General features: G+C 34.1%; 1 protein-coding gene, 1 long non-coding RNA gene and 2 other non-coding genes across 5 annotated transcripts; 3 read left to right on the top strand and 1 right to left on the bottom strand.

The window, feature by feature from the left end:
* Positions 1-40,177: 40,177 nt before the first annotated feature.
* LOC136201594 (small nucleolar RNA R71) lies at positions 40,178-40,284 on the top strand. The gene has a single exon (XR_010673942.1). It is a non-coding gene; the product is annotated as a small nucleolar RNA R71 (small nucleolar RNA).
* A 4,351-nt stretch (positions 40,285-44,635) lies between these two features.
* Positions 44,636-44,742, top strand: LOC136201592 (small nucleolar RNA R71). Its single transcript, XR_010673940.1, has one exon. It is a non-coding gene; the product is annotated as a small nucleolar RNA R71 (small nucleolar RNA).
* Positions 44,743-48,663: 3,921 nt separating this feature from the next.
* On the bottom strand, positions 48,664-51,057 carry LOC136234788 (uncharacterized). Of its 2 annotated transcripts, XR_010691475.1 has the most exons (4): positions 50,897-51,057; positions 49,940-50,080; positions 49,637-49,751; positions 48,664-48,869 (listed from the first exon to the last, which is right to left on the bottom strand). It is a non-coding gene; the product is annotated as an uncharacterized lncRNA (long non-coding RNA). The 2 variants fall into 2 exon arrangements; XR_010691474.1 differs by lacking the exon at positions 48,664-48,869 and having other exon boundaries at positions 49,541-49,751.
* Positions 51,058-63,270: 12,213 nt separating this feature from the next.
* LOC136200521 (uncharacterized) lies at positions 63,271-64,856 on the top strand. Its single transcript, XM_065990892.1, has 7 exons — positions 63,271-63,315; positions 63,757-63,805; positions 63,919-63,968; positions 64,060-64,109; positions 64,365-64,380; positions 64,453-64,504; positions 64,717-64,856. Exons 1-7 carry the CDS (start codon positions 63,271-63,273, stop codon positions 64,773-64,775), a joined length of 321 nt encoding a protein of 106 aa, XP_065846964.1. The 3' UTR covers positions 64,776-64,856.
* The last annotated feature ends 7,233 nt before the right edge of the window (positions 64,857-72,089 follow it).

Raw genomic sequence — 72,089 nt, 5'->3', positions numbered from 1 at the left:
TTTGGATCCCTTAGCTATTTCATATGAACCATTGAGCAAACATTGAGTGTAATGAAAATTAACATAAAACGGTGATTTTCCTGAACAAAGTAGTAACTTTGGCCGAAAAATCACTAAATTTGTTTTAACTATAATTAAGTCGATGCTTTGCTAGACAAAATCCCTAATTATAATTAAAGGTTTTAAGCATTATGAAAACAATGGATAAGCCGTAGCCTAAACCATAAAGCAGCACATCCGGTTAGGGAATATGATTAACTAAAATGCTTTGTTGAATTGTTTACTTGGTCATGTTTCACAATTCAACTCCATCCTATCCTATGTGGATTTAGCTCATGATTGAGCTAAAACATGTAAGCATCGTAGGAATTGAATAAGGGGAATTCATGCTCAGATATAGGATATGAAAGAAAACAAGAACTTCAATGTAATAGTACATTGAGAACTCAAGGTGAATATAAACCAAAGTCTAGCTTTGCAAGGTCTAAACTATGAGTTAGTTTAACCCTTGCTACACTAAAAAGAACTAGATCTTAAATAAAGAAAATAATTTCTAACCACCAATGTAACTGAAAGCTAAAGATAATGAAAATGAGCTACACAACATGTAAAAATTGTGTTTGGAGCATAGAACTACAAATTAGCAAGAGTCCCTATTTATAGGAGTTTTGGGACTCCTATTTACATAAAAACCACTTGTTGGTCTTTTAATATTGATTCCTTATCTTGCCATTATTGATTTGTAATTGATTAAGGAAGGTTTTGGAGTTTTTTTAGGCATATTTGCATCTCCCCAACCTTTAAGGATTCTTCCTTTCCTTGTCATAATTGATTTGGAATTTAGTAAGGAAGGTTTTGAAGTTTTTAGGCAGATTTTATTTTTTCTTCTTATTCTATAGAATCACAGTCAGTTTGTTGAGCAATCTCTAGGAATATTTCTCCAATTACTTTGTTTTATTTCCGAAAACACATGAAATCACTCAAAACTCCATTCAATAGCAGTCTTTTGGAGCTATTGATTTGATTTATATAGAAAAAGAATGCATAAACTCATTTTCCATTAGGAAAGTAAATATTACTAGCAAAAAAACTTTGATTCTATTTTAATATGTTATCCCTAATTATTATGGAGAATTGATTTACATACCATATAATTTTAGGGTGTTTCACACTTTGATATTTAAAATGTTAATTTATAATTAAAAATACCTTAACTTATACATTATAAATATATTTAAAATATTAAAACTATATTTTACCCAAGCCTCTTTTATTTTAATAAAAATTATTTTTTAAAATATTTTTTCTTTTTAAAAAAATATTTTAAAATATAAGCATACTGTAGCTAGTCTATTTAATATGCATTGTCTCATCATATATTTTTTCTTACAAAACCAACTATTAATAATTGACAAAATCCATATTTAAGTCTCACATTTTTATCAAGTCCTAGTCATTTATTTTTCCATATTCAGTTTATTGACAAATATATTTGGAATGTCTGATATGATTATGACTATGACGGACAAATAACTATCACCAGTCTGTTCAAAAATTTTATTAGATTGAGCTAAAATTAATATTAGGAATAAAGTTTTACTATTTCAAATACTAGTGTGAAATTTGCACTTTCCTACCAATAATAGGGTTAAATTTGGTCACTATTCTATACTATATTATTATTTCCTAAATAGAAAAAGGAAAAAGAAATGACACATACCAAACAAAAAATAATAGCAAAATTTACTCCTTTCCTTTTTTGTTTCAACTTAATAATAAAAGTAAATTCCATATTAACATAATTACAAAATTTTCTATCCATCCCCATATCAATAAAATTTGGAAATAGCATGATTTGAGTTGATTGATGGTTATTAATACAAATTGATGTTTTTTTATTACAGCATATTAAAATCCAAGATTAATATCAAATAATTTTGTCTATCTTGTGATTCCTTGCCTCTATATTTATTTATTTTTCTAAGGTATCTGCTGCTTGATTTTACTTGTATAGAATTGAATGGGACCAATTTGGTTCGGTTCAAACCAGACAAAATCGATTTATCGTTCAGTTGATTTGGTTGTAGATCCTTTACTTTTGGTTTAGTTTTTTTCAATTCAGTTTCCAACCTAATTAGATATTGCTAAACCTTAGTTCAGTTTGGATGGGTTATAATAATCTATCTAATTTTAAATAACTAAAAAAAATTAAAAAAATAACTGATTCTACAAAGGGGCAACTATGACATTTTAATGGATTCTATCCATTCTATCTCCAATTTTTCTAGCCATGACAATTGCATTAAGTATTTAAATATTGAAGTATTAATGAATTTTATGTATTGGAAAAAAAATTTAAATTAATAATGAGAATTTTCATGTTTTTATTTACAGCCAGATTTGCATACAAACAATTGGAAGACGCTTAAGCGATTCAACCAAACAAAGCAAATGTCCTGTATATATTAATAAAATGCATTTTTATGACCTTATTGAACATTGTCCAAAGTACCCGTAGATGAGATTGACCCTAAAAGCCCCTAAATCCCCATTTTTACAAAACCCAGAAAACCTAATTAACTCTTAGAAACTGTGATGAAATCTCCAATCCAATTGTCCCTTTTCTTTTTATGAGTATTTGATGATGACCCTTTATGTTGTTAAGACGTAGTGATAAAAAAAATTAGCAGCCACATCAACATAACCAATTATATGGAAAGCATAATGATATGAGATACATTCATTAGCTTATCAAGGCAGTGTTATTTATGGATTCGGTAGTTTTGTATACTATAAAGCCTTAAGTTAGCACCTTGGTAATATATGAATATTCCATCACATCTGTCTAGCTAATTAATAAACAAAAGCAGCTCCGTGCACTACGCGTACTGGCTAAAACGAGTGTTTGGGGAGGGGTCCCACCACAATGGTGTACTAGGGCCAGGCTTCCCTTGTCAATTTTTTTGGGAAGAGGCCGCTTCTAAGACTCGAACCCGTGACCTCTAAGTCACACGACAACAACGTTTACTATTGCATCAAGGCTCGCTAATTAATAATAGAGAAAAATGCCTTTGTGTTTTCCTTAGTTCTGTTATATTGTAGAAAACATGTCAATCTCACATGAAAAAACACTGTAAAGAGCAGAGATATTTTCACTGATTACTTCTTGCGGAATACTGCAAAGAACATTGAACAAGTTTGGTGCTTTTTATGGAAGGGGAAAAAATTGGAAAATTCAAATTAGGACATATATTAATAATGGCCAAGTAGATAAATGGTGCAACTTTGAGCAGAAACACATATATAGATAATTGTTGTTGAATATATGATCTAAAGAATATGAAATGTTGTGTATTTGGACAAATTAACTACATCCACATAAGACTTTCAGTACAAAGAACAAGAAAACAAAATGACAATGACATATTAGGATTGTCGACTTCAACGTCTCCAAAACTTTTGTCTTCAATATTGTAGGAGACTAATTTGTTCATACCATAACTAAGCAGAATCTCATTCATGCTCTTTGAATATCCCAAAATTTTGACTTTTCCACGACAATGTGGGGAAGGATATATGAGTTCTTCAACATCGCACAATCTTTCCCAAGTAAACTGGTCAAATTCATCATTCTTCTTTTTGATGGTTTTATTATGCGTGTTTAATTAATGCAATAAGGAGGCGAACAAGGCGGCAAAAGTTTTTGAGAAGGCATTGAAGAAAGTAAACAATGAGGCTGATGCGATTGATTTCGTTAAGCAGCCAATAAGTTTACCACGCCCATTACTGAAGTTGTGCAACTGGGCAAGAACCAATATAAATGGACTCAAATGTATAACCAAAACATTTGGAGCTGAGTTGTTCGGTGTAGAATGAATGCAAGCATTGATGCCTAGCGATTTATATGCAATGGCACACCTACTTGAGATGGCAGCAGACACAATTACATATTACATGAGGTACATGAATGAAATACACAAATGTATTAATTTGGATATCTATTTCATGAACACTTATACATGTATTTGCCCAGTCATCTATACCATGTACTGAAAAAAGCATGAATGGAAGAAAAGGTGTTATTTGTTGATCCATGTACCACTTTTGCTCTTGGAACTAAGAAAACTCCAACGGACCAGTCCAAGGAGTTGATGGATCGGTTCAAACAGGGTTGTCCTAATTCTTTATTCCGTATTCCTTACAACTCAGGGTAACTATGAATCCTTTGTACTGTGTGTTTATTAGTTGATTATCTGATACTGATACAGCTGAAATGGCTAATGTTTGCAGATCACATTGGACTCTAACTATTGTTGACATTGAGAAGAAAAAATCATATTAGTTAGATCCATTGAAAAGGAGATTGCCAAAGTCCATAGAATGGACGGATGTTGTTAGCAAGTAAGTTACAAAATGTCTCTAATGTGTACGCATTCAGATAGTTCATCACATACATACATGTTGTTACACTTGTTGCAATGCGATGAAGTTTTACTATGCTCAGAAAGACCCAAAGAAGGTGACGACGACCAAACTGAAGATGATACTGCTTCTATTGAGTTTTATAGTTACACGAGTAAGTGTATATTGTCTTTTTTGGGGTCTAACCATTATATTCCGTGCCACAGGGGATACCTGAGCAACGAGATGATAAAACATGTGGTTTTTGGGTAATGTTGTACATACGAGAGATCGTCATGGATAAGGACTTAAACTTTGTTGCAAAGGTACCATAATTTATTACCATAACTTTGTGTTCAGATATATGCAGTTGTTCTAGCTATCACTTATAGAGCAAATTCCTAATAGTAAAGCATTTATATTTTGTAGTGGATAAACAAGTGTGGATTGAGTTACAACCATTCGGATTTGGATGATCTCCGCAAAGAAAGGCCAAAGCATGTGCTTTACTAGAAGTGACAATGGATTGTGTATGTAATACTGTTTTCGTACAATATGATTATCGGTTTGTGGTACACTTGTTGTTGTGCATATTTTGGTTTCTTTTTTGGTGCACATTTTTGTACAATGATATCACACTGGTTCTATGTGTATATATTATGCACAACCGGTGTATATATTATGTAAATAATGGATACGTTAAGTTATATATGAAGTTTATAGCTTTGTTGTAATTGGAGTAATATTATCATGTAATTTTAATGGAAGTATGTAGAGGTGCATGAAAGGGTTACAGGTTATGCGACACAATTGGAAAAAAAAATCTGCCATCTAATGCAATATTGAATGAGTGCTAAATTAAAAAATTTGTCATATGGCAGCGAGCCCTGTGACAGATTTATATCGTGCGGGATGACAGTTTTTAACCATCATCTGAAGGGGGTTTTAGCATAGTGCTATTTTCAAATGGAAAATCACCGTCTTGAGTTAACGTTTAAATTCACGCAATATACATGTATTGATTCATAGGAGTTAGCATGAGAATCCTAAATCATAGTCTTCCATCCATTCATTTAAACTAATTAATTGTTCAAATAAGCTTTGCTAGTTTTATTGCTTTATTAGTAGTTAAAGTTACAATTTCAAAACACTTAATTCAATCCTTAGATAATATAGAATTCGAGTACGAATAGGGAATTAGATACTAGTCTCTATGGGACCGTTATTGTTCTTCAAAACATTTACTACTTGATACGATAAAGTTCACTTGCTCTTTAGAGTTAGAGATACGTTTTATCTCCTATCAAGTATGATGAGACAATCCGGCTGTATTGTTGGGCTTATGGAGACTAATATATATAGGCCCAACTGAAGTGATGGGCCCAACTACAGCGATCCATTATAGTAGGGTTTTAGACGGTTAGGGTTTCAGGAGTATAAATGTAACCTCTTTCTCTGTAATCCGCATCTCATTCATTATAGTAAATATCCTGGCTTGGTAGTGCCCCCAGACGTAGTCATTCATATTGAGTGGCGAACTGGGTAAACAATTCTTATGTGCTTGCTTATTTTCATTTATTGTAATTTCAATTATTCCTAACAACTGGTATCAGAGCGAGGGTAATTACGATGGGAGATGGAAAAACCCCTGTGGAGAAATTCGATGGTTCGGATTTCGGTTTTTGGAAGATACAGATCGAGGATTACCTGTATGGTAAAGATCTGTATGAGCCTCTGGGTGAGCAGTCGGAGGATATGTATGATGAAGAGTGGAAGTTGTTGGACAGAAAAGCGATGAGCGTGATTCGCCTGTCGCTGTCCAGAAACATGTCGCATCACACGGTGAAGGCAAAGACCACGAAGGAGATGTTGGAGATTTTTAGTTCGTTATACTAGAAGCCTTCCGCGGCCAATAAAGTTCATCTGATGCGACGACTGTTTAATCTACAGATGACGGAGAATATAGCAGTGGCGATGCATCTGAATGATTTTAATATGACGATCACTCAATTAAGTTCTATGGATATTGATTTCGACGAAGAAGTATTAGCCCTAATTCCATTATCTTCTTTACCAGAAAGTTGGAGTGGCACGGTTACTGCCCTAAGTGCTTCAGCAGGGAAAGAAAAACTTAGGTTTGATGATGTCAGAGACTTGATTATAAGCGAGGAGATTCGCAGGAAAGAGTCAGGTTCCACATCTGGATCAGCCTTGAATGCAGAGAATCGGGGAAGGTCAGATCGCAGGTCAAAGCAGAATCGTGGCAGGTCTATGTCCAAAGGGAGAGGGAAACCTGTGAAGGATAAGAGCCACATCAAGTGCTGGAATTGTAATGAGAATGGTCATTACAAGAGTGAATGCAAGGCACCGGAGAAGGAGAAGTCAGTGAATTCAGCCAGCAAGGATTTTGGTGATGCGTTGATTCTGAGTAATTCAACTGCAGAAACAGCAGCAGAAGCCCTCGTATTGAGTGTAAGAAGTCCTCTGGAGTCTTGGGTATTAGACTCAGGAGCTTCATTTCATTCATGTAGTAGTGCAGATTTGATGGAAAACTATACCCCTGGGAAATTCGGAAAGTTTTATCTTGCTGATGATGAGCCTTTGGAGATTGTAGGGAAGGGAGATGTTTCGATCAAATCTCCGAATGGATCTGTGATAAAGCTGTCTGGAGTAAAGCATGTTCCTGGCCTGAAGAGAATTCTGTTGTCAATTGGGCAAATGGATTATGAAGGTTATTGTGTAATCTTTGCAGGTGGTGCTTGGAAAATGACCAAAGGAGCCATGGTGGTTGCCCGTGGTGAGAAGGTTGGATCATTGTACTTAACAGACAATGTTTTCAATAGCATTGATGTCGTGAGGGAGAATGTCAATGCAAATTTGTGGCACTGTCGTCTTGGTCATATGAGTGAAAAGGGGATGAAAGTGTTATGTTCAAAGGGTCTGTTGCTGGGTCTGAAATCTGCTGATCTTGGGCTGTGTGAGGATTGCATCTTTGGGAAGCAGAAAAGAGTCTGTTTCTCTAAGGGTGGCAGAACTTTGAAGAAAGAGAAGTTGGAGTTAGTTCACATCGATCTATGGGGTCCTGCACCTGTGAAATCTCTTGGTGGAGCTTTGTATTACATGACTCTCATTGACGACTCCACTAGGAAAGTGTGGATCTATTTTCTTAGAAAGAAATCTGATGCTTTTGATTCCTTTCGAAAATGGAAGGCTCTGGTTGAGAATGAGACAGGTTTGAAGGTAAAGTGCTTGAGGTCTGACAATGGTGGAGAGTATGAGCTTAGGTAATTCAAGGAATTCTGTGCTGAGAATGGAATTCTCATGGAGAAGACTCTGAAAGGAACTCCTCAGGAGAACGGAGTTGCAGAACGAATGAACAGAACTTTGTGTGAGCATGCTAGAAGCATGAGGCTGAAGTGCGGACTTCCGAAGACGTTCTGGGCAGAAGCAGTAAACACCGCAGCATTCTTGATCAACAGAGGGCCATCGAGTCCCTTGGAGAGTGGCATTCCTGAAGAGGCTTAGAGTGGCAAACAGGTAAATCTATCCTTTCTACGAGTATTTGGATGTGATTCATATGTTCATATTGCTCCCCTTGAGAGAAGTAAGTTAGATGCAAAGTCTATTAAGTGCACGTTTATTGGATACAGTGGTGATGATTTCGGATATCGGTTCTGGGATAGTCAGAACAGGAAGATTATTCACAGTCGGGATGTTGTTTTCAATGAGCAGATAATGTACAAGGATAGTCTGAGCGCATCTGATAATGGTGATGCAGGACCAGATGTCGTGGACCTAGACATCACGAATTCTGGTGGGAGCAAGGAGGTAGTTGTGGAGGAGACAGTTGTGGAGGAGGTAGAAGAACCCCAAACTCCACCGGTTACACTACGCAGATCCACTAGAGAGCGTAGAGCACCTAACAGGTACACGCCTATAAGCAACTACATGTTGTTGACAGATAGTGGTAAACCAGAAAGCTACTTGGAAGCATCTCGTGGAGAGGATGCGAGAAAGTGGAGGCTTGCAATAGATGATGAGATGGATTCCTTGATGACCAATGGCACCTGGGAACTTGTTGAGCTTCCAAAGGGTAAGAAGTCTTTACAAAACAGGTGGATTTTCAGAATCAAAGAAGAAGCTGATGGTAGCAAACGCTACAAGGCAAGGCTGGTCGTAAAATGCTTTCAGCAGAGGTATGACATAGATCATACTGACGTTTTTACTCCAGTGGTGAAGCTGACTACTATTCGTTTAGTGTTGAGTATGGTAGCTGCAGAAGATTTAGAGCTGCAGCAAATGGATGTAAAAACGACATTTCTTCATGGGGACTTAAATGAAGACATCTATATGAAGCAACCTCAGGGCTATGAGTCTGATAACGGTGAGCTTGTGTGCAAGTTGAACAAGAGCTTGTATGGTCTGAAACAAGCTCCAAGACAGTGGTACAAGAAATTTCACGGATTCATGCACGAAATTGAGTTCGTGAGGAGTGAATCTGATCATTGTTGTTACTTCAGGAAATTGAATGAAGGCTACATAATTTTACTGTTATATGTTGATGATATGCTGATTGCAGGGTTGAGTGCTTGAGAACTGAGAAAACTGAAGAAGCAGTTATCTGAGCGGTTTGCTATGAAAGATCTCGGAGAAGCTAAGCAGATTTTGGGCATGAGGATTGAAATAGATAGGAAGGCTGGAAAGTTGTATCTCTCACAAGCTGAGTATATCAAGAAGGTCTTGATTAGATTCGGCATGCAAGATGCCAAGCCAGCTACGGTTCCTTTGGGTAGCCATTTCAAGCTATCTAAACATGACTCACCCAAGAGCAGAGAAGAGCGAGTCCAGATGAAGAGAACTCCGTATGCCTCAGCAATTGGCAGCTTGATGTATGCAATGGTGTGAACAAGGCCGGATATTGCATATGCTGTAGGAGTTGTCAGTCGTTTCATAGGAGACCCTGGTAAGAAGCATTGGGAAGCAGTAAAGTGGATTTTGAGATACCTGAAGGGAACCACTGAACAGGCCCTATGTTTTGAGGGCAAGAAAGTTATGTTGACAGGGTATGTGGATGCAGATTTGGCATCTATTGACCTTGACAAGAGAAGAAGTACAACCAGATATGTCTTCACATTGGGTGGTACTGCTGTCTCTTGGGCTTCAAAGCTGTAGAAGGTGGTGGCTTTGTCTACTGCAGAAGCTGAGTATGTTGCAGTGATTGAGGCTAGTAAGGAGATGGTATGGTTGTAGAATTTCTTGCGTGAGTTGGGAAAGGAGCAGAAGGATCCTATTCTGTACAGCGACAGTCAGAGTGTCATTCATTTGGCAAAGAATCCCGCCTTTCACTCAAGAACAAAGACATAGAGTTGAAGTATCACTACATACGACATCTCTTGGACAGGAAGATATTGCAGTTGATGAAGATTCCAGGCACAGAGAATCCTGCAGACATGTTGACTAAGGTTGTAACCTTAGAGAAGCTGAAGCTATGTATGGCTTCAGCTGGCCTTGGTAATTAAGTTAAAGGCATGGCACTACCATCAGATGACAGATTTAGTCTCGAGGTGGGAGATTGTTGGGCTTATGGAGACTAATATATATAGGCCCAACTGAAGCGATGGGCCCAACTGCAGCGATCCAAAAATTTGGACGGGGTACGGGGGGCGGTAGCCCCTGTTGGGCCATCGGCCCAAAATTTTTTTTTTGACCGATTAGGGACGGTTAGCGTTTCAGGAGTATAAATGTAACCTTTTTCTCTGTAATCCGCATCTCATTCATTATAGTAAATATCCTGGCTTGGTAGTGCCCCAGACGTAGTCATTCATATTGAGTGGCGAACTGGGTAAACAATTCTTGTGTGCTTGCTTATTTTCATTTATCATAATTTCAATTATTCCTAACATGTATCTGAAATTTCTCACTAGGGCGATGCATCTTAATCCAACTTAAAGCTTCTTTGATAACCATGGCCTCAGATAGATGAGGACTGAGATTTCCTTGAAAAGCTCACATCTTAGCTAGAATGCCTTCTCTAGAGTGATTACTTGATGATGTCAAAGATGCAAAAAAAACTTTTGACGCAAGAATTCAAAAGAAAAGAAGAAACTAGTAAAAAGATAAGACAAAACGAAACTTTTCAGACGACAAGACCCATATATTTACTCAAATCAAATCAAATCTAACATTGAACCTGAGTCCATATTATGGAAGCCCTATTATAGGTATTTCCTAAAAAATATATTACGGTTTATTTTCTAAATAGTAACTCTTAGGGGTGTTCATCGGTCGGTTCGGTTTGAAAACCGAACCGAACCAAAATAACTGAAAACTAAACCGAACCAAAATAATCGAAAACCGAATAGCCTTAAAAATAAAAACCGAAGCTAACCGAATAATAATAAATAACCGAACCAAACTGACCGAATTATTTCGGTTGGTTTGGTTCGGTTATTCAGTTTCCTTACATTAAAAATTTTCATTAGCAATTATTTCTATATAAAGTTAATTTTACAGCATTAATGATGTGCATTAATGATGTTGTTGGTATTTACTTATATATATAACAGTTATTGTTTTTATTTTTGGATCCTGATGTTTGATGTTGTATCAAATAAAAAAGAAAATTGTTATATTATATTATATAGTTAAAATATAAAGGGTGTTGTTAAACCCGGCCACAATTTCCCACCCCTAGCCCCATGAAATGACCAAACTACCCTTGTTGGTTTTGGTCTTTGGAAATTTTTTGTTTTCTCTCTACGAAACACGGACGTGTGGCTATCACATGCCTCACCACGTGGTGAGGCGTGATAGTCACATGCCTCACCATGTGGTGAGGCGTGACAGCCACATGCCTCACCACGTGGTGGGGCATGTGAACATCACGCCTCACCACGTGGTGAGGCATGTGGCTATCACGCCTCACCACGTGGTGAGCATGTGGCTATCACGCCTCACCACGTGGTGAGGCGTGATAGCCACATGCCTCACCACGTGGTGAGGCATGATGTTCACATGCCCCACCACGTGGTATTTTTTTTTCGATTTTAGATTTTAATTATTATTATTTTAAAAAATTATAATTATTCTAAAAAATTCTAAATATTCTAATTATTAACATTATAATTTGAATTATAATTATTAACATTATAATTAAATAATGTAAGGCATGATGTTCACATTCCCACGTGTGAATTTTTTTTTCCAATTTTACATTTTAATTATTATTATTCTAAACAATTATAAATATTATAATTATTCTAAAAATTTCTAAATATTATAATTATTAACATTATAATTTGAATTATAATTATTAACATTATAATTAAATAATATACATTAAGTATAAAACATGTGTTAAAATGTGTTAAAAACAATAAGTTCTAAAGAATTCTAAATATTAACAAATTACAACAAGCCAATTCGTCCGGTTCCATTCCTCAATGAATCGATGTGTGATAGATTTAAGAAAAACTGTTCACATGCTCACGTATGAATTTATTTTTCCAATTTTACATTTTAATTATTATTATTCTATGGAACCGGACGAATTGACTTGTTGTAATTTTTTAATATTTAGAATTGTTTAGAACTTATTGTTTTTAGGGTTAAGGTGCAAAAATACCCCTAACGTTTTGGGTCAGGAGCAATTTTACCCCTTGTTGAGCGATTTCTGCAAGTGCACGGTATACGCTTGTAGTAATAAAAGATATCGATCCCACATGGAACGTTTTTTTTAACAAAACTTATTTACAATTGGTTAAATTTACTTTAAGGTTTATAATATGGAAAATCGTTTAATCGGTTTTGGTTTTGAAATTGCTAGAATGAGAATTAGATTAGAGTATGAAAATGTTAGAAAATATTCTGATTTAAGAATGAATTTGCAAGATAGGAACTTTTAGTACTTTTTAGAAAAGTAAACGAATGTATTCGTTTGCATTAAGCAAAGAAAACAACTTTAAACTTTGTACGAATTATAAAGATGAAATAAATGACGGAACCTCTAATTAATTGGCTTTGAACATGACAAAACCCTTTCGGGATAGTTGCCCTTAATCAAATTAAAACTCTTTCGAGATAATAATTTGCCTAAGTGTTCAACAAAGTTTCTTTATAACGATTTTGGATTAAATATATTTTAATGAAAACACCAGCAGTCACTTTAGTGGATTGGTTACCATAAGTGCTGCATAAAAATCTATCGAATAGAACGGACTTTATTAGATGAAATATAAATTGTTACAAGTTTACAGAGAACATGGAGCATGGAAACATTCGACGGCTTGCAAGTGAACGGGTTGATCAATCCTTTCCTTGGGTTTCGTTAGAGTTTGTCAGGCTCAGGGGCGGATCCTCTACTCAATCTTCTTGTTGAATCTTCGTAATAGAGACTGGGTCGATCTATTACCAAAATGAAAACTAAACTGGAACAATGACTAAACATTACTAAACTTGTTATTATTGAATAAACAATGTGTGTACAGCATATTGCTTTTTACAAAATCGAAATCTAACTTCTGAATTACTTGATTCGGAATTTCTGCATAAATTCTATACTAATCTCTTTTTTCTACATATCTTCAACTCTTCATCAACTCTTTATTTATAGATGTTGAAGAGTCTTGATTGAAGTGTCGTGTCCGTTGTGAAGGATCGTGTCCGTTGCGAAAGGACGTCTTTATCCACCTGAACGATCGCGTTTCGTCGAAAACGAAAGTGTGTAACTAGGCTTCTAAAATCTCATGCTCGTACCCAGAATCTTAAATTCTCTACCGAGAATGTGGGAGCATCAATTGGTCTTCAAACGAAGGAAGGAGAAGCTGGGGAACCCGTGTCGCGACCGTGAATTTGGGGGCCGCGGTCGCGGCACGGAACGTTTTTTGGTTTTTCAGCTTTCGTTCGCGTCCTCGATTTGGCGTTATTAATTTCTGTCGTCTTCAACTCCTTTTGTAGGGTTTTTCTTCTGTTTTCGAGCTCTTTTCGTTCCTATTTGGATTTTACCAAATATTTATGTACCTTACAAGAAAGAAACATATTCGAGAGTAAAAACTTCCTAACAGTTATAAATAGCATAAATTTGTAGCAATATTGATGTAATTAACGATGATATTTTAGGTATATTTTGGGCTTAACAAATCTCCACACTTAATCTTTTGCTAGTCCCGAGCAAAATTTCACTGAATTTATTCTCTAACTAATCTCTTTATGAAAATAAAACATATATCTCTGTATTACCTTTTGAATTAGTTAAGCCGAAAAGACTAACTTCGCATGGCAAATTTATACGTAAAACATTAAACTAACTGAGTATAATATACGATATATCATTCGTCTTGTATTTCCAATTTTGAATTGAAGCATTCAGGATGATATAAGCACGCATGTTATTGAGTCTTTCGTCTCAAGGCATTTCAAAGCACAAAATTTCCTTTCCCAAACCTAAACTAATATATGAAATATATTAAATATTTAAATAAGTACTTGGGATTAATTTATTTACTTAGTTACGCCCGAGATAAGGGTGGTCTTGATCGTAACTTTATACGTATTTTATTGCTTTGTGTTTGCTTAAGAGGTACCGACCATGCCATGGGTGGACGCAATCGTTACTTTAAACTTAAACACGCTTATAATTTTTGCTTTAAACGTTCCTTCCATACCTCGATTGTGATAAGGGTGGTCGCAACCGTGGCCAAAAGTAAACGGTACTTAATTTTTCTTCCCTTTCATACCTCGATTGTGATAAGCTTGGTCTCAATCGTGGCCAAAAGTTAAGAATTCAACTAATTGATTAATTAATATGAAATATAAAATTGAATTGTAAATTGGGAAAAAGAAATATAGCACATTCATCCTATATTGACTTAAAATTCAACATGTATTATGGCTAAAGTTTCCTTAAAAACTTCAATTGGTGTTAATTTAAGACGAAATCAAACCGAGCTAAAATTGTTAGTTCAATTTAATGCCTATAAACCTAATTGAAAATTTAAAATAAGATTTATTGTATCATGAATTGCATGATATAAAATAGAGATTGAAATAAAGAATTTATTAACTTAAATACATTCACTCGAGACAATTTTACTTAAAATCGTATCGGAGATTTATGAAAAATTTTGAAAAATATTACCCGCATACGTATAGAAATATTCTTTCTAACGAAAATGATAACCTAAAAATAATCATAAGTTAAAATATTTTTAAACATGTGAAAATATAAAGTTTTATAAAAATAATGTTAAATAAATTGTGTTGCAATATATATGTTGCATTAACATAAAACAAGTGTTGCTTAAAATTATTTCTTCTTATTCGTTGCATAAAAATTTATTCGTACTAAAAATAAAATGATATATGCAATTTCCGCAGAATCCATAATGATATTTTTTTCCGTTTTGCAAAATAATATCTTTGTTGCATTTATTCGTATACGTATAGAAATTGATATATGTATGTCTCCTCCCACACTTAAATTGAACCATGTCCTCATTGGTACAAAAATAATGGAGAAAACATAAAAAATAAATACGAAATAAGGCATACGAAACAAAGATGGAAATAGTAGCAAATTAAACATTCAACATAAAATTAAAAAGAAAAATGTACCAAACATATGAAAAATGAAAAATTGTACCAAATTATAACAAGATAGAAATAAAATGAAAGAAAACAACCTATTCTTGAGGTGGGGAATCCGGAGGTGTAGGTGAAGTCTCCACATTGCGGCGTCGGAAAAAGGAAAGCATCCGATGCCGAGTCGATCTATGCTCACGCCTCAAAAGGTTGAGGTTGTCATTCTGTTTTCTACCAAATCATCAATTCTCAAGTTCATTTGATGATTGTTGGAATTGATTTGGTTCAAAATCCTCCTCAAATCCACCGGATCATCCGCTTGAGGTGCTTGGGGTTGTGGTTGTGATGTGAATCTCGAAAGCACAAAGCTGAGGGCGAATGAAACCTTACAAATCCCTTTGATTCCTGTTGGGCGAATTACAAGGTCTCAAACCAAGAAGGTTCAAGAAGCATTCAACGGTTTAATGAAGGAAGTTCGGAACATTCCAAGTGAAATATTCTTGACGGAAGAAACTGAGTTTGTCTCAATAGTTCAAGTCCTTGCTAGGGAAACTTAGTCTTATTTGTGATGTACAGGGTTGGTCCAAATGGATTTATTTAAAGAGAGCTTTGGACAAATATATGTTAGGCATATATTTAACCCATTGGGATCTTTATCTAATTCTAAAACTAAGTGGGCCAAGTCTTTTTATTAAATGGTTTAGTTGGGCTTAAATTGATTAGATTAGTTAGGCCAATTCTGTTATTAATAACGTGTAAACAGCTTGCCTTTAGGGTTAGTCTTTTATTGTTTCCTAGTTGGACTAGGATTAGTGTGCTTGCTTTCCTAGTTGCTTAAGGATTGTTTTATTTTCAGCCCATTTAAGGGTGCTGGACGAATTGAAAGGCATTGATTGATTATAATATAATTTGGTTTTTACACCTTCAAAAATTCTAGCAGTCTTTTACTATTTTGAGAGTTAGTATTTCGGCTCCGACTCTTGAAGTATTATTTTGATCGTGATCAATCATCAAGGCTAGGCGTTTGAGAATCAACCCCGTCACAGGTTCTTTCATCCAATTCGAAAGGTTGTTCAGTTTCATACTGTTTTGATTGTTCGAGTTATTTGTTTGGATTGGTGAACTTATTGTCGTCCTTCTACTTCCTTTTAGTGTGTTTATTATCTGAACCACCTATAATACGATTCTGTTTTTTATTATCTTTTGTGTTTATCTTAATTCGACGGTCGGGTAAATCTAAGTTGAGTCCGATTGTTACACCCGCGTAATCCGATTCACATCAGTTGGTATCAGAGCACTCAGGCGAATTAAGGTGTATCGTTCTAACGTATTTGCAACTTTATTTCATCAACTTTATTTCATCGAGTTCCGCAACTGTTTGATTCTAGAATAATTTAGGGTTCATTGTGTAGCGAATTTCTTTCCTTCTTTATCCAAAAAAAAAATCTCTATTTGTGTGACTTATATCTCGTTTAGCCGCTAATTACGTGATGTCTTAAAAAAAAATAAAAAAAGAGGGTTCAGAATTATTCCTGAAGGACGAACAAAGTAAGGTTAAATCATTCAAAACCTTAAAATAAATTGTAGCAGCAAAGGCTTTCCTGTTTTAATAAAGTCACACTCAAATACCTCAATTTCTTGAAACCATCGTCTCTTGTTGTCCAAACCGTCTACCCCAATCTTTAGTTGTCCGTCAATTTGTGTTTCGTAAAAAAATTATTTGTTATCGTTGTTTCTTAGTTATCCGTTGTTCGTATATTCTTTTTTCTCTTACGATTTGCTTCTTCGTTATTCGATTTTGCTTGGCTTGTGTATTGAGATCAATCAAAATAATACCATAGAGCACGGAACCATTGTGAGTATTCTGAAACTTCTCTCTCAAATTCTATATTTGTTATTTTGTCCAAATTAACATCATGGCAGGAGAGGAAGAGAGTGCTAATTTCAAAGATAAGAAGGTGGAAGACATGTATAGAGACTATGCGGGAAAATTCAGGCAAATGGAAACAGCAATAGCCCTCTTAGAGGATGAGCTATTACGGGTAAAGTTGGAGAAAAAGAGACCAACATGTCCTAACCGAAAAGATGATTTTGAAGATGATTCAGAGGAAGAACAATCAAGTTCTCATTCTAGGAGAAACACCCAAAGGGGGATGAGGGAAGACGGTAATCTGAACACCATCAAGATGAAAATTCCGTCGTTTCAAGGTAAAAGTGACCCCGACTTGTATCTTGAATGGGTGAGAAAGGTAGATGCCATATTTGATATCCACTATTATTCGGAGGAGAAAAAGATCAAGTTAGTTGTTTCCGAGTTCACTGATTACGCAGCCATTTGGTGGGATCAACTTCGGAAGAGCCGACGTAGAGATGGAGACCCAGCTGTTGAGACGTGGGGTGAAATGAAGCGGGTCATGAAAAAGAGGTTTGTTCCTTCTTATTATTACCGTGAAATCTTTAACAAGTTACAAGGCTTAAGTCAAGGAGATAAAAGTGTGGAAGACTACTACAAAGAAATGGAAGTCGCTATGATGAGGGCTGATGTCCAGGAGGATGAGGAGTCAATAATGGCTCGGTTTTTGGGAGGTTTGAATGAAGATGTAGCTGATGTTGTCGAACTTCAACACTATATCACAATGGAAGAGCTGCTCCATAAGGCCATTAAAATCGAGAAACAACTCCGTCGGAAAGGGAAATCACGCTTGGATAATTCTTCTTCTTCATCATCTTGGAAGCCTAATTACAAACGTGAGGAGAAGAGCTCACCTCAGAACCTACAGCCTAAATCTAATTTCAAGGCTAAAGAAGACTTGCAAAGCAAAGGTACAACCACTGAAACTCCTAATAGAAACAGAGACATTAAATGCTTTAAATGTCAAGGTCGTGGTCATATGATGCGAGACTGCCCTAACAAGCGCACCATGGTGTTGAAACATGGTGAGGTCGTGACTGATACTGAATCTGATTATGATGATAGTATGCCTCCATTAGAAGATTGTAGTGATGTTGAGGAGACCGGAGAGCATATTTTGAATGATAACGTAACCCTTGTTGTTAGGCGAATGCTTAATGTTCAAAATAAGTTTGCTATCGAACAAAGGGAGAATATATTTCATGCTCGTTGTCATGTAAAGGATAAAGTATGTAGCCTAATTGTAGATGGTGGTAGTTGTTGTAATGTTGCTAGTACTACCATGGTTGAGAAATTGGATCTGCCTACAACACGGCATCCAAAACCATATAGGCTTCAATGGCTCAATGATAGTAATGAGGTGAAGGTTACTAAACAAGTCTTAGTCAGTCTGTCAATTGGAGCTTACAAAGATCAAGTTCTATGTGACATTGTTCCAATGCAAGCTTGTCATATCCGTTTGGGACGTCCATGGCAGTTTGATCGTGAAGCCATTCATAATGGCAAGTTGAACAAAATTACCCTCATTAGGGAAGGAAAACGTTACACTCTCTTACCTTTATCAGCAACACAAGTGTACCAGGATCAGCTCCATCTGCAAAATTCTTCATCTATGCAAGGGGGTTCGGTTGAGAAGAGAGAAAATAAGAGTGATAAAATCAGTAAGGGTGAGAAGAGAGAAAAGGTGAGAGAAAAGGCAAGTGAGTTGAGAGAAGAGGAGGTGAGGAGAGAAGAAAGCAAGGGCGTTGCAAAAGCCAATAATTTCAACTTGTACGCCAAAATGAGAGATGTTAAACAAGCTAAAACTAATAAACTTAATCTAGTTTTATTATATTGCAAAGGTTTAAGCTTGTTAGTAAGTAAATCTGACCAGTCTCCTCCTAGTGTGGTTTCCTCTCTTTTGCAGGAATTTGATGATATTTTCCCCGAGGAGATGCCGAGTGGACTGCCTCCTATTCGTGGAATTGAAGATCAAATTGATTTCATACCCGGAGCATCAATTCCTAATCGACCCGCTTATAGAAGTAATCCCGAGGAAACAAAGGAGCTTCAAAGGCAAATTGAGGAGCTGATGTCAAAAGGGTTGGTTCGTGAAAGTATGAGCCCATGTGCTATTCTGGTCATCTTAGTACCAAAAAAAGATGGGACATGGAGGATGTGTATTGATTGTCAAGGCGTCAATAAAATCACGGTAAAATATCGTCATCCTATTCCTAGACTTGATGATATGTTAGATGAGTTGTGTGGGGCTGTTTACTTTACAAAAATTGATTTAAAAAGTGGGTACCATCAGATTAGAATGAAACTTGGTGATGAATGGAAAACTGCTTTTAAAACTAAACATGGGTTATAGGAATGGTTAGTTATGCCTTTTGGATTAACTAATGCACCTAGCACGTTTATGAGGTTAATGAACCATGTTTTGAGAAAATTTATAGGTAAATTTGTTGTTGTTTACTTTGATGACATCCTTATCTATTCTAATTCTCTTTCTGAGCACCTTGGCCATATCCGAGCTGTATTAGAGGCACTGCGGAAAGAACAGCTATATGCTAACTTTTTGAAGTGCACATTTTGCATGGAAAAGGTTGTGTTTTTGGGTTTTGTAGTTTCTGCCCAAGGAGTGGAAGTTGATGATGAAAAGGTAAAAGCAATCCAGGATTGGCCTACACCCAAGTCAGTTACCGAGGTAAGGAGTTTTCACGGCTTGGCAAGCTTCTATCGCAGGTTTGTCAAAAACTTTAGCTCTATAGCTGCCCCTTTAACTGAGATAATTAAAAAGAATGTGGGTTTTAAATGGGGAAAAGAGCAATAGAGTGCTTTTCATTTATTGAAACAGAAACTAACCACTGCACCTGTATTAGCTTTGCCTAATTTTGATAAAACATTTGAAATTGAATGTGATGCATGTGGTGTGGGAATAGGGGCTGTTTTAATGCAGGAAGGTCGCCCATTAGCATACTTTAGCAAGAAACTGAGTGGAGCTGCCTTAAATTATCCTACTTATGATCAAGAGTTATATGCATTGGTTAGAGCTCTAGAAACTTGGCAACACTACCTATGGCCTAAAGATTTTGTTATTCACACTGATCATGAATCATTAAAACATCTTAAGGATCAGCATAAACTTAATAGAAGGCATGCTAGGTGGGTTGAGTTCATAGAAACATTCCCTTATGTGATCCGGTATAAGCAAGGGAAAGAAAATGTTGTTGCTGATGCCTTGAGTAGGCGTGTTAGTTTATTGAATATGATGCATGCTAAATTACTAGGGTTCGATTTTATCAAGGAATTGTATGCTAGTGATGAGGAATTTGCATCAATATTTGAGGCTTGTGAGCATACTGCATTTGGGAAATTCTATAGACATGAGGTTTTTTTATTTAGGGCAAATAGACTTTGTTTGCCTAAGTGTTCTTTGAGGGGTTTGTTGGTTCGTGAGGCTCATGGAGGAGGGCTCATGGGACATTTTGGTGTACTTAAGACTTTAAATATGTTGTCAGAACATTTCTTTTGGCCACACATGAAGCGAGATGTGGTAAGGGTATGTTCTAATTGTATTAATTGCAAACAATCTAAGTCTCGGGTGATGCCACATGGTTTGTATACTCCTCTGCCTGTACCTAGTGAACCTTGGACTGATATTTCTATGGATTTTGTATTAGGTTTACCCAGGTCGAAGAGTGGTAATGATTCTTTTTTTGTGGTTGTTTGTAGATTTTCTAAGATGTCTCATTTTGTTCCGTGTCATAAAACGGATGATGCCACTCATATTGCTAATCTATTCTTCAGGGAGATAGTCTGTTTACATGGAGTACCTAAGAGTATAGTTAGTGATAGAGATTCTAAGTTCTTAAGCTATTTTTGGAAGACTCTGTGGGGAAAACTAGGTACTAAGCTGTTATTTTCTACATCTTCTCACCCTCAAACTGATGGTCAAGCTGAAGTAGTAAATAGAACCTTAGGACAACTTTTAAGAGCTGTTATAAAGAAAAATTTGAAGTCATGGGAAGAGTGCATTCCATTCGTTGAATTTGCATATAATAGGGCTGTGCATTCTTCTACTAGCTATTCGCCTTTTGAAATTGTGTATGGTTTTAATCCTCTTACTCCATTAGATTTAATTCCTTTACCTATTGATGAGAGGAAAAGTTTAGATGGCAAGAAAAAGGCTGATCTAGTTAAAAAATTACATGAACAAGTAAAACAGCAGCTTGAGAAGAAAAATGAACACTACGCGCATCAAGTTAACAAGAATCGCACCAAAGTGATCTTTGAACCTGGCGATTGGGTCTGGTTGCATATGCACAAGGAGAGGTTTCCTGCTCAAAGGCGAACCAAGTTACATCCTAGACGCGATGGGCCTTTTCAAGTTATAGCAAGGATTGGAGACAACGCTTACAAGCTTGATCTTCCCGGTGAGTATAATGTCCATGCTACTTTTAATGTTTCTGATTTATCTTTGTTTGATGTAGGTGATGGCGATTCGAGGACGAATCCTCTTGAAGAGGGGAAGAATGATGTGAATCTCGAAAGCACGAAGCTGAGGGCGAATGAAACCTTACAAATCCCTTTGATTCCTGTTGGGCGAATTACAAGGTCTCAAACCAAGAAGGTTCAAGAAGCATTCAACGGTTTAATGAAGGAAGTTCGGAACATTCCAAGTGAAATATTCTTGACGGAAGAAACTGAGTTTTTCTCAATAGTTCAAGTCCTTGCTAGGGAAACTTAGTCTTATTTGTGATGTACAGGGTTGGTCCAAATGGATTTATTTAAAGAGAGCTTTGGACAAATATATGTTAGGCATATATTTAACCCATTGGGATCTTTATCTAATTCTAAAACTAAGTGGGCCAAGTCTTTTTATTAAATGGTTTAGTTGGGCTTAAATTGATTAGATTAGTTAGGCCAAGTCTGTTATTAATAACGTGTAAACAGCTTGCCTTTAGGGTTAGTCTTTTATTGTTTCCTAGTTGGACTAGGATTAGTGTGCTTGCTTTCCTAGTTGCTTAAGGATTGTTTTATTTTCAGCCCATTTAAGGGTGCTGGACGAATTGAAAGGAATAGATTGATTATAATATAATTTGGTTTTTACACCTTCAAAAATTCTAGCAGTCTTTTACTATTTTGAGAGTTAGTATTTCGGCTCCGACTCTTGAAGTATTATTTTGATCGTGATCAATCGTCAAGGCTAGGCGTTTGAGAATCAACCCCGTCACAGGTTCTTGCATCCAATTCGAAAGGTTGTTCAGTTTCATACTGTTTTGATTGTTCGAGTTATTTGTTTGGATTGGTGAACTTATTTCCGTCCTTCTACTTCCTTTTAGTGTGTTTATTATCTGAACCACCTATAATACGATTCTGTTTTTTTTATTATCTTTTGTGTTTATCTTAATTCGACGGTCGGGTAAATCTAAGTTGAGTCCGATTGTTACACCCGCGTAATCTGATTCACATCAGGTTGAGCTTGGGGTTCATCTTCTTCTCCTACCGCCTCTCCGCCGCCTTCGGTACCTACAAATTGAGAACTTGAAGCGCCACCACCCATAGTGCCACGAAGGTGGGCAATACGGGAGGCATACGAAATAAAGACGGGGGGACCTTACGGAAGCAATAAATGAGCTCGCTCAAGAGCTGAGATGTCCAAAAGGGGAACATAACCACGGTAGGTGGACATGTCAAAATCAGCCAATTCACCCCGAGCTCCCAACACAATAGCGGTGATAAAATTACAAAGAGGGATCTGAATGGTAGTAGCCCTCGAAGCACGGAACAAATTATCAAACATTATGCCAATGCTATCAATCCTCAAACCTTTAAACAAGCTATCCAAAACATATAAATCCCGAACCTGAACCTTTGAACTCTCAACACGCCCAAACAAGGAGAAACTCAAAAATTTGTGAAAGAAGAACACACAATTGTCCTTAATCAACTTGCTTGAAGTGTTCTTGGAATTAAAATAGTCTTGGTCCGAAAGAGTTTGCCAAACCGCATCATTATCAAAATCTTTAGGCTTATCATAAAAATTAGAGGTAGGGAAACCAAACATATTTCCCATAGCATCATAATCAATGGTGTATGTGATACCATTATTCCTAAAAGAGATTGAGGTTTTCTTCTTATTCATGGTCAAAGTGACCAAAAATTCCACCACATATTCATTAATACGCGGAAAACGCATATTAACGAATTCTTGCCAACCCAATGCCTCAATAAAAGCATCAATTCGAGTAGAGAAATTCAATGTTCTTACCGAATGGAAGTCTAAGAAGTGCATATCCACAAATTGGCGGTCGGCTTGTGAAAAATGTTTGAAACGAGCGGCTTCTTCCTCCGAAGCGATGTCAAAATAAGCTCCACATTGAACCCGAAGGCGATTAGCTTCCGTAACAGCGGGCTTGTTACCAACATGCTTAGTCCTAACCATGGTGATGGTGTTTAGTGTTTTTAGGGTTTGAGAAGAAAAAGAAGAAGAAGAAGGAATTGAGAGAAAGAATAAAGCTTGAAGATGAGTTTGGGGTTTGGAAAATGGAAGTGATTGAATAGAAAAGAGGATAGAAATTGGAGTGAATAAATTGGGAAGAGTAAAAGTAGATTTTTGGGGAAGAGTTTGGAGTAAGGGATTGGGTAAAAATAGAGGTGATGTGAGGTGTGTGTAAGAGGTAGGGTTGTATAGGGTGATTAGGTGAATGTATAGGTAGAATAGGAATAGGAATAGGCAAAAATATTGGCAAAATCGGAATCAATATGTCATAAATCACGCGTGTCGCGACCGCGAATAGTAAAGCCGCGGCCGCGGCACGCGATTTTCAGGGAATTTTGCCCCTGAAATTCGTCCATAGTTGCTGCTCATACCGAGAATTATTAATTCTCGGTAGAGAATTGGTCAAAATGGCCCATTTGGGTGCCTTTTGACATGGTTTGTGCAATTTTGTTGATGATTTGGTTCCTGAACTTAATATAAAGTGTCCCTGCACTTAAAAACTAAAATAAATGACATTAATTGCAAGGAAAACCAAAGATTTAACCTTAATAAATTGAATTAAAGTGTAATAAATTGGTTTAGGAATAATTAATGAAACTTAAATTGTCATTGATGCATATAAGTTAAGAGAATCATATTAAGTGCATAAATAAGTGCCTATAAATATATATTAATTATAGGAATCTTAGTCAATTGAATGAATTAATGTTTTAAACTCAATGAATGAAGTTTGTGAAATTTGGATTAAGTGTGAATATATGTGTTAATTAAGAAAAACATGATTTGTTCAATATTATAGATTTTATATAGATTTAACCATGATTATATAAGAAATGTAATCAAACATATATCTAACCTTGTAAAAATAGTAAATGAACTAAAATGAAATAGAACTTTATTGAATAAAACAAACTATAAAAACAAAGAATAAAATGAAATAATACAAAAACACACAAAATATTTACAAAAAGAAAACCTATTAAAACAATTCTATATACTCATCCCTATCAAGTGGGATATTTCTGGCCTTAATACGATCAATTTGAAACTGCACGAAAGTTTCACGTTCCGGTGCAGATAGAAAGTGAGGCCCTGCTCGAAAGACACGTTTTACAAGTCCTTCGTGCTCGAGAAACTCATAGTCAATTGTCGGGAAGAATTCATCATCACTCCAGGGAACATCAATGGTACCCTTTGTACCGAGAATTATTCCACAGATTATATTGCTGAACCCAATCTTCTTATCCTTGGATCGAGAAGCAGCGACAAGACCCTCCATCAGAATCTTTGAAGAATCTACTGCATTTCCCTGGAATATATCTCCAAGGACATAGAGATCTGTGTCACGGACCACACTACTGAACGTGCGACCGAATAAACTGTGGCACAGGAATTTGTGCAGATACAGCATGTAGTTGGAGCGAAAAGAGTGATTATAGGCGAGTTTTGAATTGAATCGCCAGAATCCAGTGAGCATTCTCCAAACGTCCGAGGATGTCATGTCTCGTCCAGGATGATGTTTTATTGTATCCCTGGGGGGAAAACCAAACCAAGCATGCAACTCGGGATAACCGAAAGTAAAGATTTCGCCTTCTCGACGAAAACTGAGACGTACCCATCGTTTATTAGTGAAACGCACGGTACAAAAGAATTCGAGTATCCAGTCGCCTATTATTGGAAATCGCATTTGGGCGAATTTTGTCCACCCTAGGTGTTCCATATAGCAGCTCATGTCATCAGTAATGCCTAATTGGCTGTTAAGAAATTCATCCATATACAACATTCCGGTGAAGAATTTGTAACGGTGATTCCAATAACGCCTACCTTCATCGTGATTGAAGATAGGAAAAGGCGCCCCATATCGCTTGGATAAGTCTGGGCGTTTATTGCTTGAGGCAGCCTTGTGCCTTGAAGTTTTGTATTTGGTAGGCATGGTGGTTGTTTGAATGAAACAAAGTTGCTAGTACTGAATAGAAAATGGTGTTTTGAAGAAATCAGAGTTCTGATAAAGATGAAAAGAATTGTAACAGAACTTGAATCCTCTAGGATTAATTTATAAGAGTTTTAGATGAAAGGAGGAGTTGTTTTAATCATGAAAAGGTATAAAATGACACCTTTCGGGAATGAAGAAACTTAAGGTTTCAGTTGTCAAGAGGTTTGTTGAAAGGTTTAGGTTGATTCAGACCTGAGTGTGCAGGAATTTCGCGTGTCGCGACCGAGAATAGCAAAGCCGCGGTCGCGACACGCTGATTTCCTTGCGGAAATCGAGCGTCAAAAGCCATGTCCTGATTCACGGTAGAGAATTTATAATTCTCGATAAGTTCAGAGAAAATCTAACCTATTTGGACAAATCTGAAAAATAGAATTCTCGGCAGAGAATTCCAAATTCTCGGTAGAGAATTGCCTGAAACTTCAATTTCATTCTAATTTCCTAAAATTAATTCTAAAATCATAAAATAAACATATTTTATTCATATAAATCATAACATAAAGGCATCTAATCACAAAAATTGGCATTTGAAAAATAAAATTAAATTAAATTAAATAAAATAAAAATAAAATAAAATAAAATGAACAAAAATATAAAAAGAAAACAAAATAAACTGTGATAAAAAAACTGAGTGATTTATACGTCAGAAAATCTTGTTACGAACGAAATTTCTAGTTGTGAAATATTTTCGTAATAGATTTTACATCGATTACCATTAACTTTGAAACAAATTCCGTTAGGACCTTCCAGTTCTAAAGAACCATAATCGAATGTTTTGACGACTAAATATGGTCCTATCCATCTGGACTTAAGTTTTCCTGGAAATAAACGAAGTCGTGAATTAAATAACAGCACTTTATCCCCAACATTAAAGTGTTTGACTTTAATTTTGGCATCGTGCCATTTTTTCACTTTTTCTTTATAAATTTTTGCATTTTCGTAAGATAGATGGCGTAACTCATCTAACTCATTTAAATCGAGCAAACGTTTCTTACCTGCTTGTCGTAAATCAAAGTTAAGTTCCCTAATAGCCCAATAGGCTTTATGTTCTAATTCGACAGGCAAATGACATGCCTTTCCATACACTAAGCGGTATGGAGTCATTCCTATTGGTGTTTTAAATGCAGTACGGTATGCCCATAACGCATTATTTAGTTTACACGACCAATCTTTTCTTGAGGATGAAACTGTTTTCTCTAGAATCCATTTGAGTTCTCTATTTGATATCTCCGCCTGACCATTTGACTGAGGATGGTATGGGGTTGATACGCGGTGGCGTACTCCATATTTTTTCATAAGCGTTTCAAAACTTCGGTTTATAAAATGAGCACCACCATCACTAACGATGACTCTTGGACAACCAAATCTACAAAATATATCGTCAAGAAAATTAACGACAACTTTAGAATCGTTTGTCGGGGTTGCAATTGCTTCAACCCACTTTGAAACATAATCAACGACGACTAATATGTAAGTTTTACCATTAGAAGGGGGAAAAGGTCCCATGAAATCTATTCCCCACATATCGAAGACTTCAACTTCTAATATGGTTGTGAGGGGCATCTCATCTTTCCTTCCTAGATTTCCTGTTCTTTGGCACTTATCACAACGAGTAATAAATGAACGGACGTCTTTAAACATCGTAGGCCAAAAGAAACCACATTCAAATATTCTAGCTGCTGTTTTGGTAGCTCCATTATGTCCTCCATAAGAGCTAGAATGGCATTCCGACATTATGGATTCATATTAATTTTCACCAACGCATCTCCTAATTATCCCGTCACCACAAGTTTTGAACAGAAAAGGATCTTCCCAAAAATACTGTTTAATGTCGAAGAAAAATTCTTCTTTTGTTGGAAATTTAATCCTTCCGGAACAATATTGGCTGCAAGATAATTAGCAATATCTGCATACCAGGGTGATATGACGCTTTTCATTTGATAGAGATGTTCATCAGGGAAATCATCTCGTATACCGTTAGTTTCAACTATGGGACCGTTTTCATCTTCAAGTCTCGATAGATGATCGGCGATAAGGTTTTCTACTCCCTTTTTGTCTTTTATTTCTATATCAAATTCTTGTAACAATAAAACCCATCTAATTAGACGTGGTTTTGCATCATTCTTAGCAAATAAATATCTTAATGCTGCATGATCAGTGTAAATAACTACTTTCGAACCTAACAAGTATGACCTAAACTTATCAAATGCAAAAACTACAGCTAACATTTCTTTCTCAGTTGTGGTGTAGTTTAATTGTGCACCGGAAAGTGTGTGACTGGCATAATAAATGACATGAAGTTTCTTATCCTTCCTTTGTCCTAAAACACATCCGACAGCTAAGTCACTTGCATCACACATAATTTCAAATGGTAAATCCCAATCGGGTTTAGCAATAACTGGTGCACTGACTAAAGCTGTTTTTAATGTTTCGAAAGCTTTAAGCAATCTTCATTAAAATCAAAGGTAGAATCTTTCATGAGTAGATTAGTGAGTGGTTTGGAAATTACAGAAAAATTCTTAATAAATCTTTTGTAAAAACCGGCATCTCCTAAAAATGATCTTACTCCCTTAACAGTAGTTGAAGGGGGTAGTTTCTCTATTACTGAAGTTTTTGCTCTGTCCACTTCTAATCCCTTTTCAGATATTTTGTGACCTAGAACAATTCCTTCGTCAACCATGAAATGACATTTTTCCCAGTTTAATACCAAATTTGTTTCTTCACACCTAGACAAAACTTTATCCAAGTTTTCTAGGCACGAATCAAAGGAATCTCCATAAACTGAAAAATCGTCCATAAAAACTTCCATGATATCTTCAATGAAATCATTAAAAATTGCAGTCATACAACGTTGAAATGTTGCAGGTGCGTTACATAGACCAAAGGGCATTCTCCTATATGCAAATGTTCCGTAAGGACATGTGAAGGTTGTTTTATCTTGGTCAACCGGGTAAATGTATATTTGAAAGATTTCGGAGTAACCATCTAGAAAACAGTAGAAAGCGTGACCAGCTATCATTTCGATCATTTGATCAATGAAAGGAAGAGGAAAATGATCTTTCCTAGTTGCTTTATTTAAATTTCTATAATCTATACAAACCCTCCAACTAGTGGTGGTTCGTGTAGGTATTAATTCACCTTCTTCATTCCTTACAACTGTTATGCCTCCCTTTTTAGGTACGCAATGGATTGGACTAACTGTTGAGCGATTTCCGCAAGTGCACGGTTTCGCTTGTAGTAATAAAAATATCGATCCCACAGGAATACGTTTTTTAACGAAAAACTTATTTTTGAGTTTATTAATTTCGAACTTGTTAGATTTATTATTAATTGTAAATGAAAAGTGAAATTTGTCTAATTGAATCTAGGAAAAATAATTGTTTAATTGAGTTTATGAACTTTGAATACTTGAAAAATGCTGGAATAAGATTTTATATTTAGAATAAATCGATTGTTAGAAAGATCTTCTGATTTAAGGATGAATTTTACAAAACAGAAACATTTAGAACTTTTAGAAAAACAATGAATGTATTCATTTGCATTAAGCAAAGAAAACAACTTAAACTTTGTATCAATTATGATGATGAAATAAATGACGGAACCTCTAATTAATTGGCTTTGAACGCGACAAAACCCTTTCGGGATAGTTGCCCTTACTGAAATTAAAACTCTTTCGAGATGATAATTTGCCTAAGTGTTCAACAAAGTTTCCTTGTAATGATTTTGAATTCAACTGCGTATTAATGAAAACACCAGCCTCACTTATATTGGATTGGTTACCATAAGTGCTGCATAACGATTTGTCGAATAGAACAGACTTTATTAGATGAAATATAAATTGATACAAGTTTACAGAGAACATGGAGCATCGAGTTCTTCGAGGGCGTGCAAGTGAACGGCTTGATTGGTTCCTTTCCTTGGGTTTCCTTAGAGGTTGTCAGGCTCAGGGGCGAACACTCTACTCAATCTTCTCGCTGTAACTTCGTAATAGGGATTCGGTCGGCCACTACCATGATGCAAACTAAAAGTGGAACAATGTCTAAACGCTACTGAGTTGTAATTAAACCATAAACAATATGTGTACCTCATCTTGTTTTGTACAGAATCTAATTTCTAACTCTCGAAATGTTTTTACTTAGAACTTAGACATAAGTTCTACGCTCTGATTCTATATCTATATTATAACATTTCATTGCATTTTTCTCAACATCAACTCTTTATTTATAGATGTTGAAGGGTTGTGATTGAAGTGATGTATCCGTTGGTTAAGAGTCGTGTCCGTTGTGAAAGGACGTCTTTATCCACTTGAACGAACGTGTTTCTTGGATTTCAGCATGTGTTAAATGCTTTTGGCAAATTTTCTGCACTTACCGAGGATAGGAATCCTCAAACGTGAATGACGTAGCATTAAGTTGAACGTTGGACGAAAGGGAGAAATGGCTAAACCACGCGTGTCGCGGCCGCGGGTTGGGGATTCACTGTTGCGGCACGGTGAGTTTTCTCACTTCTTTGCTTTCGTTCGTGTCCTCGACTTGGTGCTTTCGATTTACGTCGTCTTTGACTCCTTTGGTAGGGTTTTTCTTCTGTTTTTGATCCTTTTTCGTTCCTATTTGGATTTTACCAAATATTTAGGTACCTTACAAGAAAGAAAGATATTCGAGAGTAAAAGTAATCTAAACAGATATAAACAACATAAAATTGTAATAAAAATGATGTAAATATTAATGATATTTTAGGTATATTTTGGGCTTAACAAATCTCCACACTTAATCTTTTGCTAGTCCCGAGCAAAATTTCACTGAATTTATTCCTTAACTAATCTCTTTATGAAAATAAAACATATATCTTTGTTTTTACCTTTTAAATTAGTTAAGCCGAAAAGACTAACTTCGCATGGCAAATTTATACGCAAAATATCAAACTAACTTAGTATAAATACGATATATCATTCGTCTTGTATTTCAATGTTTAAATTGAAGTATTCGGGACGATGTAAGCACGCATGTTATTGAGTCTTTCATCTCAAGGCATTTCAAAGCACCAAATTTCCTTTCCCAAACTTGAATTATTATATATGAGTATAAAGTTTAATTTATTTGCTTAGTTACGCCCGTGATAAGGGTGGTCTCGATCGTAACTTTATATGCATTTTATTTGTGTTCGCTTAAGAGGTACCGACCATGCCATGGGTGGACGCAATCGTTACTTTAAACTTTAAACCCTCTTAATTTTTCTTATTTAAACGTTCATTCCATACCTCGATTGTGATAAGGGTGGTCGCAACCGTGGCCAAAAGTACGCTTTACTTATTTATTTCTTCCCTTTCATACCTCGACTGTGATAAGGTTGGTCTCAATTGTGGCCAAAAGTTAAGAATACGATTATGAATTATAAATTGTAAATTGGGAAAAAGAAAATTAGCACATTCATCCTATATTGACTTAAAATTCAACATGTATTATAGCTATAGTTTCCTTAAAAACTTCAATTGGTGTTAATGTAAGATAAAATCAAAACGAGCTAAAAAATTGTTAGTTCAATTTAATGCCTATAAACCTAATTGAAAATTTAAAATAAGATTTATTATATCATGAATTTCATGATATGATATAGAGATTGAAAATAAAGAATTTATTACTTAAATACATTCACTCGAGACAATTTTTACTTAAAATCGTGTCGAAGATTTGTGAAAAATATTTTGAAAAATATTACCCGTATAGAAATATTTATTTCTATCGATAATGATAACCTAAAAATAATCATAAAGAAATTTAACTTATGATTACTTGATAAATGTAAAAATGATATTTCATAAAAAATGTTAAGTTTTTTTTTTCATTTGTTGCAATATATTTAAAAGTGTTGCAATATACGTTGCATTTTGTATTTTTGAAAACAAACAAGTGTTGCATACATTCATTCATTCATTTGCATACATTCGTTCATTCATTCGTTTGTATTTGTATAAAAATGATATATGTATATATCTCCTCCCACACTTAAATTGGACCATGTCCTCGTTGGTGCAAAAATGGAGATAAAACGTTAAAGATAAAACAAACGGAAAGAAATGAAAGATATAGCAAAGAAAACATGCATCATAAAATTAAATTAAAACTGAAATTGTACGAAACATAAGAAATAAAAATGTACGAAACTGAAATTAAAACAAGATAAGATAAAAATAAAAGATAAAACCTAAGCATGCGGCGGGGAATCCGAAGGTGTTGGTGAAGTTTCCACATTTTGGTGACGGAAAAATGAAAGCAGCCGATGCCGAGTCGATCTTTGCGCACGCCTCAAAGTATTGAGGTTGTCATTCATCACCATGTTGTTCTCCACCAAATCATCAATCCTCAAATTCATTTGTCGATTATTGGCATTGATTTGGTTCAAAATTCTTCTTAAATCCACCGGATCATTATCTTGAGATGCTTGGGCTTGTGGTGCATCTTCCGCTCCTTCCTCCGCACCTCCTTCCTTGGTACCTATATTATGAGAACTAGAAGCACCTCCACCCATAGTGCCATAAAGATGTGCAATACGGGTAGCATAAGAAATAAAAACGGGAGGAGCCGCAGAAACCAATAAATGAGCCCGCTCAAAAGCCGCAATGTCCAAAACCGGAACATATCCATGGTAGGTGGACATATCATAAGTTGCTAATTCATCCCGTGCTCCCAAAACAATAGCGGTGATTAAATTACCGAGAGGGACTTGAGTGGTGTGAGCCCTCGAAGCACGATACAAATTGTCAAATATCATTCCAATGCTATCAATCCTTAAACCTTTGAATAAACAATCTCAAACAAACAAATCCCGGACTTGAATTTTTGAACTCTCAACACGACCAAAAAGTGAAAAACTCAAATACTTGTGAAAGAAGAACACACAATTGTCCTTAATCAACTTGCTCGAAGTGTTTTTAGAGTCAAAAGAAGTTTGGTCGGAAAGATTTTGCCAAAAAGAGTTATTGTCAAAATCCCGAGGCTTATCATAAAAATCACTAGTAGGGAAACCAAACATATTTCCCATAGCCTCATAATCTATGGTATAGGTAGTACCATTATTCCGAAAAGAAATTTCTGTCCTCTTTTTGTTCATCTTTAAAGTAACCAAAAACTCAACCACATACTGTTGAATTTGGGGATTACGCATAGAAGCAAAAGTTTCCCACCCCAAAGTCTCAATAAAAGCATTAATTTGAGTAGTGAAGTTCAACTTCCTTACCGAATCAAAATCAAGAAACTGCATGTCCACGAACTTACGATTGGCATGTGAAAAATGCTTGAAACGTCCAACTTCTTCCTCGGAATGAATGTCGAAATAAGCCCCGCAACTAATACGAAGGCGATTAGCCTCAGTGACAGCCGGCTTGTGTCCAACACGCTTTGCTCTAGGCATGATTATGGTGTTTAGGGTGTAGAGAAAAATATGAAAAGAGAGAAAAGCTTGAGGTTGAAGATGAAGTAGAAGTTTTGTATGGAGACTTGAATTGAAAGGTTTAGGTGATTGAAAAGGGTAATGATGAAATTGGGAAGAGTAAAAGTAAGATATTGGGAAGAGGTTAGAGTAGGGGATTGGTTAAAATTGGAGGTGATGTAAGGTTTGTGTAAGTAATAGGTATATATAGGGTTGAATAGGAAGATTAATAGGTAAAGTAGGAATAGGAATAGGAATAGGTAGAATTGGAATAGGAAAAAGGTTGTAAAATAGGCAAAAATCCGGACTTAGGAGTGCATCATCGTCGCGTGTCGCGACCGAGGACGGTCATCCGCGGCCGTGAATCGCGTTGTGCAGCGAATTTTTTTTCCTGAATTTTAGAGGGATTTTGCTGAAGTTACCGAGGACGCGCATCCGCGGCCGCGAATCGCGTGTTTCAGCCAATTTTTTTCTTAATTTTTGGGGGAATTTTTGCTGAAGTTACCGAGAATTTAGTCATTCTCGACCGCGGATCACCTCGTGGCTACCCAAATTCTGCATATTAACTCCATTTCGTGCAATTTCTTGATAAATTCTATCCTGAACTCCTTGAAAATGTTATCTGTACTTAAAAACACAAATGTAAAACATTAAATGATAAGGAAAACCAAAGGTTTATCCTTATTAATTGGAAAAATAAATGAAAATGATTTAATTAATGAATGTTAAATTAAGAATAGGAAAGGTTTGGAACTCAAATTAATTGAAGCATTTATGATCATTTATTAATGTAAGTTAAATGAATCTTTATTTAAGGAATTTGAACTTAGTTATTAACATTTAACTAGTAATGAATGCTTTAAAGTTTTATTTAATAGATTCATAAGTGTAGAATAATGAGTTTCCATATAATCAAAAGAGATATAATGCAAAAGAGAAAGTTTTATTGATTTAGCAATATATACAAGATATTTACAAACAAAATAATCAAAGCTATGCTAGAAATTTGTCCCTTTCAATCGGGATTTTCTTAGCCCTATAGCGGTCTATTTTCATCTGCACGAAGGCTTGACGTTCTGGTGCAGAAAGAAAATTTGGGCCTGATCGAAAAACTCGTTTCACTAGACCTTCATATTCTAAAAATTCATAGTCTAGTGTAGGGAAAGATTCAGCATCACTCCAAGGAACAGAAATACTTCCCTTGGTCCCTAGTATTATTCCACATATGATGTTACCGAACCCAACCTTCTTAGCCTTAGATCTAGACGCGGCAACAAGACCCTCCATCAAAATCTTTGAAGAATCAACAACGTTGCCTTGAAATATATCGCCAAGGACATAAAGGTCAGTTTCTTGGACGACATTATTGAACGTGCGACCGAACAGACCGTGACTCAGAAATTTATGCAAATATAGCATAGAGTTGGAATAAAAAGACTTATTATAGGCAAGTTTAGGGTTGAAAGGCCAGATGCCGGTGAGCATTCGCCAAATATCAGTGGATGTCATGTCTCTTCCATGATGACGTTTGGTAGTATCCTTCAAGGGAAAACCAAACCAAGCATGCAATTCAGGATATCCAAAAGTGAAAGTTTTGCCATCCCGACGAAAACTAAGACGCACCCGACGCTTGTTAACAAAACGAACCGTACAGAAGAACTCTAATATCCAGTCTCCAATTATAGGAAACTTCATATCAACAAATCTGGTCCATCCTAAACGTTCCATGTAGCGACTCATATCATCTTTAATTCCCAACTGATCGTTAAGAAAGTCATCCATGTATAGCATTCCTACAAAGAATGTGTATCGAAGCTTCAAGAAGCGCCTTCCCTCATCATGATTGAAGATAGGAAAGTTACATCCATAACGCTCGGATATGTCAATACGTTTATTGCGTGAAGCAACCACTTTCTTAGGATGAGTGTTTGTGGAAGTCATGGTGTTTGGAATGAGTAAGGAAGAAAGGTTCTGAACTTAATTTCTGGGTAGAGGAAATTGGAAGAAAATCAGAGAATTGTTCTGACAGAGATGAAAAAGAAAGTGACAGAAAACTGAACCTCTAGAACCTATTTATAAAATCCTAGGATGAAAAAGAGGTGTTGTTTTGAAGTAAAAAGGCATGAAATCAGACCTCTTAAAAATGAAGAAACTCAATTTTTCGTTTCTGAAGAGTTGTGTCTGCTGGAGATGAAGAACACAGGTCTGATTTCTGCAGAAATTCAGCGTGTCGCGACCGAGGATTCTGACTCGCGGTCGCGACACGCTGATTTCCTTGCGGAAATCAGGCATCAAAAACCCCTAATCTCTGATCCTCGACCGAGAATCCCTATCCTCGGTAAGTTCAGAAATTTTTCCTGTCTAATTGAAATCTATTGAAGTCAGAATTCTCAACTGAGAATCCCAAATCCTCTGTAAGTTCAGAAATTTTCCTAGCTAACCAGATTTACCCAAATTCTCAACTGAGAATTCTAAATTCTCTATAAGTTCAGAAAATTTCTCACCTTCTTAAGAATTCTAAATATATGAATTCTCAACTAAGAATTTCAAATTCTCAACTGAGAATCACAAAATTTCTTCTAATTCACATTAAATTCCTAAAAATTAATTAAAATCATGACTTGAATATATATTTTTTATATATCTAAATTTCTAACATAAAATGATATAATCAAAAACAAAAATAAAAATAAAAATAAATAAATAAATAAATAACTATGTGTAGAAAAACGAAATGATTTATATGTCAGGAAATCTTGTTACGAAATTAGTTCCTATTTCGGAAATATTTTCGTAATAAATTTTACATCGATTACCATTAACTTTGAAACGATTACCGTTGGTTTCCTCAAGTTCTAAAGAACCATAGTCGAATGTTTTGACGACTAAATATGGTCCGGTCCATCTGGACTTAAGTTTTCCTGGAAATATACGAAGCCGTGAATTAAATAACAGCACCTTATCTCCAACATTAAAGTTTTTGACTTTGATCTTGGCATCGTGCCATTTTTTCACTTTTTCTTTATAAATCCTCGCATTCTCATACGATAGATGACGTAACTCATCTAACTCATTCAAATTGAGCAAACGTTTCTTTCCTGCTTGTTGTAAATCAAAATTAAGTTTTCTAATAGCCCAATAAGCTTTATGTTCTAATTCTACTGGTAAATGACATGTTTTTCCATACACTAAACGATATGGAGTCATTCCTATTGGTGACTTAAATGCAGTACGGTATGCCCATAGCGCATTATTGAGTTTTTGTGACCAATCTTTTCTTGATGACGAAACAGTTTTCTCTAGAATCCATTTGAGTTCTCTATTTGAGATCTCCGCCTGACCATTAGACTGAGGATGGTATGGCGTTGACACGCGGTGGTGTACTCCATACCTTTTCATAAGCATATCAAAATTTCGATTTATGAAATGGGTATCGCCATCGCTAACAACGAATCTAGGACAACCAAATCTACAAAATATATCGTCAAGAAAATTAACAACTACTTTAGAATCATTCGTAGGGGTTGCAATTGCTTCAACCCACTTCGAAACATAATCAACGGCTACTAATATGTAAGTTTTACCATTGGAAGGCGGAAAAGGTCCCATGAAATCAATTCCCCACATGTCGAAGATTTCGACTTCCAATATGTTTTTGAGGGGCATCTCATCTTTCCTTCCTAAATTTCCCGTTCTTTGGCATTTATCACAACGAGTAATAAATGAACCAACGTCTTTAAACATTGTAGGCCAAAAGAAACCACATTCCAATATTTTAGCTACCGTTTTATTAACTCCATTATGTCCTCCATATGAGCTGGAATGACATTCCGTTATTATAGATTCATATTCATTTTCTCCAACACATCTCCTAATTATCCCGTCACCACATGATTTGAATAGAAAGGGATCTTCCTAAAAATACTGTTTAATATCGAAGAAAAATTTCCTCCTTTGTTGGGAAGATAATCCTTCCGGAACAATATCGGTTGCAAGATAATTAGCAAAATCTGCATACCATGGTGACATGATACTTTCTACCTGATAGAGATGTTCATCGGGGAAATCATCTCGTATACCGATAGTTTCACCTATAGGACCGTTTTCATCTTCTAGTCTTGATAGATGATCGGCGATAAGGTTTTCTACTCCCTTTTTCTCTTTAATTTCTATATCAAATTCTTGTAACAACAAAACCCATCTAATCAGATGCGGTTTTGGATCTTTCTTAGCAAACAGATAACGTAAAGCTGCGTGATCTGTATAAATAATAACTTTAGATCCTAGCAAGTATGACCTAAACTTATCACATGCAAATACTACGGCTAACATTTCTTTTTCTGTTGTTGTGTAATTTAACTGTGCACCTGACAATGTGTGACTTGCATAATAAATAACATGTAATCTTTTATCCTTTCTTTGACCTAAAACACATCCTACAGCTAGGTCACTTGCATCACACATGATTTCAAAAGGTAAATCCCAATCGGGTTTAGCGATTATGGGTGCACTGACTAAAGCTGTTTTCAATGTCTCGAAAGCTTTAATACAATCTTCATTAAAATCGAAGGTTGAATCCTTCATAAGCAAATTAGTAAGTGGTTTGGAAATCACAGAAAAGTTTTTTATAAATCGTCTGTAAAAACCTGCATGTCCTAGAAATGATCTCACTCCCTTGACAGTTGTTGGTGGGGGTAATTTTTCTATTACTGAAGTTTTTGCTCTATCCACTTCTAATCCTTTTTCAGATATTTTATGACCTAAAACAATTCCTTCGTCAACCATGAAAGGACATTTTTCCCAATTTAATACTAAATTCGTTTCTTCGCATCTAGAAAGAACTTTATCTAAGTTTTTTAAACATGCATCAAAAGAATCTCCATAAACTGAAAAATCATCCATAAATACTTCCATGATATCTTCGATGAAATCATTAAAAATTGCAGTCATACAACGTTGAAAAGTTGCTGGTGCATTACATAAACCAAAAGGCATTCTTCTATATGCAAATGTTCCATAAGGACATGTGAAGGTTGTTTTATCTTGGTCATCCGGGTAAATATATATTTGAAAGAATCCGAAATAACCATCAAGAAAACAATAAAATGCATGACCGGCTATCTTTTCGATCATTTGATCGATGAAAGGTAAAGGAAAATGATCTTTCCTAGTTGCCTTATTTAGGTTCCTATTATCTATACAAACCCTCCAACCAGTGGTGGTTCTCGTAGGTATTAATTCACCTTCATCATTCCTTACTACAGTTATGCCTCCCTTTTTGGGTACACAATGGATTGGACTAACCCATTCACTATCCAAAATAGGATAAATGATTCCATTGTCTAAAAGTTTAGTAATCTCATTTTTGACTACTTCTTTCATATTCAGATTTAAACGTCTTTGTTTATCCGCTTTAGGTGGCTTATCTCCTTCTAAGTGAATACTATGCATTACAATACTAGGATTAATTCCTTTTAAATCTGAAATCTGCCATCCCACACTTCCTATTCTATTTCTGACAACTTCTTTCAATTTTTCTTCTTGATTTTCTGTTAATTTGTTAGAGATGATTATAGGTAGAGTATCACTTCCGCCTAGGAAAGCGTATCTCAGATGGTTTGGTAATTCTTTAAGTTCTAATTTAGGTGGAACTACTACTGAAGGCGGAACTGGTCCATCTTCTCGAATCAAAGGCTCTGGGTCCTTATCTTCTAATTCTTCACCCATTATAGGTTCTATTATTTCTTCTCTTTGAACAATGTCATTAACACATTCTTCAACTAAATCAAGCTTCATACAAGCGAAATCCTCCATAGGATATTTCATCGCTTGATTCATATCGAACTCGATCTTATCGTCACCTATTCGTAAAACTACTTTTCCTTCCGACACATCAACTAAAGCACGTCCCGTGTTCATGAATGGTCTACCAAAGATTAGCGGACAATTAGCATCATAAGCAAAATCTAAGATAACAAAATCAGTAGGAAAAATAAATTTGTCAACTTTCACTAAAACGTCTTCAATTATTCCATATGGTCTTTTAGTGGATTGATCCGCTAATTGCAAAACCATATTGGTACGTTTGATGTCTTCTTCTAAACCTAATTTTTAAAAAATAGACAATGGCATCAAGTTTATACTAGCTCCTAAATCACAAAGACAATTTGGGAATTCCATATTTCCCAATTTACACGGAATGGTAAAGCATTCGGGATCTTTGAGTTTAGTAGGTAATTTACTTGATACTATCGAACTACAATCTTCAGTAAGCGAAATGGATGAAATTCCTTCCCAACTAATCTTTTTTGAAATTAAATCTTTCAAGAATTTTCCATAGTTAGGAATTTGCGTAATTGCATCCATGAATGTTAAATTTATATGCAAATTTTTAAGCTTATCTAAAAATGATAAAAGTTGTTTATCATGGTCCTTATTTCGGACCCTGTGTGGAAAAGGTGGTTTTGGTACAAAAGGTTTCGTATTAGAGTCAGTTGGTGTATCTTTTTGTTTTAACGTATCTTCTTTGGATTTTGGTAAATCATTTCCAGGTAAAGTTGAATTTCCGGGCATTTCCGGACCTAAATAGTTTTTCCCTGAACGAAGAGTGATAGCCTTAACATGCTCTTTCGGATTTTCTTCCGTTTGGCTGGGAAGACTTCCCTCTTTGCGGGATGGAATTGATTTAGCAAGTTGTCCAATTTGAACCTCCAAATTATGGATGCTAGATGATTGGTTTTTGATAAGCTGATCGAATTTACTTTCGATCCGTTTAAAACAATCGTCTTGATTACTTACCTTTCCATTCATAGCATCTATAAATTTGTCGATTTTTGAAGATAAAGTGCTAATCGTATCTCTTGTTTGATTTTGATAATTATTTACACGATATTGATTAGCATTTGCATTATTATTATTATTACTATCTTTCCAATTAAAGTTAGGATGATTTCTCCATCCAGGATTATAAGTATTAGAATAAGGATTAGTAGTTTGGTTTTGTCCTTGGACAAAATTTACCTGTTCTATCTCATTCATACCTTCGAAATCAATGTCTGTTTGGATCGGATCATTAGGATCGCACGGTGCCATAAACCTATCAATTTTGTGCGATAAGGCAGAAAATTGGGCTTGTAACATCGCAACTGGATCAAGATTCATTATACCTTTAACCGATGATGTACCTGAGGTTGATGGTTTCGCCATTGGTATATGTCCACGCTCTACGGGCCACATACTGCTGTTGATTGCCATTTCCTCCAAAAGTTCTCTTGCTTGGGCGGACGTCTTCTTCATAAATAACCCTCCATACATAGCATCTAATGAACCTCTAGTTGTAGGATTTAATCCATTATAGAATGTCTGCATTAAAAGTGCATCTGGCAGTTGGTGGTGTGGGCATAAATGTTGAAGTTCTTTAAAACGTTCCCAAGCTTCATAAAGAGTTTCATTATCATTTTGTGTAAAAGTTGTCAATTCTTTGATGACTCTTGCAGTTTTTGCTAAGGGAAAATATTTTGATAAAAACGCTTGGGCTAATTGGTCCCAAGTTTCAAATGTTGCAGCAGGCATAGAAGTTAACCAAATTTTTGCCTTATCCTTCAAGGTGAAAGGAAAGAGGCGAAGTTTGATTGCTTCGGCTGTTACATCAGTAATTTTAAAAGTGTCACAAATTTCTAAGAAATTTGTCAAATGGGCATTAGGGTTTTCGTTAGGTAGTCCATAAAACGTTACGTTGTTTTGCAACATATTAAGCAAAGCATGCTTAATTTCAAATTGATTTGCGTTTATACAGGGTCTAACTACACTATTAGTTACACCGGCCATTCCTGGCCTAGCATAATCCATAAGTGTCGGTGGATCGGCCATATTTTCTGGCTGGATTTTTTTGGTTTTTATGGGTGTTTTGTCTTTGTTTTTGTTGTTTTTCTTGTTTTTCTTAAGTGTTCTTTCAATTTCTGGATCAAAAGGGTCTGGTGGTGTGCCCGAATTTCGCGAACTGCGCATGAACTTGAAATGGTTACACGAGCCAAACTACCTTCAAAACAAAATTGAAAACAAATATGTTATATAAACTGAAAAATAAATAAAATATAAAAATTGTATAAAAATAATGTGTAAACCTAGATTCGAAAATAAAATACGAAAAATAAAAATTTTGTCAAAAATTTTGGCGTATCCCCGGCAACGGCGCCAAAAACTTGTTGAGCGATTTCCGCAAGTGCACGGTTTCGCTTGTAGTAATAAAAATATCGATCCCACAGGATACGTTTTTTAACGAAAAACTTATTTTTGAGTTTATTAATTTCGAACTTGTTAGATTTATTATTAATTGTAAATGAAAAGTGAAATTTGTCTAATTGAATTTAGAAAAAATAATTGTTTAATTGAGTTTATGAACTTTGAATACTTGAAAAATGCTGGAATAAGATTTTATATTTAGAATAAATCGATTGTTAGAAAGATCTTCTGATTTAAGGATGAATTTTACAAAACAGGAACATTTAGAACTTTTAGAAAAACAATGAATGTATTCATTTGCATTAAGCAAAGAAAACAACTTAAACTTTGTATCAATTATGATGATGAAATAAATGACGGAACCTCTAATTAATTGGCTTTAAACGCGACAAAACCCTTTCGGGATAGTTGCCCTTACTCAAATTAAAACTCTTTCGTGATGATAATTTGCCTAAGTGTTCAACAAAGTTTCCTTGTAATGATTTTGAATTCAACTGCGTATTAATGAAAACACCAGCCTCACTTATATTGGATTGGTTACCATAAGTGCTGCATAACGATTTGTCGAATAGAACGGACTTTATTAGATGAAATATAAATTGATACAAGTTTACAGAGAACATGGAGCATCGAGTTCTTCGAGGGCGTGCAAGTGAACGGCTTGATCGGTTCCTTTCCTTGGGTTTCCTTAGAGGTTTTCAGGCTCAGGGGCGAACACTCTACTCAATCTTCTCGCTGTAACTTCGTAATAGGGATTCGGTCGGCCACTACCATGATGCAAACTAAAACTGGAACAATGTCTAAACGCTACTGAGTTGTAATTAAACTATAAACAATATATGTACCTCATCTTGTTTTGTACAGAATCTAATTTCTAACTCTCGAAATGTTTTTACTTAGAACTTAGACATAAGTTCTACGCTCTGATTCTATATCTATATTATAACATTTCATTGCATTTTTCTCAACATCAACTCTTTATTTATAGATGTTGAAGGGTTGTGATTGAAGTGATGTATCCATTGGTTAAGAGTCGTGTTCGTTGTGAAAGGACGTCTTTATCCACTTGAACGAACGCGTTTCTTGGATTTCAGCATGTGTTAAATGCTTTTGGCAAATTTTCTGCACTTACCGAGGATAGGAATCCTCGGCCGTGAATGACGTAGCATTAAGTTGAACGTTGGACGAAGGGGAGAAATGGCTAAACCACGCGTGTTGCGGCCGCGGGTTGGGGATTCACTGTCGCGGCACGGTGAGTTTTCTCACTTCTTTGCTTTCGTTCGTGTCCTCGACTTGGTGCTTTCGATTTACATCGTCTTTGACTCCTTTGGTAGGGTTTTTCTTCTGTTTTTGATCATTTTTTGTTCCTATTTGGATTTTACCAAATATTTAGGTACCTTACAAGAAAGAAAGATATTCGAGAGTAAAAGTAATCTAAACAGATATAAACAACATAAATTTGTAATAAAAATGATGTAAATATTAATGATATTTTAGGTATATTTTGGGCTTAACACTAACCCATTCACTATCCGAGATAGGGTAGATGATTCCATTGTCCAGAAGTTTAGTAATCTCATTTTTTACTACTTCTTTCATATTCGGATTTAGGCGTCTTTGCCTATCCGCTTTAGGTGGCTTATCTTCTTCTAAGTGAATTCTGTGCATTACGATGCTCGGGTTAATACCTTTTAAGTCTGAAATTTTCCAACCCATACTTCCTATCCTATTTCTAACAACTTCTTTCAATTTCTCTTCTTGGACTTGTGTTAATTTGTTAGAGATAATAATAGGTAGAGAATCGCCTTCGCCTAAGAAAGCGTACCTCAAATGACTTGGTAATTCTTTAAGTTCTAATTTAGGTGGAACTATAATTGAAGGCGGAACTGGTCCATCTTCTCGAATCAAAGGTTCTGGGTCCTTATCTTTTAGTTCCTCACTCATTATAGGTTCTATTATTTCTTCTTTTTGAACAATGTCATTTACACATTCTTCAATTAAATCAAGTTTCATACAAGCGAAATCCTCCATAGGATATTTCATTGCTTGATTCATATCAAACTCAATCTTATCATCGCCTATTCTTAAAACTACTTTCCTTTCCGACACATCAACTAGAGTACGTCCCGTGTTCATGAACGGTCTACCGAAGATTAGCGGACAATTTACGTCATAAGCAAAATCTAAAATAACGAAATCGGTAGGAAAAATAAATTTGTCAACTTTAACTAAAACATCCTCAATTATACCGTATGGTCTTTTAGTGGTTTGATCCGCTAATTGCAAAATCATATTGGTACGTTTGATGTCTTCTTCTAAGCCTAACTTATTAAAAATAGATAATGGCATCAAGTTAATGCTTGCTCCTAAATCACAGAGACAACTGGGAAATTCAATATCTCCCAATTTACACGGAATGGTAAAACATCCGGGATCCTTGAGTTTTGTGGGAAAATTACTTGACACAATTGAACTACAATGTTCAGTTAGCGAAATGGATGAAATTCCTTCCCAACTGATTTTCTTTGAAATTAAATCTTTGAGGAATTTACCATAATTGGGAATTTGTGTAATCGCGTCCATAAATGTTAAATTAATATGCAAATTCTTAAGTTTGTCTAAAAATGTTAAAAGTTGTTTGTCATAGTCCTTATTGCGGACTTTGTGTGGAAAAGGTGGTTTGGGTACAAAAGTTTTTGTACTAGAGTCAATTGGTGCATCTTTTTGTTTTAATGTATCTTCTTTGAGCTTTGGTAAATCAGTTCCAGGTAAGGTTGAATTTCCGGGCATTTCCGGGCCTAAGTAATTTTTCCCTCAACGAAGAGTGATAGCCTTAACATGCTCTTTCGGATTTTCTTCCGTATGGCTTAGAAGACTTCCCTCTTTGTGGGATGGAATTGATTTAGCGAGTTGTCCAATTTGAATCTCCAAATTATGGATGCTAGATGATTGGTTTTTAATAAGCTGATCGAATTTATTCTCGATCCGTTTAAAACCATCGTCGTGATTACTTATTTTTCCGCTCATAGCATCAATAAATTTGTCGATTTTAGAAGATAAAGTGCTAATCGTGTCTCTGGATTGGTTTTGATAATTAGCAGTACGATTTTGATTAGCAGTAGCATTATTATTATTATTATCTCTCCAGTTAAAGTTAGGATGATTTCTCCATCCAGGATTATATGTATTGGAATAAGGGTTATTATTTTGGTTTTGCCCTTGGACAAAATTTACATGTTCAATTTCACTCATACCTTCGTAATCCACATCTGTTTGGATTGGCTTACCATTAGAATCACACGGTGCCATAAACCTATCAATTTTGTGCGATAAGGCAGAAAATTGGGCTTGCAACATCGCTACTGGATCAAGATTCATTATACTTTTAACTGATGAAGTAGTTGAGGATGATGGTTTCGCTGATGGTGCGTGTCCACGTTCCGCGGGCCACATACTGCTGTTGATTGCCATTTCCTCCAAAAGTTCTCTTGCTTGGGCACATGTTTTCTTCATGAATAACCCTCCAGACATAGCATCCAATGAACCTCTAGTTGTAGGATTTAGTCCATTATAAAATGTTTTCATTAAAAGTTCAGCGGGCAATTGGTGGTGTGGGCATAAACGTTGAAGTTCTTTAAAACGTTCCCAAGCCTCATAAAGAGTTTCATTATCATTTTGAGAAAAAGATGTTAACTCTTTAATGACTCTTGCTGTTTTTGCTAAAGGAAATTTTTTTGATAAAAATGCTTGGGCTAATTGCTCCCAAGTCTCAATTGATGCGGTTGGCATAGAAGTTAACCATTCTTTGGCTCGATCCTTCAAAGTAAAAGGAAAAAGGCGAAGTTTGATTGCTTCTGCAGTTACATCAGTAATTTTAAAAGTGTCACAAATTTCTAAAAAATTTGTCAAATGGGTATTAGGATTTTCGTTAGGTAACCCGTAAAACGTTACATTATTTTGCAACATATTAAGAAGCGCAGGCTTAATTTCAAAATGATGTGCATTAATTTGGGGTCTAACTATACTGTTTGTTACACCAGCCACTCCTGGCCTAGCGTAATCCATAAGTGTGGCCATAACTTCTGGCTCGGTAATTTTAGTTTTTATTGGGGTTTTGTTTTTCTTTTTCTTTTCTTTCTTGTTCTTTTTAAGAGTCCTTTCAATTTCTGGGTCAATAGGATCTGGTGACGTGTCCGAACTTCGAGAACTGCGCATGAACTTGAAATTTCGCACGAACCGAAACTACCTACAAAACAGAATTTGAAAAATAAATATGTTAGTAATTGAAAATAATTAAAAATATAAAAGTTTGAATAAGTATGAATAAACCTAGATTCGTAATAAAACGCGAAAAATTTAAAATTTTGTCAAAAAATTTGGCGTTCCCCGGCAACGGCGCCAAAAACTTGTTGAGCGATTTCCGCAAGTGCATGGTATACGCTTGTAGTAATAAAAGATATCGATCCCACAGGGAACGTTTTTTTTAACAAAACTTATTTACAATCGGTTAAATTTACTTTAAGGTTTATAATATGGAAAATCGTTTAATCGGTTTTGGTTTTGAAATTGCTAGAATGAGAATTAGATTAGAGTATGAAAATGTTAGAAAATATTCTGATTTAAGAATAAATTTGCAAGATAGGAACTTTTAGTACTTTTTAGAAAAGTAAACGAATATATTCGTTTGCATTAAGCAAAGAAAACAACTGTAAACTTTGTATGAATTATAAAGATGAAATAAATGACGGAACCTCTAATTAATTGGCTTTGCACATGACAAAACCCTTTCGGGATAGTTGCCCTTAATCAAATTAAAACTCTTTCGAGATAATAATTTGCCTAAGTGTTCAACAAAGTTTCCTTATAATAATTTTGGATTAAATATGTTTTAATGAAAACACCAGCAGTCACTTTAGTGGATTGGTTACCATAAGTGCTGCATAAAAATCTATCCAATATAACGGACTTTATTAGATGAAATATAAATTGATACAAGTTTACAGAGAACATGGAGCATGGAAACATTCGACGGCTTGCAAGTGAACGGGTTGATCAATCCTTTCCTTGGGTTTCGTTAGAGTTTGTCAGGCTCCGGATCCTCTACTCAATCTTCTCGTTGAATCTTCGTAATAGAGACTGGGTCGGTCTACTACCAAAATGAAAACTAAACTGGAACAATGACTAAACGTTACTAAACTTGTTATTATTGAATAAACAATGTGTGTACAACATATTACTTTTTACAGAATCGAAATCTAACTTCTGAATTACTTGATTCGGAATTTCTGCATAAATTCATACTAATCTCTTTTTTCTACATATCTTCAACTCTCCATCAACTCTTTATTTATAGATGTTGAAGAGTCTTGATTGAAGTGTCGTGTCCGTTGTGAAGGATCGTGTCCGTTGCGAAAGGACGTCTTTATCCACCCGAACGATCGCGTTTCGTCGAAAACGAAAGTGTGTAACTAGGCTTCTAAAATCTCCTGCTCGTACCGAGAATCTTAAATTCTCTACCGAGAATGGGGGAGCATCAATTGGTCTTCAAACGAAGGAAGGAGAAGCTGGGGAACGCGTGTCGCGACCGTGAATTTGGGGGCCGCGGTCGCAGCACGGAACGGTTTTTGGTTTTTCAGCTTTCGTTCGCGTCCTCGATTTGGCGTTATTAATTTCTGTCGTCTTCGACTCCTTTTGTAGGGTTTTGCTTCTATTTTCGAGCTCTTTTCGTTCCTATTTGGATTTTACCAAATATTTATGTACCTTACAAGAAAGAAACATATTCGAGAGTAAAAGCTTCCTAACAGTTATAAATAGCATAAATTTGTAGCAATATTGATGTAATTAACGATGATATTTTAGGTATATTTTGGGCTTAACACCCCTAACGTCTAAAATGGTACAATTTTATCCCTAATGTTGGAAGCCAAGAGCAATTTTACCCTTAATATTGATAAATTGGGTCAATTTGAGAAATAATTCATCAAACTATTTTCTCGGTCATGAATCGTGTCATCTACACTTCACACATGCGTTATTTTATTAGTAACAAATCACAAACATATGTTGGGATGTGAAAAAATAAAAGAAAAAAATATTAAAAATATACTGTCTTTTGTACGAATTAAAGTAAAAAATTTAAAAAATTCACCGAATCTATAAATATTAATCTCCAAATAATATTTACAATTTGTTAGAATAATTATAGTATTTATAATTGTTTAAAATAATAATAATTAAAATGTAAAATTAGAAAAAAAAGTATCCCTAATGTTCGAAGCCAAGAGCAATTTTACCCCTAACGTTGATAAATTGGGTCAATTTGAGAAATAATTCATCAAACTATTTTCCCGGTCATGAATCTTGTCATCTACACTTCACACATGCGTTATTTTATCAGTAACAAATCTCAAACATATGTTGGGATGTGAAAGAAGTAAGAAAAAAATATACTGTCTTTTGTACGAATTAGAGTAAAAAATTTAAAAAATTCACCGAATTTATAAATATTAATCTCAAAATAATATTTACAATTTGTTAGAATAATTATAGTATTTATAATTGTTTAGAATAACAATAATAATTAAAATGTAAAATTAGAAAAAAAAAAATTCTCACGTAGGCATGTGAAGAATATGCCTCCACCACAGGTGGGGCGTGATGTTCATCACGCCCCACCATAGGTGGAGGCATATGAACAATATGCCTCCACCTATGGTGGGGCGTAACGCCCCACCTGTGGTGGAGGCATATTGTTCATATGCCTCCACCTATGGTGGGGCGTGATGTTAATACACCCCACCTGTGGTGGAGGCATATTCTTCACATGCCCCGATACCGAAAATTTGATTTTTAAAAAATCATTCGATTTTACTTATAACAATCGTAAATAAAACATATTTTTGAACAAAATTATGTATCATTAGTCATTTCCCATGTTTTTTCTTTACCAAATTAGTCCGGATTAGATTTTGGAGAGTTTTGTGTTTTTGAGAGGATTTGAAAATTTGAGAAGATGGGTGAATTTGTTGAAAGGGAAATTTCGTCTTTTCACGGGGCTAGGGGTGGGAAATGGTGGCTAGGTTTAGTAATCCACAATATAAATTATAATTTATATTAAATTAAATGAATTCTGGAAACTATTGTATGTGTATAGTCTCAGGGTTCAGAATATTATACTATATAATAATTTCAACCATTTAATTTATTATATATTAAATCTAAAGCTAACTTATAATCAGATACAATTAAATTATACTAACTAATAATTAATAAATATAGTTTCTAATTAAATTTAACTTAGTTCGATCGGTTCGGTCAATTCGATAATTTTGATTTAAAAACCGAACCGACCGAATTTACCGAATTGTTATAAAAAATAAAACCAAAACCGAACCTAATAGATCGAAAAGCCGAACCAAAAAACGAAATGCTTCGGTTCGGTCGGTTATTTCGGTCCGGTTCCGTTTTTGAACACCCATTGTAACTCTGATATTATTAGTCATATTGTTATTTTTTCTAGTTTTTTTATATTGGTTTTTAAAAATAATATAAATTAACTATAACAACAATTGCATCCGGTATTCTTCATCCAGAAGACATATTGATGGGCAATTCTACTGTCCACCCCCCATCTCCTTCCTTGTTGTGCTAGATTGCCACTCTCCTCAATGGTTTCTAGTTGGAGTACCATGGCCTCCACCTTTGGCCTGTCTTTGCAGTATGAAGCTCAAAAAGGCTTCAAACTGTTTTTCCAGATTACTTGATTCACCCATAACTTGCTCTAATACCACTTTGTTAAGCTCCTGAGTTTTGGATCAAATTACGGGTCCTTGAACCTTGAAATCAGGAAGTGAATCTTACTTCTTTTTCTTTCGAGATAGTATGATGAGAATTAATTAATGCAGCTCGTTAGAGAGAAACCTGGATCTCTATGATGAGAACTCCTGACCTCTGAATTTGTTTTTCAAATAGTACTTTACGAATGATAAAATAGTTCCTTTCTATAATAGTACAAAAGGCAGACTTAAACTAGTATTCCTATTCTATTAGATTTAACACTTCCTAAATAAAAATTCTAAAAATAAACTACTATCCTATTAGAATTAGAACTTCCTAAATAATAGTTCTGAAAATAAACTCTTATTTCTACTAATACTAAGACTTCCTAAATAAATGATAATTCCGAAAATAACAATTTCTAAATAAATTTACTCTGATTTGGACTAGCCACAACAGTTTCCTAACAACATCATTTTCTGTTTATATCAGCAAAAACTTTACTGAAATATCTTGTCTAATTAAATTGACTAAAACATTGAAGGAAACAGTGTATATGAATGACAGATCTAAACATTGCTACCACAGTACTTAAAGCACCTGGAGAACCAAAAATTAATGGCCAACAATTAAAAATAGGTGACTCAGTTGAATTTGTTAGGTAGCTACCATGCTTAAATTAAAAACAATTACACTACACAGCATAAATTTGTTCATAGATGTGCTCGTATCCAAGTGAACATCACATGCAAATACTTCTTAGCTGAGTAATCTTCAAGAAGAACTAATCCTCTAGAAGAGACACAAAAAATAAAATTTAGCATACCTTACAGATCAAGTATTGAGTCTTCTAATTTGTTTCGTTGACTTTTCAAAATTTTCAAGTTATCCTCATGCTGCTTGATTTGGATTCCTGCTGTGTGTAGATCATCTTGAAATTTCTGCAAAGGTTACAATTTAACAATTAGTTCTTTGACCTACTTTACATTGTAAATAAGCTATAGTAACTTAAAGTATGTCTAAAAAAATACAAATTGCAATGTGAAATTTCGGCTTTTTTTTTTACAAATGTCAACTCCATAAAAATAAAATATAAATAACAGAAGAATTGCTTTTGATTTACACCCACATCACAACAAAATGTAAAGATCCTATGCAAACTGAAAACCATAGAATTGTATATGACGGATTGGGCTTGCATAGAACAACCATTTTGCATTTCATTACTTGGGATAATAGTAGCTTCTTCTTCCATCACAGCTGACAAATCCTGCGGAAACACTCTATGTAAGAATTACAGCTAAAACAAAAGGATCGACTTAACATTTGCAACTATGAACATATCATCTCAAAGAGCAACATGACACTATGTTCCTTATACAAATAGGTAAAGGAAGGCACATTTGTATGCATCACAGTGCACCTCAAGAAACAATAAAAAGCCGACAAACAAAAACCATATTTACTAATAATGGAAATAGTCATAGTAATCTTCTGAAATCTAAAGATGATAAAAGTCTAAAACATATGAAGTCTCAGATATAATTTCTTTATGGTCTCACTGCATATAGTGAACAAATTAAAAGCCTTCAAAGCTTATGCTCCCAAATAATATCCTAATTATTGGAAGATAAAGTCATCAAAATTAGCTGCAAAGTTTAAAAGTTCTCTGCCATTCAAAAACAAGGGCTGGCAATATAATTTCTTTGATAACAACCATGCGAGCATATACATGGCGTCTACTCTTCTATATGTCAAAATTTTCAAAATATAGTTCACTGAGTGAAGCAAAATGAATCCAGCCACACTAATCACCATCCTTCTTAGGGTCTCGAAATTTATCATATGCGAGTATTCCAGTGATTAATATGAGATACGGTACGGCGGGGATACATCAAATTTTATATATAATTAATAATATATATATCATTTATAATGAAAATTCAAAAGATAAATAAATATATAAATCACAAATCATATTCATAAAGTGATTATAAAAACACAAATAATACTCTCAAGTCATTATAAAACAACAAATAACATCTATAATATTAACTAATAAGTAATTAATTCATAGAAGATCGACCAGATGAGAGGAAAAACTCGATCAAAGTAGATTGACCAGATGAGAGGGATCGACTTCAGCAAAGCAATCGAGGAAGACAACTGATTGCACAGAACCACTGAACAGAAGAACTCGATCAGATGAGAGAAAAGATTTAGGAATTTCAATTTTGTTAGGGTTCAATGCATCACACAGGAGAGATTTTCAATTTTAGTTTAGGGTTCAATCGATTTCGTGTCGGTATATACTAGTAATCCTGGGATTATTTCATTTTAATCCTTATATTTTCTGAGTTTTAAAAAAACCCTTATACTTTCATAGTTTTTTTAAAAAAACCCCTAAAGTATCCCCGAAGTGTCCCCGAAGTGTCCCCCGCCTATCCCATCATTTAAAAAAAAACATTGTAGCATCATTTTTTGATGGGGCATCATTTAATAAAATAATATTATTTATTTTCTTTTTCATTTATTTTATATACATAAAAACCAGAAATCAAGAATCATTTAACACTAATAATCAATCCATACAAAATCATTTAACTCTAATAATGATGAAATGGGTTGGAGTAAAAACATTGTAGCAACATCAAAACAGATAGAGAATGTGATGAAAACATGGTTTGATGCAGTAAATTTGATGAAATGTGTTGGAGATGGTCTAAGCTCCGGTTAGTTGCAAACTGAAAAGAACTGTTCATTAAACCCAAAACGCAATATTACCATCCATAAGTGATGACCCGCGAAGCCAAACCGGGCCGAATTCATTACACGGGCCCAGCCCATACTTAGACCCATGGTCTAGGATCGGATGGGACCCGAATAGAGCCCGAATAGAGGAAGCGGGTGAAGTAAGTAACTGCCCCGAATTCCTAAATGGAGCATCAAAACTCCCACTCAGAACAAACGATACCACGTTTGTTGCCACGAAAGCCACGAAAGGGACATGACCTAAAAAGGAGTAACCGCCCTCGGAACGTGGCCTGGAAGGAGTAACCGCCCTCAGCGGTTACTTAAGAACACTTATAAAAAGCCATAAGGCCAAAGGGGAGAGTACGTTCATATTTTTCCCGATAATGCTATTATTACCAATCGTCGGAGAGTTTTCCCGGAGATCCCGTCTCCGGTTCTGTTTTGCAGGTAACTCCGGCGGAGATCATCAAATCGGATTCAGCAAGTTATCAATAAGTGGTTCAGATCAAGGCGGTTAGGTTTTGACAACAACAAATTTAACTTGTCAAAACTAATTTGTGTGACTCACTTATATACCAAGTAAAACAAAATTCACTTGAAATTATCTGATTATGGATTTATAAACATCCATGCAAAATAATTTTTCTTAGAAAGAGAGGAATTAAGTCCAATTTACATTAGAAAATTTGAATTATCCCAATGATCAAAGAAAATTAAGCAATTAAAAAGGACGAATTCCATCTTAAATTACAAAATGCACAACTGGAAAATTATGGACCCTAATTTGGTCGATCCAACAATGAGCTTACCCGGAAATATAACTATAGAATTCCTGAGCATTAAAGACCTAGGATGGGCAAAGAATAAGATAATAATTTAAATAGTTATCGAGTTTTGTCATTGTATTATACTATTAGGTAATTGTGGTTTCCTAAATAACTACCACTATGTTTAACAGAGGCGATATACGAGGTGATATAGGGATAAAAAGTGGCTCTTTATATACGTTGTTTGTTAGAGGGGTTGTACAAGGAAGGATAGATGGGTCGAACTCCAATTAATTTTATTTTTTTTTAATTTATAATCATAATCAATGTATCTTCCACATAATTTTTTTTCATGTGAGACTAATAATAGTAGATTGGCTCTCTGAACTTGTCCATAATTGTTTTTTAGCTCCCTGAACTTTGCAAATGTCTTACCAGCTCTCTAAACTTGCTTATTCCGTAACAACTGAATACAAAAACCATAATACTAACTCGTGTTAAAGAGCAAAAATACTCATAATGTTTTGGAACATGAGTAATTTTACCCCTAACGTCTAAAATGGTGCAATTTTACCCCTAACATTAGAAACCAAGAGCAATTTTACATTTAGCATTGATAAATTGGGTTAATTTGAGAAATAATTCATCAAATTGTCTTCTCGGTCATGAATCTTGTCATCTACACTTCATACGTGCATCATTTTATCGGTAACAAATCACAAACATATGTTGGGATGTGAAAAAAAAATATACTATCTTTTGTACAAATTGGACAAAACAATTCAAAAATTTCACCAATTTATAAATTTGATCTTGGCTACTAACGTTAGGGGTAAAATTGCACCATTTTACACGTTGTGGGTAAAGTTACTCCTGACCTAAAATATTAAGGGTATTTTTGCTCCTTAACCCTACTAACTCTGGTTCCTCAATATTTTGAAAGGTAGGGGAAGAAAAAAATTACCTCACAAATAGATGTATTTTTAGAATTTAGGTTTAATAAGTTTTGGTATTTATTTGGTACAGAATAAGCAAGTTTAGGGAGCTGGTGAGACATTTGCAAAGTTCAGGGAGCTAATAAATTTTTATGGACAAGTTTAAGGAGCTGGTGATACGAAATAAGCAAGTTTAGGGAACTGGTGAGACACTTACAAGTTCAGAGAGTCAATCTACTATTATGGATAAGTTCATGGAGCTGGTGATGTATTAGGCCTAATTTTATTGACCTATTTCAAAGCTTAGTAACCAATTCACAATATAAGCTCAAAAAAAGTGAAAAGACTAGTGAGACTTGCCACGTATCATTTGCTTAAATATAACAGCAATCTATACTATATACTAAATTTGTAGTTAATAGTACTGATGTATCATCTCTTGAAGATATTTATGGCCTGATGTGCCATTTTCTTAAAATATTGTAACTCTTCTTCTTCACAACTTTTCTCCTTGGCTTTGCATGACCATGGTGATAAACCGTTCCCAAATAATTACCCACGTTCTCAATCTACCCATTCTTTATCTATTCAGAATACACGTTTTATTGGTAACTGCTTTTCTTCTTCTTCATTTGCACTTTGTTTTCTTCATTTTATGTCTTACTTCTTCTCGAATTTTGATTGCATTTGTTGTCAATCTGTGTTTTCTAACCGTTCAAATTTGTCATCTTCGAGCGAGGAGTAATTCCAAGAGACGCTTGTTCAAAGAAGCTCAGATCTAGTAATCTTCACCTACCCCCAATGTATATATGGAATCTACACCATTATTTAAAATACATAAAATTAATATGATTATTTTTGTTTGTATATGTAACTTCTTAAATAAATTCAGTAAGTAACATCAAAAATGAAATATTATAGATTTGTTTATTTACAATTTTTTTTCAGTAAAAATGGGGTGATGGTTTAGGGAAAGGCCGGACATCCCGACTAGGTCGGCATATTATTAAAAAGCAAAGGAATAGTATACAAAGGAATAAAGAAACAAAAAGAGGAGAACAGAGCAAAACTAAATTCTAGATTGTTCAATCGAACTATAATCACCATAAATGAAAGAACTCCAAAATGAAAGAAAGGTATCTCCGTTCCCCGTCCCGTTAATCCCCAATGGGGATCCCCATTATTCCACGTGATAATTGATTTTTTGGATGATTTTAAGTACATTTTAATTAGATGATTGATTGTTTTCAATTTTTAGTTTTATTTTTATTTTAAAATTTTGAGAATGGTTGCTAATATTTGGTATTATTAGCTACTGTTTTTTAAACGTTTTGCTTTTACTGATTTTTTAAAACGGTGATTCCCCACGGTGAATAGGGAATGAGAAATGTGAATAACTTTTTTGGAACATCTCTAAACTGGATATGGGGTCCCTGTGGGGACGGGGATGGAGATCAGGGGATGGGAAATGCATTCCCCGCCCCATCCGGTTTACATCCGTAGAGAATTCTTGCCGCAGCAGATGAAATCTCTGCTTCCACTTGCTCTACTATTATTTTGTATAAACTCAGAAACAATCCCGTGTAGGCTAGCATCATCACCTATGGAATGTTCAATTTATACAAACGAAAAGTAAAGTTTAAGTTCCATATAAGAAGGTGTTTCATCTTAGCAAATTACTAATTAGCATAGATTGTCTCACCACATCTTGTGAATTGCCATTCTTAAGCCAAACCTATTGTAAACAAAAAACTGAAATGAAAGGTTTTGGACAATTTTGACTTCATTTTTATTTTCACTATAAATCCATTTTAATATAAGAAAAAGTTGTAAAAAAAACATTTATGAAACCTGTTCTAGAGCTAGTACATATTCTTCATTAGACAATTAAATAATAGTAACTTTGTAAGGATTTTATAAAAGGACAGGTTCACACTGAGCTCATGGAATTTTTCATTATGCAATATATATTCATCTCAATTAACACACTTTCTTCTTTGTCTATGTCATAGGGATGAAGGCTTAAACATTGTACTAACGTGACACATAATATTAATCATAATAAAGCAAATGGATCATAACATGAAGAGTCATATATATTTTACTAAAACTATTATTGGATCTATATTGATAATTTTCATTATAGAACTTCCCATAATTAAACAAGATAACATCTTATTAATATTGATGTTCAGTCGAGATATGTTCAGGTGGTGATCCAGGTCCAGGGTTATGAATTGGGTTTTGTCCCCCATGAGTTTCTCTCAAAGAATGACTGTTTGTCGGGAGCTGGGGTGGTTCTCCAGGTCCGGGGTTATGAATTGGGTTTGGTCTGCCAGGGGTTCTTCTGAAAGAATGACGGCTGTGATGAATTGGGTCAGGTCCACCAGGAGATAGTCTAAAAGAATGACCATAAACTCGGCTTGACTGTTCATGATCAGCAGTAATGAGTTGGGATGGGTGATGAATTGGGTCTGGTCCACCAGGAGATAGTCTAAAAGAATGACCATAAACTCGGGATGACTGTTGATGATCATCGGTAATGAGTTGGGTTGGGTGATGAATTGGGTCTGGTCCGCCAGGAACTTCTCTAAAAGAATGACCATAAACTCGGGTTGACTGTTGATGATCAGCTGTAATGAGTTGGGGTCGGTGATGAATTGGATCTGGTCCCCCAGGAACTTGATTGAAAGAATGACGGTAAACTTGAGGCAATTGAAGAGAAGGATTTGCATTAGAAACTTGCACAGTTAGAGCATGAAGAAGAATGAGCATCATAGCTCCTATTGTTGATAAAATCATACTGGATAAGTGTATTGCATTAAGATATCCAATTAGAGGGATATATATATACAAACACTGAAAATCTTAGAGGATCTGATATAAAACCATGAATTGCAAGTATACAGAATTTGAGTTTTATATTTAGCAACTTGGGTCAGAGGAGATTTGATCCCTTGAACCCAAACCAATATCACTACAAAAATAATAAGTTTTGGGTACAAATGATTTGAGACAAATTGTATTTTTAGTCCTTAATTCTAGTTTTGAAATTAACACAGAGGACAATTATATTTATTGTCTTATATGGTTCTTTAATCTAAAATGGGGGACAAGTTTAATTAATAGAATTAATATATATAAATTTATTAACATTAAAAGGACAAAATCGGATAAGGAGGCTTGGATCTTTTGATTTCAATGGAGCTTGGTAATTTCAAGAAAATTTTCTATATATCTATCTGGTTTTTTTCAAATAAAAATGGAAAAAAATCTTGATCGTGGTTTGTTGTATAGGTTGTTTGGGTACGGAATTGGAATACACTTGTTGCAGTCCAAGATCCAGAGAACCTACCAAAGAAAGGTGAAATTAATCTGAAAGATAATTATATTTCGTTCCAGGTAAGTGAATCAGGCGACTCATTTGTTAGCTTGGGTTTCGCTGTGGTTAGATAGACCTATAGTTGTATACTAGTGCAGGGTTTGGATTTTGGAATGTCAATTTGAACAATGTTGTCTCTAATATACTCTAAGTTAAGTTGGTTCTAATGAATTAGATAATCTCTGATGCAGGCATATGTTGCAATTTTAGTTAGAAAAATATAATATCAATAAGTATAAACATATGTGCTGTCTCTTTAGGAGTTCTGAATCATAATAGTTTTTTTTCAGTTGGAATATTCAAAATGCAATTTGATGATGTCTTTACCAATTGAAATGCATCAATTTATTTTGGGATAAGGTACCAAAATAGGCCTATGGTTTTTGGGGAAGTATCAATCTAGCCTCCACATACAAAATAGCACCAATATAGACTTAACGTTTTAAAAAAGGTACCAATTTAGGCCTTGATAACGGAATGAGACACGTCATTGATATTACTCTGTTATCGAGGCCTAAATGGGTACCTTTTTCAAACGTTAAGCCTATATTGGTGCTATTTTATACCTTAAGCCTAAATTGATACTTCCTCAAAAATCATAGACCTATTTTGGTACCTTATCCCTTTAAATTATAATAGGATTACTTTTTGGAGCTATATGAATATTGTTAAGGGAGGTGCTTACATTAGTGGATTTGTATTATGGTTGGCACTTAGTATACCAAAGGGAAAAGTTAAAAAACAATATTTGAATTTTCTTTTTATCTATGCTAGCAAAAACTAGACCTTGAATATATTTAATTATATTATGTGAACTCCAAGTTTGAAATGTGCAGGGAAATCAGGATCGTGAGGTGCAATATTCTTATTAGCTGTATAACTTGGGAGATTGTTTAAATTGGAAAATAGGTTAGTCTGAAAGTTTCTTTTTACTTCATAGCCATTTCACTTTATTTTCTTAGTTTAATTGGACTAATTTCATAACATTAGATGGTATGCTTTTTAAACACTCCTTTTATTGGATCATATCAACAACTCTAAGGGATTTACACTTGAGCACCTCTATTATCTTGCAGATGGTTTTCATGATGCAGGACGTGATAGGTCTTTCTTGCCACCGAACAACTATGAACAAATTTTGCCTTTTGATTCATATGAGGTCTTTCTTTCACTACAAGAAAATTGCTTTTTGGCAACAAGTATTGGCAACAACAGAAAAAGTTGTTGCCAAAAATGGACTTTCGCAACAATAAATTTTGTGTCGTTGGCAAAGGTTGTTGGTGTAATTTTTTTTTTACCTTTACTCTTCAAAAAAAATTGGCGGGTATGATTCGAGAGAAAGAAGTAACAATTTTGGCAACAATACATTTGTCGCTGTAAATGAGAACCTTTATAGCAACAACTGCATGTTGTTGCTGTAAATGAATGTATTTACAGTAATGACTATGTGTCATTGCTGTAAATGAAAGTATTTACAGCAACGACGACATGTCGTTGCTATAAATGAAAGAATTTATAGCAAGCGTTTACAACAACAGTAGAATGTTGTTGCGTAAAAGTAATATATTTTGGTAACAAAAATGTGGTTGCAAAAATGTTTTTATTAAACTAATAAAAAATAAACACATAATTTTTAATATAAAATGAATGAAATATTTTCAAAATAATATAATATATTCTCAAAATTATATAATTTAAATTGAATGAAAATATATAACATTCTATATTACTTTATATAAAATATGGTATAAGTATTAAAATAATATTTTAATACTTATATTTTTTTATTGTGAAATAATCATATTTCGAAACAATAGTTTTGTTGCCATTAATTTCTTTTCATTTTTCTTCCACAAATGTTTTGGGTGCAAATTATAAAATAATCATTTTTCGTAACAATAATTTGGTTGCTGAAAATAAATCATTTATAGCAACAATTAGATATTGTTGCGTATAAAATTTTCTTTTTAGCTACAACCTAGTTTGTTGTGAAAGAAAATTATTAGGCTAGTTAAAAAATAAAATATATTTAATATATATTAATCATATAAATATATTAATTATTTGACTAACTTTTACTTAATATATAGATATTGCTTAGTAGGCGTAAGTAATAAATATAATTATCAATTTTTATTATTTGGTTTTGATTATATATATATTATAAATTACAAATAATAATGATGATTATTATTATTTAGTTAAAAGTTTATATATATGTTATAAATTATAGTATAAATTTATCATTCTAAATATTAAAATTTTATTAATTGATATAAGGAAATATAAAAAAAATATTTGTACTCTTTTTTTTATGAAAAAACAATTCATATTAGTATGATTAGGTACAGAATTATTAAAGATATAAAGGGTAAATTTGTCTTTGCTGAAGGGACTTAATATCAGCTCTTAATCTGTTTTAAGTGGAATCCCAGCCGTTGATTTGGTTTTGATCAAAACCCTAAAATGTAAAAAGAATGAAAATAACAACTCTCACCGCCTCTGCCTCATTCATCTGCTGCTTCTTCCCCCTCATGCCTCTGATTCTTTCGCCTCCTTATGCGTTCATCAGATCTCTCCCGCCATTGCACAAGAGCGGGGAACCAAGAGAAGGCAGTTCTATTTGGACCTCGACGGACCCTGTTTCTCTTCGGCTCGCATTTTTATCACTTATTTCCAGATCATATTCTCAACATATCTGGATCCTCAATCCTGAGCGTAGAGTGAGCTATCTACATCATTTAAATCGCTGCAATCAGTTGCCTCATTCAGTTCCCATGTTTAAGAGTCACATTGTTAGTCCATTTTTTTTTCAGATGATTTGTTTTATATATTTTATCATCAGTACTGTGTTTACAGGTTTTAGCTTTTGATTCTCGAATTTGGAGGAGGAAAAATGAGAAGTACAATTTAGGGCTTAAACCAGTTTGGGTTTGACGTGTCTGGTTTTGATTTCACCACCGAATTTATTGAATTGTAAGTTAAAGATAAAGTATGTTGTTTGATATTAAAGTTCACATTTGGTTCTGTCTTCTGATATCTGATTATATGCACATTTGATTTCCTTAGATTTGGGATTCATTATATTCTTAGTATAACTCAACAACTCTAAAGCTTAATACCATAGGGCATTGCATCTTAAGATTCCATAAGTTGCCAAAAGTTAGAAGTTTGATTCATAAAGAGAATCAGAGAAATTCATTTTTTATAAGAAAACTACCTTTTGCATTGCTTTCGTATGAATTATACAATTAATCTGCCATTACAACATATTGTTTTGATTATATGATTTAGTTTAATGTTAGATGAACCAACAATTTCTTATGTGTTTTTTTTTTGTCATGGATGCAGATTGACTTCACTTAGCATATTATGAAGGTCTTCTTGAATCTTAAGGTATGTGTACTTATTGAAAATTTGATATGCTCAACCCTTGACCTCCGACACTGCTATTAGTATGCTAGCTTGACATCTTGAGTTGAAGTACATATTATGAAGTTCCTATTTTACCTGTGATTAATGGCTTCCCTTTGATGAATAAATTTTGTTTTTCGGTATGTTTAGAGCAAATAGGTCTAGTGATACAAATTGATATTGATGCAGAAAAAAGTACAAGAAGATAGGAAGAGTTATAACTTTTAAAATAGAAATCGATAGAACTGATAGAACCCAAAGGTTAAGTGTTAGATTTTTTGGCTCTGTTGTTGTTTTCACTGTCAAAAGGAAACCAAACCACCTTTCTTCTTTCTTTTGTACCATCAATGGAATATAATATATGGTTTCCTATATTTGTGTTTTTTATTTTTTCTTCTTTAATCATCTTATCTGATTTTAGTCTGTCAATCTGTAAAAGAATTCTGTGTTTGCTTGCATATTTTTTTTATATTTTTTTGAAATTGAATATTAGATACTAACTTCTATTAATTGTGATACTTAGAACAAATGCTCATATGTGAATAACTATTTCCTCAGATTACAATTCTTAATTCTGGTTATAGAATAGCTGATGAAAATGCTCAATTGTTCCTGTTTTCTATGGAATTTCTGTGCTCCTTTTTTTATTAAAATGGTTGATAATGTTATTAGGTATGGAGAGAAAACTGAGAAAGTAACACTATTGGATGATTGGGAATGCCCCAAGTGTAGAGGCATTTGCAATTGCAGCTTGTGCATGTAAGTTGTCTTTTTTTTTTAATTCAACTGTTATTTGCAACTTGTCAAGTGTTGTTGGCGAACCTCATAATACAAATTGTTTCAGGAAGAAAAGAGGCTGACACCTAATAAAAAAAATGTAATGTTTAGATCTTGTTACCTAATAGCTTGAATTTTGAAGTTAATTTGAATGTCTATAATGATCTGTGAATTTCGTTGAACAAATTCTAAGTCTCAACACTATTGGACCAATTAGTAATGTAAAATCAATGACCTAATAAGTTGCATGGTTCATGAAGATAATATATATTGATTGATCTCTCAATTAAGATGCATGAATTTTTTGAAATTATCCCTCAATTACCATATTTATATATTTGTTAGTTGATGGTACAAATTATTCAATGGTATTCTTGTGTGGATTTTGCTAAGATATTTTCAATTCTTTATTATATTCTTGAATTATTTGTATTTGTTGATATATATATATATATATATATATATATATATATATATATATATACCAAAATAGATCTAACGTTTTTGGGTAAGTATCAATTTAAGCTTCACATACAAAATAACACTAATGCATGCTTAAAGTTTAAAAAAGAGTACCAACTTAGGCTCGATAACGAAATGTGACAAAACATTCATACTTATCCGTTAAGTTCCGGTTTCTCACTCCATGTACAATTGATATATCTTAATGGAGTAATATGAATAATGTCTCACGTTTCGTTATCAATGGCTAAATTGGTACATTTTTTAAACGTTAATCTTATATTGGTACTATTTTGTACGTGGAGCCTAAATTGATACTTTCCCAAAAACCTTAGACATATTTTGGTACTTATCCTATATAAGAGTTCCCTTCAATCCAAATAAATTAATCAAAAACTCACAAATTTTAAATTTTTTGGGAAATAAAAAAAATTAAAATTTATGGTCGAAAAATTAATTTAGCAACGACAAATGTTGTTGCAAAACATAAAAATTTATAGCAATGACATGTGTTGTTGCTATACGACAAAATGTACAGCAACTACAGATATTGTTGCGAAAAATCAAAATGTATAGCAACGTTAAAACTTGTTGCGAAAGGTTACAATATATAGTAACGCCATTGTTGTTGCAAATGCCAAATTTCATTCTTCCCTATACGGCCTAAATTTGGCAACAACTAAATTTTTGCAACAAGCGTGTTGTTGCCAAACATATATTTTTTGCAACGATCGGAAAGTCGTTATGGAAACCCTTAGTAACGGAATGTATCATAACAAGCAAATGTTGTTGCAAAAAATTCAATTTCGTTGCTAAAAATATTATTCGCAACAACATGCTTCGTTGCGAAAAATCAAATTTCATGTAGTGTTTTGGGCAGGTAAATTGCTTTCTCTATTTTTTTTGCATTTGCTTGTTCAATGCAATAATCTAGAGCTAATGGTTAATTGTTTTGTTTTGAGAGAATTAAGGATAAAAAAAATTAGATGCAACTATTCTATTTCCTTAGGTTTTCGTCTCCCGATTGAAGAGATTAAGTGTTCTTGTAAAGAAAGGGAAGAAAGGCAACATGGTTTCTGTTGATCACTTCCTTGTTGGTCATTATTTGCTTCATGTTACAGAAATATATAGATGAGATGTTACAAAATGGTGAGAAGAATATACATTGATCTACCATTTTGTAAACCAATGTTCTTGTTTTGCTGTCATTTTAATTCCCCTCAATTGTTGTTTATGTTGACTTGCCTGATATTTGGTTCAGACATGTTATTGTAAACATGTTACTTCGAGATCTTCTGGTCATGCTTAAAACCCGTAAGTAGCTAGATCTGTACCAACTTATTGGCCACATTAACAGCCTCACCTCTTATTTTTTCAGGTTTTTAATTACATAAGTTAGTTATTCTAAAGTTTGTCAATTTCCATGCTATATGTGTGCAGGTCTTTGTAATGACTCATGTTCCGAAAAATGTCTTAGCTTCATTACTTTCTACTTCGTATCAGTCTCGATTAAGGTATGCTTGTTTCTCTAATGCAGAAATTTATGGATGCTGATGTTTCTTTACTGTCTATCACACTCTAATTGAAGTTTTGTCAATGATTTGGTCCTATTAAATATCCTAGAGCAGCAATATTGATTTGGTCCTATTCAATATATAATCACGTGAAATATGATGTTCAAATCACATTCTTCAGTAGAAGCTTTTATGTTTATAGTTTCTCTTTGCATTAACTGCAGTCCTAGAACCACGGCTGTACACATTTGTTATTTGTAAAGCCAAGTAGTATCTCTCTAACATGGACCATTAACATCTTACCTGTGATCTCGTTCACTATTATTCAGGAACGTTCTGCACCATATCTCTGCTCATCCATGCTCATGAGGAGATCCGCGTGATCAATCTCACATTTTGTATTAGAATGAAGACACTCAATTTTATCCGTTGTGCATGTTGCTTATATTAATAATATGAATTGTGAGATTGCAGAGAAGATTCAGTTTGCTTCTCTTGAGGTAGCATCTCCAAAATTCATGTCATTTATACAATTTATCAAACATTTCATAGGCATGGAAACTACAGACGAAAATAACAACTGAATTTCATTACAAGGTTGTGAACAATGGAGGCACCCGCGAGAATGACAACAACACAACACCATCCCCGGTAGGCTGCTCCAAATCTCTTATTCATTGTTTTTTTCTTTCTGTCAATTTGAGACTTAACTAACCAAATCATGCTTTATGTTACAAACCTTTTATAAGGCCAACTTGGATAGTTATTACCTATAGGCCAATTTTTCTGATTTTTCAATGGTCGATGATGCTCTCATCTTTCGAATTTGATTATTTTTTTGTTTGATTGTTCTAGTGGTGTTTGTTTGTGTCTGTATTTTGATTGAGTTGCTGGTACTAGGGTAGGTCTCAACAACTTGGGGATTTTGGTTGTTGCAATAGCATTTGGGGTTTTCTAGATTCATCCATGAAGAATTCAACATATTTGAAGGTGCATTCTCTGTTTGAAACTCAATTCATTTTTGTCTAACATGGTGATGAATTGAAAATGTTCACATAGTGCTTTTTTTCACCTTTGTTGTTTGATCGTGACTTGATTTTCAGTGGCAAAGCATGTTGTTGATTTATGTGCAGCTCCTGGTGGCTGGAGTCAGGTATACTTGATTTCGATGATGCTCTTGTATTGCATTATATAGTACTTGGCTATTTGATATCAGAAACGCTTATAGAAATGTGCAATTGCAGGTTTTGAGTTGTAAATTATATCTACCAGCTAAACTTTCACAAGATTCAAGGTTGGTTATTTTTTCTATAATTCTGAAATATATGCTTGAATCGAAATTAAAACGCCATTCATCTTCTCTTCCAATTTTGTGTCCTGATATTGCCTTAACTTACAATTGCCAGGGCTTGTTTTAAACTTCAATTTTATCATCTGTCTTGATAGTTTGACCAGACCTTAACCTCCAATTTTATATACACATTATGCGTACATTGGAATTGTGATTCCTTTGTTAATTTGATGTTTAATTGTTGTATGCTGATTGCAGGCTTTGGAAATCCAAGGTAAACATACATTTCATAACAGTTAATTTGCTCTTCTCTATGCAGCTCTGGGTAACCTGGTTGTTGTAGCAGGTTGTTTTGCAGTTGGCTCCTTCTTTGCAGCAGCAGCCGTTCAAAATCATAGGTATGTAAACTCATGTGTTGTTTGTTTCTCTTTTGTTTATTCTGTTGTGCATCCCTGATATTCATGCTTTTAAGTTTTATGTTTTGTTTCTGCTTTTATTTTCAATAGAACACTTGTTTTAATCATGCATAACTTTCTCTGCGAGTGTTGATCCTACCATTATAGGCATTAGCAAATCTGTTGCAATTAAACGCTGCAGTATGGAATTTCAGGATGTAGATACTTTAAGACAGTTTCGTCTCTTTCTAAAACATTTGTATTTCCTAATTAAGGATGAATGCTATAATTTCAACATAAGTTTCTGCGACATTTTATAGGAGCTCTCTTCAATCCAAATTGCATATTTATTTCATTTTATGGTTTGACAAAATTTTGGACAGAATATTTAAGGACCGATATTGTCTCCTTTGCATGGGGACGACAATTGTCCTTTAATTTGTAGACAAAAAATCATCCCGTAAGAATAGGGACAAAAGTTGTCTCGTTTATATGGAGACGACAATTGTCCATTTCTTTGAAGACAAAAAATAGTCCTCCAAAGATAGAGACAAAATTTGTCTCCTTTGTATGGGGACGATAATTGTGCCTAGAAAGAGGGACGATAACCGTCCCTCAAAATGAGGACGACATTTGTCCTTATTCTTAGGGACGACAATCGTCCCAAAAAATGAGGACGATATCATATTTTTGTCTCCTATAGAATAGGGTACGCTCGCATAGGGGACGAAACCAAGGGACAATTAAAATTGTCTCCAAAAGCAAAGGGGACAATTTTTCTTATTTTTGGGGACAATTTTAATTGTCCCCAATAATCGTTTTTTTTGTAGTGTATTTTCACTTGGACTGGATTTGGGTTCCATGTTTTCTAACAATCAAACCCATAGATAACCAATATTTTCACTTGGACTAGATTTGGCTTCCATGTTTTCTAACAATCATACCCATAGATAAGTTTGAGTGGGTAGCTTCATTTTGGTTGCAAAAAAATTAAATTCACTTAACCCAATTCAAAATCTTTTAGTGATAGAAATTATATTTAGCATCTTGTTTTCTTTCATGTATAAACTCTTTTAGTGATAGAAATTTAAAAATATATAAGGACAATTTTAAAATTTCAATGTTATTTTTGTATTAGGAAGTAAATTAACACCATCTTCCAAAAATTTGATTCTAAATCTATTTAACAAATTTTAACTCATTAATAATATTATATTGGATTTTTGTAATGTTTTCGTAAATCACGTGTAATTTTACTATCTCTATAAAAATGACATGTCAAAATATGAGATGTTCAATTTGTTGCGAGTGAATCCTATTAATAGTTAATCATATTTTATTTTTCTGATTAATATTATTAGCTTTTATTGCATTATATTGTGTAAGGGTTGATTTAAAAAAATTATTAACAACCTCAAAATGAATTTTTTCAAGAATTAAAATTTTTTAGTATCACATTTACTATGAAATAATATTTTTTATTTTTTTCGCTTTCTCTCAAGTGTAAACATTAACTTTCTTTTAATCACCAGACAATGCATAAATTACATCAAAACTAAAAAGTTGAAGAATTAAAATTCTTTAAAATATGCTCTTTAAAACATCCTCTTCAAGAAGTCCATCATTTCACAAGCATGCATATCTATGAACTATTTTTTTACATCTATATAATGTGTAAAAGTTAATCAATGAAGTCATGTTATAGTTATCCGCGAAGTTCTGTGGTTAAATTGCATGTTTGAGTGGTGATCAATTTATTTTTTATTCATTAAGTCATTATAAATTAAACTGTTGATTAATTATTTTTAAATACATTAAGTCTCTATTTTTTAAATGGATATACTAAGTCTTGGATTAATTATTTTTTTTCAATATATTAAGCCCTCCCGTAACAATTCATTTATGCCAGAAATTCAAACTCGGTTTAGCATGCATAAACTGTACAAGTTATGGATACAAATATGCACAAACTCAATATTTTTCTAAAATAAAATGTATGTGCCACAAGCTTTGATTGGTTTGCTAGCATGTGAGACAGAAATGTACAAGTTATGGATACAAATATGCATTGAAAGATGCGGCAAAATACTACTGTGATATCAGCAAATGTTCCAAAAGTCTTTGGAATTTGGATATGCATAATAAAACCAAGATATTATTTTTAATTGAAGTTATTATTATTATTTGATAAATTATTTTTAACGAATATTATATTAATTCTCTTCCAATCATTAAAGAACTAAACCACTTCAAAGGGAATAACATTCTAATTTTATATTGAACCACACAAAATTAAGAAATAGTCATTTATTTGGATTCTCACACTACAAGAAAAAGGAGTAATAGTAAGAAAAATTTAATAAGGGTCTAAAATTCACTTATAAAAAATACTTTTAATAAGCACAAATTCTATTATTATTTAATAATAAGCAAAACCTTTTTTGATTTACTTTTACCAAAAAAAACCCCTTATTAATTCATTCTAAAGTAAAACCCCTTTATTTTCTATTTTAATATTTAAATTCAAAACCCCTTATAAATTCTAATAAAAAAATTAAATACTTATTAATTATAGTAATAACAAGTTAATCACTTATTAATTTCTTTTGCTTTTAATGCCCTAAATTTTCCCCCCATGAATTTTCATTTCCCTCCCAAACTTTTGGTTCTCTCCCTCTTTTCTTTTTGTTCCCCCCAAATTAAGGGTCATTACCCTAACCCCATGGCTGCTGTTCTTCTTCCGTCAAACACAATGACTGATGTTTTCTCCTCTCTTCGCCACTCTCCATGAACGTCAATTTCCTCTCTTGGCCGCTCTCTATGAACGTCATTCTCCTCTCTTGGCCGCTCACCTCCTGCCTCAGTTCGGTCTCACTGCTAAGGTTTCTTTCTTTCTTCCATTTTTGTAATCGTTCTCCATGTATGTTTGTGTTTTCTGCGAATATGTTCTATTGATTGCAGGTTAAGAGAAGGAAGTCACAGAATGTTAAGTCCAAGCAAAAACATATCCACATGGAGTCTCGAGAACCTAATCACAGTATCCAATTTGTAAAAACTTTAAACGTCTCTTCTTTTTCTTTCTTATTCTTGAGCTATTTTGCTTATTGATTCTACATACATTTAAACTTTTATTTTGATTAGATTCGATTTAATCTTTGTTTGGTGTTTATTAGTTGAAAAATGAGGTTTCCCCTCTTAATTCATGCTCATTATTTATCTTAGATGCTTTAATTTTAAGGTTTTCTTCTTGTTTTCTCTTCCTAAGTTTGTAAGTACATGGAAGAGGTGGAATAGTGTTTTAGGTTTCAGCAGTCAGATTGGACTTAGTTTTTCAAAATTGAAAATGAGTGCTGGAATTGTTTTTGGCTTTTTACATGGTGTTATGTATAAAGTGGAATACTGGGAGACTTCTTACAAGGATTGAGGTTTGTGTGATTGATTTGATTGTGTTCATGTTTTTGCATAGAGTGTCAAAAGCAGATTCTGGGAGTTGGATTTAGCAAGGATTGCAGGCTTTCCTCCCTAAGGCTAGGCTAATAAGCAGAGTTAACAACTTCAAGGAGTTAAAAGAAAATATTAATTTAAAATTCTTCAAATTTATTGCTTTCATTAGTTGACCATGTATATACTCTGAATTTTATAACCAAATTATGTATAACACATGAAATGCACAGAATGTGTTGATGCTATACTATCGTATAGATTATGTTTTCTATAAAATCCAGTGGTAATTGCTCATGTATCTATTTTCTTATTGTTTTTTGCTTTCGTCTGGTTTCTAACTAGAGGATGGAGCAAATGTCTTGCAGTGACATTAATATATGGATTCCTTCTCTTAATTTGTTATACGGCTTATATCTGCAGTTATTTTTGAAGAGGCTTACGATTGTTCATATGCCTCCACCTATGGTGGGGCGTGATGTTCATACACCCCACCTGTGGTGGAGGCATATTCTTCACATGCCCCGATACCGAAAATTTGATTTTTAAAAAATCATTCGATTTTACTTATAACAATCGTAAATAAAACATATTTTTGAACAAAATTATGTATCATTAGTCATTTCCCATGTTTTTTCTTTACCAAATTAGTCCGGATTAGATTTTGGAGAGTTTTGTGTTTTTTGTGTTTTTGAGAGGATTTGAAAATTTGAGAACATGAGTGAATTTGTTGAAAGGGCAAATTCGTCTTTTCACGGGGCTAGGGGTGGGAAATGGTGGCTAGATTTAGTAATCCACAATATAAATTATAATTTATATTAAATTAAATGAATTCTGGAAACTATTGTATGTGTATAGTCTCAGGGTTCAGAATATTATACTATATAATAATTTCAACCATTTAATTTATTATATATTAAATCTAAAGCTAACTTATAATCAGATACAATTAAATTATACTAACTAATAATTAATAAATATAGTTTCTAATTAAATTTAACTTAGTTCGATCGGTTCGGTCAATTCGATAATTTTGATTTAAAAACCGAACCGACCGAATTTACCGAATTGTTATAAAAAATAAAACCAAAACCGAACCTAATAGATCGAAAAGCCGAACCAAAAAACCGAAATGCTTCGGTTCGATCGGTTATTTCGGTCCGGTTCGGTTTTTGAACACCCATTGTAACTCTGATTTATTAGTCATATTGTTATTTTTTCTAGTTTTTTTATATTGATTTTTAAAAATAATATAAAATATAAAAATTAACTAATCAGAAATTAGAATAAAAGAAATGAAAACCTAATATAAACATTGTTTTGTTAACAACAATTGCATCCGGTATTCTTCATCCAGAAGACATATTGATGGGCAATTGTTATTGTTACTTGGTCCGCTTTTGAATTTATGAAAAAAACCCAACCTTAGTCTTCAATCCACGTCGGGTTGGGTTGGTGTGTGGACTCTATATTTTTTATTGAAAAAATAATAATATTTATTGTTATTATTTTTAATAATTCGGATTTAATTGTTTTTTATATTATTAAATTCCTTTTCTCCTAACGTTTCTTCAATGGTCATGGTCAATGGTCATAGTAAATCGAAACTGAGCATTTATAAAGTGCAGACAGAAACAAGTTGGTACAATGCAATTTGAATTCGTACGATGCAATTTTCTTTAAGTCATTGTTTTATGTTATTTTTTAGTATTTTATGAGCGTTTTGTACTTAGTTTTCATTGTATTTTACCTTATTCTCGTCTTAATTGGAGTTTGGAGTAATTTTAGAAATTACTTGATGAGCTGCTATTCCAAAATTAGAAGGAAGAAATCAAATCTAGCTAAACCCCAAAACCTTCCTTACTAAATTCTAAATCAATTATGGCAAGAAAAAGAAACATCCTTGAAGGTTATGGAGATATAAATCTGCCTAAAAACACTCCAAAACCTTCCTTGGTCAATTCCAAATCAAATATGGCAAGGTAAGGCAACAACATTAAAGACTATAGAGACAATTTAGGTGGTTTTTATGTAAATATGTGACCCAAAACTCCTATAAATAGGGACCTTATTGCTAGTTAGCTCCTGACACCATTTTTACATCGTTTGTAGCTTATTTTCATTCACTTTACCTTTCAGTTTCACTGGTTCTTAGAAATTATTTTCTTTATTTCAGTTCTACTTCTCTTTTAGTGTCGCAAAGGTTAAACTAATCCATAGTTTAGACCTTGCAAAGCTAGACTTTGGTTTGCATTCACCTTGTGTACTCAAGTACTATTATATTGACGTTCTTATTTTCTTTCATCTTTATCTTCTTCCATTTCTAAGATTTCAATTTTAGTATATTTGAGCATGAGTTCCCTAATTCTATTTCTACGATGCTTACATGTTTTAGCTCAATCATGAGCTAAATCCACATGGGCTAGGATGAAGGTAAACTTAGCCTAATCAAATATGAATTTTTAATGAGTTTTAATATTGTGTTGTAAGAACTTAGCAAAAGAATTAAGTGACAACCATTGCTTTATCTCTATTTGAAAATACACTTTTACCCTTGTACAATTTACCTTATTTTCTGTCATCCTCTATCGCTCTCATCAATTTCTCTCAACCATAACTTACTATTTTCTTTCAAAATACAATGAGATAATGTAAAAATTATTTACCCTTGCTACATAAAAAACAATGAAAGCCTAAACAAAAGTAGTTTATGCATGCTTGTATTAATATCAATTTCAGATACCTAATGTAAAATCCTCTTGTGAATTGGCACTTAAAGAATTGAAAAATTGAAAATAATTATCTATCTTAGTGTTATATTTTTTAAGAACACCTTAAACAAAACATAGTTGTCAAATCCAGATTCATGAATTATGACTCATTCATCCAATTGTAAGATTGGGTTCAAATTTATAATATTATATATATATATATATATATATATATAAAATTTACCATGATATGCTTAATACTATCAAATATTAATCTAGAGTGAGTTTAGTAGTTTCTGTCGTTGAAGTTCTTAATGAACAATGTGGAAAATTATGAAGATAATTTGGTTCTTATCGACTGTTGTTGCACGATGACAAAGTGCACACGTTCTCTAAATGGGCTCGGATAGGATGGAACTTGTGTATTGAAATTTAAAAATCATGTTCACATGTTTTGATTTGTTAATTAATTATATTAATCTTGTTTCTTATTCTTTAAATTTGTTATTGGTTCTTTTTCCACTAATTTATCTCATTCCTTGATTAGAGTTACAATTTTCTTAAATAACAATATAAAATTTGGGATAAGGTAGATTGGCTGCCCTATAGATCCTATTCAAGATAGAGCTGAATCGACCTAAATCATACCATTCCAATTGTGAATTGTAAGATTATGTGATAATTTGGATTGACCTTATAGATTTCGCTCGAATTATAGTTCAATGGGTTCGAATCCTGAATCATAAAATTCTATTAATAGTGAAACAAAGTGACGTTTTACTTGAATTGCACTTTTAGAGAAAGTCCTGAATAATAAGCTTTTGTTTCGTCATGAGGGGCTTAATGTTACCAAATATGAACGATTAGGTGCCTCGGGATGTCTGGAAACCAAATTACACTTCTAGCCATTACTTATTATTATTACTTTTTTAATATTCTTAAAGAAAGTATACTGATAGTAGCTATTGATACAATTTCTTGGTTTTTAAGGAAGTAGCAGCCAAGACATATATTTAGTTATACTAGAGAAGAAGAAAGCAGATAAAAAAGGAAAAAGAACAACTTGATGCTCAAAATGATTGGGTTCCCAAGACAATGATGAAGCATGTCTTGGCCAAACCATATACCGTGTATTATGAAAGGAGACTAGCAGGCAACCTTCTACCACAGAAGAAGTAAGAAGATGAAGAAGGAAAATGAACAACTTGATGCTCTAAAGAATTAGGTTCTAGATACACTAGTGAAGCCTGTCCTGGCCAAACAACATATTATGTATTATGAAAGGACACCGCCAGGACAGACTTCACATGTGTCTCTGAAACCCAATTTTTTTGAGCACCAAGTTTTTCTTTCTCCTTTTTCATCTGCTTACTTCTTCGCTCGTAGAACTTAAAACTTTGTCCGGGTGCTGAGTTTCATGTCACTCTCCTTTTATA

Source organism: Euphorbia lathyris, chromosome 7 (assembly GCF_963576675.1).
Source record: "Euphorbia lathyris chromosome 7, ddEupLath1.1, whole genome shotgun sequence".
Lineage (NCBI taxonomy): Eukaryota > Viridiplantae > Streptophyta > Magnoliopsida > Malpighiales > Euphorbiaceae > Euphorbia > Euphorbia lathyris.
This window is presented reverse-complemented; position numbering and strand designations above follow the sequence as displayed.

Bases quoted from the DNA above. Each gene is read 5' to 3' on its own strand.
- LOC136200521 (XM_065990892.1), top strand. From the start codon at position 63,271: ATGAATTGTGAGATTGCAGAGAAGATTCAGTTTGCTTCTCTTGAG. The intron at 63,316-63,756 runs GTAGCATCTCCA...TTGTTGCAATAG, and splicing joins TTCAGTTTGCTTCTCTTGAG to CATTTGGGGTTTTCTAGATT. The intron at 64,505-64,716 runs GTATGTAAACTC...ATGGAATTTCAG, and splicing joins GCAGCCGTTCAAAATCATAG to GATGTAGATACTTTAAGACA.